This window comes from Danio rerio, chromosome 9 (assembly GCF_049306965.1).
Source record: "Danio rerio strain Tuebingen ecotype United States chromosome 9, GRCz12tu, whole genome shotgun sequence".
Taxonomy (NCBI): Eukaryota; Metazoa; Chordata; class Actinopteri; order Cypriniformes; family Danionidae; genus Danio; species Danio rerio.
Genome location: NC_133184.1, coordinates 6,730,619 through 6,795,000, shown reverse-complemented (window position 1 = coordinate 6,795,000; position 64,382 = coordinate 6,730,619). Strand labels below are relative to the sequence as shown.

Here is a 64,382-nt window from a genome sequence, read left to right as displayed (position 1 = left end):
AATTCGAGATCTCCAGAAAAGTCCACGGAACTACATTTTCAGAATGAGCCTGGATTGGATGTGATATGTACGAAAATGTAACATTATTGGACTATCAGCAAATCTTAAGACACACCAAGCGGACGGTTGGCTACTGGGGTTTATCAGGCCATTGGTCAGCATCGTTCCTGCTAATTGGTTGGTGTGTTCCACATGTCAGCTCTTGTCAGGTTAACTTCGAAGCTTATTGGCTTGATTCAGCATGTAGAATCGGCATTGGGCGTCGGCTGAAGAGTGCGCTCTAATTGGTTATTTAGCAACAACAAAAACTGGAGCGATGTGGTAAACTAATGCAGTCATGGAGGAACAGACATATTTGCACAAGCAAATCCCCTTCATGTTGAGTAACAATTACACATGATTACACATGTGATTACACACGTGAACATGATACTAAATGCTGCTTTGTTTACTTTTTGCATATGCGCATTGGAACTTGTGTTTTCTTGTTGGAACCTCATTGTGGATACGTACCCTGGTCTACATTTCTAGGTACAGCGAAATACGTAACCTTAGCTACATCTGCTCACAGTTTTTGATTTTGCAAATCCATCAGAGGCCGTTTTGTAGGCTTTTTGATGATCACAAATTCCTCTTCTTCTCATTTAAATCCACCAGAGGGCGCAATATACAGCTAGCTCTCTGCAACTCTCACATGGTTGCCCACTGAAGCTAAGCAAGGCTGTGCCTGGTCTGTACCTGGATAGAAGACCACATGGGAAAGCCAGGTTGCTGCCTCGAGTGGTGTTAGTGGGGCCAGCAGGAGGGCACTCAACCCATGGTTTGTGTGGGTCCTAATGCCCCACTATATTGATGGGGACTCTTTATTGCTCAGTGAGTGCTGTTGTTCGAATGAGACGTTAAACCGAGATTGTTAAAAATCCCAGGCATCCTGGCCAAACTTGCCCACTGTCCATCAAGGCCTCCTAACCATTTCCATATCATAACTGGCTTCATCCCTCCACCAATCAGCTGGTGTGTGGTCTGATACAATATGGCTGCCGTCGCGTCCTCCAGGTGTATGCTGCACACTGGTGGTGGTTGAAGAGATTCCCCCCAACAATGTGTAAAGCACTTTGAGTGTCCAGAAAAGCGCTATATAAATGTAAAGAATTATTATTATTATTATTAATATACACTTCAGCCGACCAGGCTAGCTTGCTGTCGACTGAATGACTCACAGACTGACCCATAATTTCAGCCTGTTGTTTTTATTTATTTGTTTTTTGTTTTTGTTTGACTTTTTTCCAGACTTTTTTGTCAAATGATACTCAAAATTAACGAATCTTTCAGCAACAACCCATCACTATTTGCAATGCAGCGACATGCGAAACTGAATGGACGTCTATAGGGCAGTGCAGCGTGACCACAGCTTTATTGCAGGATTAATTCAAACAAAAAAGAAAGTTATACATTTGGTTTGTTACAGATATAGAACAATCAGCCAAGCACTGCACTGCACTGCAAGTTCCCTCACAACATATGTCAAACTACCAAATAACCTGACAGCCACTGTATAGTCATTTTGAGATGAATCTTATAACATAATTAAATGTTGTGTGCTTAGCTGAATGTGCTCACTGTGTGTACATGAGATGCCATTTTTATCACCTGAGAACTCATGAAGACCTTGTAAAACTTGCAAAGGAGTCACCTGACCAGACCTGAGAAGGTGTGGACACACCTTTACATCACCTCACTGGGTGCAATCAAAAAGACACATGCTTCTCCTAACACTGTTATTTAAATGATACACAGCTCCATCTTTCATTGAATCATGATGATATCACTGGCTCATATTTCATTAGACATCTCCAGAGATGTATAAAGGACTAGAGACCCAGACTTAAGTATAAGTACAAGTGCTGTATCAAAAAAGTGACTTGAGTAGAAGTTGAAGTGCTCTTTAAGCACACACTTAAGTGGAAGTACGCTGTAAAAAATGTTACTTAGATCTAACTTATAAAAAGTGAGGCAAGTGGTTGCATCGGACGTTTTAGGTTGATTCAACTTCCAGCCTTTTTTAAGTATTTTAAACACTAAAACATTGCTTAAAACAAATGCAATAAAATTAAGTTGAGCCAACTAATATTTCTAAAATTACTCAAATCAGATAAACTTACTTTTTTTGTTAAACTTAACTTACTTATACATTGCTATATGTTGACTGTACTCATTTTAATTAAGTATTATGAACTTAATGATCTAAATAAAATTAACCATGCATATGTCATTTAAAACGAATTTAATTGACTTCTGGCTGTAACCTCAGAAAATAAATCTTCGTTTCTATATTGTAAGCACAATATACACTAGTAAAAACAGATAAACAGACTTTCCTGTCAATAACAATTAAATAAGAATGGGAAGATGGATTAAAGACCATAACATGTATTCAATATCAATCGATGTTCCTTTTAATAGTGACTACAAAATAGGCCATTAATGTGGCTACACATACACAATACATAAATAAAAACATTAATAATACCAGATCCTATTGAGAAATCATCCAAGGCAACTCAGTGAGGAGATTTGCATATTTTGATGAAGATTTAGGATGCATAATGTCCAGTCCCACAAAGAGTCTCTAATATATCTCAAATGTATACAGTTTTGATGGATACTTGAAGTCGAGGACATCGGTAAGTCCAAACAGGAGCCATCATGCATTTGACAGGTTTGGCAAACCTCTGACAGTCCTATGATAATCCAAACTGTGTTGGGCTGATGGCAAATTTTTCCCGTGGGCAGCCGCATGCACCTCTGATTCCTCACAACTCTATTGGTAGAGACAAAAAGAAACAGGAGTTCAGGTGGTTGCTACCAAACAACATTAAATAGCTAAATACTGAATAGGAAATAACTACAAGTGAAGTTACAAAAGTCCAGTGAGAATGATGCATGGATGAAACACCTTAGTTTATCCGTTAAAAATTACCTTAGTTAAAATTACCTAACTTCTATTTAAAAAATAAAAAAAGGTTATAGAGGTTGTGTAATTACATTATTCCAGGTGTTTTTAGTTATCAAATTTTAAAGAAAACTGTGATTTTACTCAGTGTAACAGTGCATGTCATTGTGGTTTCCTGTCAATCACAGAATTGTTAAAATTTAGGTATTACATTTTTTTGTTTATTTTGGCAACTTATAAAGCATAAGAATGTGTATTTAATTTAGATATTAAAACTGTTTGAAAATGGCTATATGAAAATTATAGAATACAAGTTCTATAATTTAAATGTCATCTTCATTTTGCACCAAACTTTGCACGTCATAATACAAATTTTATTAAATAAATAAATAAATACATTGCCATTTTACACATTACATTAAGGTTTACATTAAATTTTTGCTAAAGCTACATTTAATTGACTTTTTCTTCAAATTTAATGTCACTGGCAAATGACAGTTCAGTGATTCAGTGTTATCAGTTAGCTTTATTGAAAGACTGACAGATAATAAGAAACTGCATTAGGATATTTTTATACTGTTTTTACTGTTGCACACATAATATCTGTGTAAAAAAAACAGTAAAAAATTACTGTTGCACTTCAGATATCAAATGTAAGTTAATTCTATGGAGCCCACTATTGTTTGCAATTTTACCAATGTTTTACTTGCCTGCAAATAATTATAGCTGTAGTTGTATCTAATGTTTTTCTTACCTGGATGTGAAGTTTGAAGATCCACAGGTAACAAAATCACTTTAGTATCTAAAGACCAAGAACATGCACTTTAGAATGAGGTGCATACAGTTTAAATGGTTCTGTAAACATCAGTAGTAAATGTAATTTAAGTTAAAATAAATTGTAAATCTGTAATTTATTCACTATGCAGCATTAAAAAACTTATGGACTAAATCTCTAAAACACAAACTTTAAGTTATACTTTCTTTTACGTTAAACACAAACTACTTAACTGTTGCATACGTTTCTGCATTTAATATCCATCCTTAATGTGCTGCTATAACTTAGGTGAGCTAACTTTAGCTAAGTTAGCGCTAACAAACTGAACCCCCACACCCCGACCGCCCACCAGTGACCTTGTTAATCGGTTCTGCAACGTTAGTTATACCTACTAAGTGTTTTAAAACTACTTTCACTATTTTTTCTCAATAATATCACTTTTAATCATTAGCATAAACTAGCGTTGGTTAGCGTTAGCCAACTTAGCTTTCCATGTGAGAGCAGTCTAACTGTTAACATACCTGAGGCTACAGTACAATTTACAAAGCTAAAACCTTACCTGCCTAGCGAAGACAGCAGTTTTGCATGACTTTACAATTATCATTCGGCTAAATTTGCAACTTACCGTGTTAATCAGATCCGCTGCTGGGAGCAGTTAATGTCGACCATTGCAGAAGCTGCGTCTGCCTGCTAAATCCCGGGCAATGAAAAAGGAGTCACGCAAAACTATAAAAATCACGTTTTATGAACACCTGCCCACATCGACAGCTGCTCTAATAAATTGTCTGTGTCAACTCACTTTTATAACATTTATTCTACACAATAACCACGTAAAAAAATCTACTCAAATAAATTGCATTAGTTTTATTCAAAATATACAGTTATATAAAAACTGATATATTTTAAGTAAAGAGGAAGCAAATTTAATTTTTTTGGTATAAAACAAATAAAATTAACTAGATTGCAATTATTTAAAGTAGATAGAACCAACTTTGTGAGTGTAGCACTTTTTACAGTGACTAAAGTATTCAACATTTTTTGTACTGAAGTATTGCAAGTAGTTTATTTCAAAATGTACTACTTTTTTTGGGGCATGTGATTACGCAGAACGAAAAGAAACATGCCTTATGGTACTGTTTTTCTCTCACGCTTGAACCACAGATCTGACAGATTATACTGGCTTTCAAAGTTGTTTGTCACAAAAACACTCAAATCTACTCAAAACGAAATTGAAACCCATTTTCGGATCGCAAATTACTTATATATTATTTATATATTATTTGTAATACAATTTTGTTCTTTAATACAGCAGTTAGATATATGAACTGTACCCTTAATTTGACCCACTCAAAGAAAACACAGAATACAACATGAGCATTTATAGCAAATAAAATAATGTAAATATTATCCCGCTTGCTTTTTGAGCACTGACAGGCGAGGTCTTTATTATTGGTTATTGTCTTCCCCTGCTCAACAGAAAGGGCTACGATCGGCTTTAGAAATGAAAGCGTTGTTAACCGATGATGGGAAGAACGGCTGCGGTTACAGTCTAATGCGCATAATGCGAGGCTACCACAGGTAATTCATAATTGACACAGTAGAGAAAACTTGCACCTCAGGCATGCTCATGTCTGGATCCACAAGTATCGCTTTAACAGCCAAGAGGAGAGCAAAATTTACCTCACAAACAAATCAGCGAGTCAAATGTCCAAAGTGAGAGAGAGAGAGAGATAGAGACACAGAAATGGAGTTTTACAGCATTTCTCCGTAGTAGTAAAATAGCAGCTCCAGTGCTGTGCCGCCTTCATTGTAGTAAGAGCGTTATTTACTCGCCCTCGCCTCCTCCATAGTATTCTACTGCGACATTGCGCATAGGAGATAAATGACGTCAGTACATAATAACCAGTTATGATCCATTACTGAACCGATTTAAATAATTTTGAAACCCCTAGTGACGAGTAACGATCCAGCACATGAAAAATCTATTAAGAGTAAAAGTATTAAACTCATCGAAAATATGTACTGAAGTAAAAGTGGAAGTAGGAGAAAAAAACAATACTCCAGCAGAGTACAGATACAGACGTTTAGTACTTAAGTACAGTAGTGAAGTAGTTCTACATCATTACTATACATCTCTGGACATCTCTGTTTGGGTGAAGTAAAGCTTTGCAAAGCCTTGGCTCTTTGCAGTTTCAACTGTTGACCACGGATTAATTGTGGAACTATAGTCAATGCGCACCTGGAGCTAATGTTTGATGACCAGTTGACCTATGATCGGTCAGATTGACTGTTAATCAAACTACCTGTAAAGTGTGATTTTTTTTCCTCCTATCCACTTCTCAAAATTAGCACAAGCAGATCCTTCCTATCAGAACATGCGGCACAGCTATTCATCCAAGTGATTGTTATTTCATGACTGGACTACTGCAGTACTCTACTGGCAGGCTTTCACACCAGCACAACTAAGCCTTTGCAGATGATCCAGAATGTGGCAGTACATTTGATATTTAATTAGCTAAAAAGAAAGCATGACATACCCCTTTCTGGTTTCACTCCATTGTTACCAAGAGATGGCCAGAATCAAATTTAAAGTGGACAATTTATTTATTTTTTTTTACCACTATTACAACTAGATAAGGGCCCTTCAACTACAAATGTACATGCGGTGGTTTAAAGCGGTGGAATTCCGGGAGTTTTCTGGGAGACAATACGGGAGATGGGTCTGACATACGGAAGTGTTGGTTTACCATGAGAATGGTAAGAATGACAAGTGACAGGAAATCAGTTATGCAAACAGGACTGATGTCATGTTTATACCGGGTAATGAGATGAGTTTCGGTCAGTCGGATCACAGGTAAACAAGACATATTCCTGTTCAAATCTGCCATTTAAATTGGGTTGAAGTCCACTTGTCCACTTTCGACCATGGTGTACTGTACTTCTCTCTGTTTTTATAAATTTTACGTGTGCTCCGGTTTCCCCCACAATCCAAAGACATGCGGTACAGGTGAATTGGGTAGGCTAAATTGTCCATAGTGTATGAGTGTGTATGTGTGTTTCCCAGAGATGGGTTGCGGCTGGAAGGGCATCCGCTGCGTAGAAACTTGCTGGACAAGTTGGCGGTTCATTCCGCTGTGGCAACCCCGGATTAATAAAGGGACTAAGTCGACAAGAAAATGAATGAATAATAATAATTAATTATAACAATATAATTAATTAATTTCTCTATTATTGGGCTCACTTCTAAACGCTTCTCTTGCCTAAAGAAACTTTACTTAATCTCTCCAACCAGTACAGAAAAAACAAATGGGTCATTTGGCCAGTGTTTGTTGGTTTCCATTAACTGCCCACTTAAAGCAAAGGTATTAGCTATGCATTCTGAGATTGTCAAGAGTTGTTATGCGCAACAATTTTGACACCCTGTTGTGTACACGACACACACACACATAAACAAACAAACGTTGTTATTTTGCCCTCCACAAAAGTCTTGACCCAGACAGAGCATCACGCCCAGTATGAGAGCGGCCATTGTCAAGCTGTCTCCCACCCAGAGTGCTTCACCAACTTTCAAGGACTTTCAAGAGTTGCTGACACTCTGTTTTACTTTCCCCTCTATCCTTGTGCAGTAAGTGGGCATTTACCTGCTAAACACAGATCGTATGAGTGGGCTGCTTTAATTTCACTCCAGCGGGGTGTCGTCCCCTGATCCCTGAGAGCCGTTTCATGGGTGCCCAAAGATGGACAGTCAAGAGTGCCTCCCTCGCTGGATCTCCTAAATGCCCACACACCTCCACAGAAAAACAGGCTCAAATGCATTGTTGTCAGGTATTACCTTGGAGCATTGGTACAACATGCAGCTCTTGGCAGGTCTTCGCTGTAATGCCAAGATTACAGTAATCGTACCGTGTCATTACGAAAGTAATAGAGCTGTAAAAAGCCTCGCAATTTCTCCCCGATTTGAGATGTAAGTATAACAGTAGAGAATGACCCGATGGTGTCTCTCCAGTAAAACATAACGAGTAGCCAGTTAAGGCTGCGGCTCCAGATAAAGTTAATGGAGCTTGAATTGAGCTCCTAATTGCCCTGTCTCTGTTACATTTATTCAGCTTCACCACGCTAAGCAACTGTGAATGGCTATCCAGGAAAAGATACCAGAGGCAATGGAAGGAGGTGAGGAGAGCACTGCGACTGAAACTCAAGTTATTGGTACAGACAGCACGCTGACATTCAGAAAGCGCTCTCCAGTCTGAGCAGCTGTTTTCCAGGGGAAGCTGTATGACATGTGACAACTAGAGGAGATCTGAGATTTGATTTTTTCTGAAACATAGCCATGGTCGAGTCGTCTTCTGTGTGGACAAGTGCCAGTGGCTGCATGGGAAAAACACAGGTGCATCAGTTATAGTCACAGACTAAAAACACACACACACATACACACGCGCTGACACACACAAAAATGTTTTTAGCAGATGAGGCACTTAGCTGGCTCTTAAAACGGAGTGTCACTCTCTGTGTGTCCCTGTGATGGGTTCGCGCACTGCAATTACACACACAATTAGAGCCACACACACTACCACGTCTCTGCCATGGAGGCTTTGTTGAGAGTGTGTTTCTCCTTCTGTGTGTCTAACGACAGCCAGAATGTTATTATTGGTGAGCTTTTTGTCTACCTTTAAAACTGATGACATTTTACAGCTGTGTCCACTAATACAGGAGGCTCAACATGGAGATTTTTTAAGAAAAAAATTAAAGATTTTCCCTAAAGGTCCAAAAAGCACACCTATATAAGAAATCCTGTTTTACTTTTCATGGACTGTTAGTGTTGTTTAGTAAAACAACACTGGTAATCATGAGTAAAATAGAGTGGAGGAACTATGACGTCACTTTGTAGGCTAATCGGCTGCTAGCATAAAACTGGTTCCCTCGTGAAAATCCCTCTAGGATTTTCCCATAGGCTTTTCGAAGGTTGCAAATAATAAGCTCTTTGTTCAAACACAGTTCATTACACTTACACGTTTTGTCCAGCCGGATAATCCTCACACGAAAATAGAACTTGGAGCACGTTTGGATCTTAAATGCAAACGCAAGAGTTAAAAAGCTAACATTAGGCTATAAACGGACTACAGAGCCCTCGGGGCGCTCGTCTGTGACGTCAGCCCCACCCTGCTACAGACAACTTATCAAGCTGATTTTTAGAAATAATGTCCATGACAAAGAGTTAATCTCTCTGTATATTATATTATAATCCACGCTATATATTACAAACAAATAAATACGCAAAAATACACAGACCTATGTGCCTTTTGGATCGTTTTTACATGGGAAATACATCTGTTTTGCTCTGCGGTTGTTCTAAAAGTTTTAAAACTGCGTGTATAAATGTGCCTATATAGTATTATTATGAGACATATTTAAATAAGTGTATCGCTCGCGCGCACAGCCTGCTTACCTTAACAGATGTGGCGTGAGTAGGAACAAGTCTATCAAATGCCTGCAAGTTCCATCACGATGGACACAGAGCAACATTCAATATTCATTTTATGTCACGACGTACAGCGAAAAGCAGCCCATACAGTCACATCTGCTATACATTTTATGGAGGAGTGTAAATATTGCAGTTATGACGGAGTAAAATGTGTTCAGATGAAGAAAAAAAGACGAAAAATCACTTGCTCACGTTAAAATGACAGTTAACATGTCTGTATTTACACATTTATTCACGCGTTTGCATTACTGAGGGCAGGAGAGAGACAGGCTGCACTGGTGAGCAGTATCTTCGGTTTAATTAAAATAAATGATCAACAAATGAATCTCGACAGCCTTTACATGTGAAGGCATTATCTATACACAATCTGAATTCTTAATTAGAAAAACACAAAAAACTATAAAATACTATTCATGAAAATACCTAAATAACAGACAAATCCAAATGCTCAACACAAGCGAGCTGCGCTCCAGACCAGATCAGCTCAGCTCGATGACGTATAATGTCTCCGACACCGCCTGTAGTCCCATTTAGCAACTTGATAGCAACCGTCTTTTTAAAGAAGCATGGCCTGATTAAAAATTCAAAAGTGTGCTGTAACTGATGTGTTTCATGTCGTAGAACAAAACGTGAAAATATCTTGGCTTTTTGTTAGCCATGGACCTTATTTAGGCGATTTTACTGAAACCCCATTCTAAAAACCCATTGACTTTGGGACGAGGGAACCGGAAGTGCTAAAATGCTAACTCGCTTCCGGGTTTTTGCATACAAACTGACGTCATAGTTCCTCCACTCTATAATTTAGTAAAACAACACTGAAACAGAATGCATCTTTTTAAAATGACGAACCGCACTGTTGCACTCACACCCATCATCATGAAGTTCTTCAAATGGTTGATCCTGGCACATCTGAAAGACTCTCTGCCATCCACACTGGACACAACATTTTGCCTACCGTGAGGAGCACAGAAGATGCAGTCTTGATATCACTGCACTCACACATCTGGACAGTAAAAACACGTATGCACGAATGCTGTTTGTTGACTTCACCTCAGCATTCAACACTGTCATACCCTCTAAGTTAATGACCAAACTTAGAGACCTGTATATCGACACGTCTCTCTGCAACCGGGTTATGAACTTTCTGACTAACAGACCTCAGCATGTTAGATCAGGCCCCATCTGCTCCACCACCGTCACGCTCAACACTGGTGTACCACAGGGCTGTGTGCTGAGCCCCTTCCTCTACTCCCTTTTGACCATCGACTGTAGGCCTGTGAACAGATCCAACACCATCATCAACTTTGCAGATGACACCACAGTATTGGTCTAATCAGCAACAATGATAAGACTGCATACAGGGAGGAGATACAGCATCTGGCCACTTGGTGCACCAACAATAATCTGCTCCTTAACACCAACAAGACCAAGGAGCTCATTGTGGACTTCAGGAAGAGACAACAAGCTCACATGATCCCATTGACATCAATGGGATGGCCGTTGAGCCTGTCTCCTCCTTCAAGTTCCTGGGAACCCACATCTCAAAGGACCTTTCCTGGACCACCAATACCTCCAGCCTGGTCAAGAAGGCTCATCAGCACCTGTTTTTATTAAGGCAACTTAAGAAGAACCAGCTTTCATCAGCCGTCTTGCTGAACTTCTATTGCTACACAATAGAAAGCATCCTGACCAACTGCGTCACAGTCTGCTATGGAAGCTGCTCTGTTGCTGAGCCTAAGGGACTGCAGCGGGTTGTGAAAACTGCCCAGCGCATTACAGAGACCACACTGCCAGCCATAGAGGACATCTAGAAGAAACACTGCCTGCGCCGAGCATGCAGTATTCTTAAGGACTCCTCTCACCCTGCTCACAGACTGTTTTCACTCCTGCCTTGCAGCAGGCGCTTCAGGCTACCCCGGACAAAAACCAGCAAACTGAGGAACAGCTTCTTCCCCAGAGCTGTCTCCCTTCTTAACTCTTCTTTAGAGAAGAATGCTATAATTTCTTTGTGCAAATTATATTGTTTTACGCATATAAAAAAAATCCAAAATTATTTATTAAAAAGTAATGAAATTATTTTGATGTATTAGGAAATGAAGAAATCCCACTTTAATAATAATATTAATGATGATGATTATTATTATAATTAATTATTTTTATTATTATTATTATTATTATTATTATTATTATTATTATTAATAATATGTAGGATATTATATATATATATATACACATACATTTTTTTTTAAAGGTTACTTTTACAATTTGACACATGCAAAACACTGCAGAAATGTTCTAACCAACAGGCCGGTGTCATATACAGTACAGATAGTAAATAATAGCCCACTATAAATGAAAAGCATTAACATATGCTATGAATTTTGTTTTCAAAAGCTTTGGAGACGTAACTTACAGTAAATTCCGCTTTTAAATAATAGGCTACCTAAAGCTTTTGTCATGGGTCTGTGTTCAAAATGATATCAATGTTTTCAAAGTGCACTGCAAAGGGAGCACAACTGAAGACTAAAACTGATCTGTTAAAATACTTGTTAATTAATGTTCTAAATGAATAGGGCATAGGGAGGATAAGTGGCAATAGAACACAGCCAGGAACTAAGTTTCTAACTACAGCTCCAGAGGTGTAGTTGCGAGTGCTCGGGTTTGCGATGCAGTTTGCGAATGTTCGTTGGAACAATGGATTTGGGAAATGGCAAATCAACAAACTATGTTTGTAACAACTTGCGACCTTAGTTGGCTAACGATGGTTTCAGGAAACGCACCCCAGAATGAGTCAAGGGACCAGATCTCTTCACAGTTCAGAAAGAGAAGTGAACAGTGTTTAATAACCTGTAAATCATTAATATCTAGTCATAATTCATAACATCTTACATGTTCATGAACGTGCCAATAAAATACATATATCGTGCACTGCAGCTAAATCAAATCATTTTGGGTTTTTGACACGTCCTGTGAGTTTATTCATAGACCCTTTAATTACCATTAAGCATCTTACTCTTGCTCTACCATTTCCCAATATCCATTTGCTACATTCCTTGTAAGCGGCCATTATTTCTCTTTCTTTCTCTAGCTGTGTGTGCTGTGCTGTGTGCATTGTGCCACAGTGTCATGTGGCTCCATGTTCGGTCCCTCGTCCCTGGCATGGGGTCCCTTATTTAGCGGATTAGCCTGCACAGACGTGGGCTGGAGTCCAAAGACTCATGGTTTTGCTGTTTCAAAGCCCTCTGGATATGGGGGAAATGGCCCTTTGGAAGCGGTGCCAAGAACTCCAGCTAGCCTGTTGTGTCTGACATGCTGCCACGGACTCGGTAGGAAACCAATCTGACAACGCTGTTGATTATTTAGCGATTAGTCAGTCATCTCTCCAGAGTCAACAATCGGAGGTCACGTCGAGAGTGGGAGAACGTATCGTTGGACTCTAACTTTGACTCTCTTAAAGAACCATACGTAGACCCAAAAGTCGCTTTGAGGCATAAGCATGCTCGATCCTCTGCAAAATAAAAACGCTAATTACTTTGGACCAGATCGCTGTGTTTTTCTGCCTGTCAAACGATGTCCATATGTGGTCAAAAAGCAACAGGACTGGAGGGTCGGTCGAGCTGCTCCTGTGTGATAATTTGCACACAGCTCGAAGGAGGTTGTTGCGGAGTATGTCAAGGGCTTCCTCCTCCACACTTGCTCCTCTTTCAGGCTCCCTGTCAATCAATATTCAGCTACCGCAGAAACCGAGGGCTCATGAACCTGCTATTATGCAAATGCATGCACGCTGATACTGTTTTCATAACAGCTCTTGGTCAGCCCACATCCGAAAACAATTGGTCATCGCTTCATAACTCAAGAAAGAAGAGGATGCGCGGATCCTTGTGTACGTTGATGTCAGTGACTCACTCTCTCGATGTGTGTTTGACCCTGGCACTGCCTACACAAACACAACCCAGCTGAGTGCCGTCTTTGTAATGGCTTTGTGTTGGCTCATCGTTTGACCTTTGACCTAGCGAGTGCTTCCTCCTGCTCCTCTGCGCCACCGATTAACCTCTTCTTCGCTATTTATACATCCAGCCTGCCGCTGGCCTTAACCCACACATGCTGAATGTACCGCCATAACGTCCACTTGCTAACCGATGCATGCTTAACAGCTCGCAGATGAGAGAGGAACCGCTTTCAGGCTAAATGTTGGGATTGGATTTTTTAAAGATGTGCAGCTGTTCGCCAAGCAGGTGTTTGTTCTTTGTACATAAAAGGATCCCTCTTGGATTGATTGGTCCAATCGCTTTCTATATAATAGCCAATAGGTGGCGTTGTGCTATTTATTTGTTGGTTTGAGCAGAGCTAGTTAGTTGGGGACAGTTAAACAGACCACTCATTCTCTTCATTCTTTTCTCTTCTCTTCTCTGGAAAGAAAAATATGGTTGTTATTTATAAGATATGGTTATTATTTATTCTTTATTTAATTTTCTCAATACCAAAAAATAAAGTATCCCAATGGAGGCAAATGATGTGTAAGAGGCTGAATTATCACATGCTTTTATTTATATGACAAAACATTGACTCAGAAAGGTCCATACTGACTTCAAATGCAGATACTGCTAAGATCAGGGCCTGATATGTGGACTTTGGGGGGTTTTATGATGTGGTCACATGTTGATTGGTCTGTTTGAATGTCTCAACATTTGGGCTTTTGTCACATGGCCAAGAAAAATACTAAATAGGTGTAAAACTCTGCTCTGTCTCTTTTCCTGGCCTGTCTTTTTCTGTCTCTGTGCTCTCCTGCTCTACTCCTCTTCTCCTCTGGGGTCTATCTTCTCTGACTCTAGTGCAATCAGGCTAACTTCTGGGCCTTCTCTTTTTGTCTCTCTCTCCCTCCCTCTGTGTCTCTCCTTCTACCTCTGGTAACTTTAATTTTACATTTAAGCAGGGTACAATTTATATCATATGTTTTTATCATTTCATGTTTTATCATTTTGTACAGTTATTTTATAATTAATTCAGTTGTAACCATAAATAATTATTGTCATTAAATCACCTCATTACCAAGTATTTGTGAATTACTTTTGATTTAACATCAACATTTAATTGTTCCATATTGCAATACAATAGAATAACATAATATCAACGCACTCTTACATTTATAGCTATTAATACTGCCCTTATTTCTGTTTTTGGGTATGAGATTGCAGAAGAATAGTTTGACTAGAAATGTACAGTTTTTGACCATCATGCTGATAACTTTTTAGTCACTCGGCAGAACTACAGTTCGAACAGCTGTGGTAAAAACCCATTCTTACAGATACCATAAAAGAACCTTTCTGTTAATAATATTTGAAAGGCTCATTTTGTTTCCACTATGTTCGTTTTATTTTTTTTCTGTGGAATAAAAAGGTTCTGTAGATGATCAAGGTAATGGGAATTAATAGTATTCAGTTTTTACTGTATATCAACAATTGAGTCATTTCATTTCTCTATTTAATTTTCAGGAGGCACATCTGAGAGTTGAATTGAGTTACCTCAAATAAATGAAAATAAAAGTAAAATCTATCATATAAAATAATTTACATAGTATACATTCATTCATTCATTTATTTTATTTTGGGCTTAGACCCTTTAATAATCTGGGGTCACCACAGTGGAATGAACCACCAACTTATCCAGCACATGTTTTACACAGCGGATGCCCTTCCAGCCGCAACCCATCTCTGGGAAACATCCATACACACTCATTCACACTCATACACTACGGACAATTTAGCCTACTTAATTCACCTGTACCGCATGTTTTTGGACTGTGGTGGAACCCGGAGCACCCGGAGGAAATCCACTCCAACACAGGGAGAACATGCAAACTTCACACACTGACCCAGCCAAGGCTTGAACCAGCGGCCTTCTTGCTGTGAGGTGACAGCACAAATTATATAAAATTATATTATATATAAGATAAATTGCACAAATGTACATATATTAAATCAATTTCAATTTCCTGCACAATAATAACACTAAATTGGCGATGATGGAATTTTTAAACCTGTTCTTGATTTTCTATTCTTTTTTAATTAGAAATTATAGCATCACACAGTTTCTGCAGATTTGTTGGCTCCCATTCCACCTCATCCCGAAAGTGCTCTATTGGATTGAGATCTGGTGACTGTGGAGGCCGTTTAAGTAGAGTGAACTCATTGTCATGTTCAAGAAACCAGTCTGAGATTATTTGCACTTTGACATAGTGCATTATCCTGCTGAAAATACCCATCAGAAGATGAGTACACTCTGGTCATAAAAGGATGGACATGGTCAGCAACAATACTCAGGTAGGCTGTGGGGTTTACACGATGCTCAATTGGTACTAATGCGCTCAAAGTGTGCCAAGAAAGTATCCCTCACACCATTACACCACCACCTATACCAACTATAAGGCAGGATGGATCCATGCTTACATATGGTTGATGCCAAATTCTGACCCTAACATTTGAATGTCGCAGCAGAAATTAAGACTCATCAGACCAGGCAACAATTTTCCAATCTTCCATTGTGTAATATTGGTGAGGCTGTGTGAATTGTAGCCTCAGTTTCCTGTTCTAAGCTGACCGGAGTGGCACTCGGTGTGGTCTTCTGCTGCTGTAGCCCATCTGCCTCAAGGTTTGACGTGTTGTGGGTTCAGAGATGCTCTTCGGCATACCTCTGTTGTAACAAGTGATTATTTGAGTTACTGTTGACTTTCTATCAGCTCAAACCAGTCTGGCAATTATCCTCTGACCTCTGGCATCAACAAAGCATTTGTGCCCAAAGAACTGCTGCTCACTGGATATTTTTTATTTTTTGAACCATTCTCTCTAAACCCTAAAGATGGTTGAATGTTAAAATCCCGGAAGATCAGCAGTTTCTGAAATACTCAGACCAGCCTGTCTGGCACTAACAACCATACCACTTAAATCATCTTTTCTTTTACATTCTGATGCTCGGTTTGAACTGCAGCAGATCGTCTTGATCATGATTGGCTGATTAGAAATTTGCTTTAACATTTATATATATATATATATAAATATATATATATATATATATATATATATATATATATATATATATATATATATATATATATATATATATATATATAAATATATATATATATATATATATATATATATATATATATATATATATATATATATATATATTTATATATATATATATATATATATATATATATACATACTTAAATATATATATATATATATATATATATATATATATATATATATATATATATATATATATATATAAGTATGTATATATATATATATATATATATATATATATATATATATATATATATATATATATATATATATATATATATATATATATATACACATACACATAAATATATATATATACTTTAAACAAAGTTGGTGTATGAATTAAAATTAGAGAATGATGTAACCCCTTAGCTAAAACACAGTCTAATACACAGAACAATAAATATACACTCAAAACACACACAGGCCTGAGATCAGATGTAGAAAAGGCACCATTTTGTGTGCATGTGTGTGTTTGTGTGTGTGTGTGTGTGCGTGTTTGTTGCAGTCCTCCTCTCCTGCAGAGCACTTGGGTGAATGCCTGGGTGTGAATGAGGGTCAGAGGCAGCCCTGGCCTCTCGTTGCGTCCCGCCAAGTCTCATTTTCGCACATTAATCACCCCCATTCACAGATAATGGGCTCCCCCTCAGTACCGTTTAACCGCTCTCCCTGTCCTTTAGACCTGTTCATTTAGGGCTCGGTAGGGGGGATGGTGTCCGCTTGTGTAATTTCAATCAGACCGATAAACAGGTTAGTCATCTTATCTGTTTTTTGGACACATCAGAACAAAGACGGGCTACATCAATGAACCCCCACACCCCCTACATACACCCCACCGCCCCTTTCGCAGTTATGCTCATCCATTCAGGCCTTAATTCTCTACATTGTCTGCTTTGTTCGAAGCATGAAATGAAAGATTTAGGACGATTTTCACATGAATTTGGGCATAGGGATTTGACAGGAGTTGTCAGCTGCCCCGGATGTGCTAATGTTGTGGGCAAACAGAAGTAAAATAATGACACAATTTTCGTGGTTTTTGTTCTGAGTTGATTTTTATTATTTTTTTGGGTAGGATGAATTGCAGTTTAAGTTGTCAGCATTGAATTTTGTTGGAGTAGAGATTAAGGTACCGCAATGCAATTCAAAAGCATAAAACTTTCCTCTTTTCATAAACAGGTATGCTTACTATGGATGCTTATAAGCATAATTTTTCTCCACATAAATCAGTATTATGGAACAACAAATGTATAACCTTAAAAATAAATCCTTATTTTATAGAAATTGGTACAATAATGATATTATATTGGTGAGACAGTTATTTAAAAGTAATGGACAACTTTTTAATTATGGTGAATTTCTCAATTATTACAAGATCCCATTAATTGCTAATGAATTTGCAATAGTGGGATTGTTCAACTCTTATCCGGTAATTTATCATCTGAATCAAATCTTTTACATACTAATCAGTTAAGTATCAATGGTGCTAAAATTATAGACAATAAATTTAATAATTGTTACATCAAAAAGTTATGCAGAACCACACTGTTGCCTAAATGCAAATCTTTTTGGAATTCCTTATTTGAGCAAATTGAGTGAAAAAAAAAGTTTGGAACTTACCTAGTAAACACTGTCTCACCAATAAAGTTAAAGAAGTGACAAATAAACTAATACATTTAATTTCATGCAGTGAAAGAAGTGGTTAAACAATTTTTTAGAGACATGGAATCTACGTGCACTTTTTGTGAATTAGTGGAGGAATCGATTAAACATGTATTTTTTGAATGTACATATACCCAAATGTTTTGGTTTGATGTTGAATATCTTATATTTCAACTTATAAAATTTAAAATTCAGCTTTCTTGTCAAGATATTTTTTTTGATTTTTAACAATAATAACAAAACTTTGGGGCAGAATTTGTTTATTAATTTAATAATAATATATGGGAAGTACCATATACACAAACAAAAATGGTCCAATGATAAGCCAAATATTTATTTGTTTAAAATTTTAAGCATTATATAGAAACCCTAAAAGACACAAAAAATAAAAAAGCTATAAAAATGCATGCAATTTTGGAATCCTTTTCTTAAACATTTTTTTTTTTGTAATTTTTATATCCCCTGTAATTTTTTTTTTTTTTATTTAAAAAATATTTTTTTCTCTACTGATTTGTTCATTTGATGTAAAAAGAAAAATAAATAAACATTGTATTCCTCATTTTTTTGTATGTAATTGTTAATGTTATGCCATCAAATAAAATAATAAAAAAAAAAAAATATTGATGTGTCACAATGTTTTTACACTACATTATTTGAATATATTAAGCTTAGTTTACAATATTTGCATACTTACATTGTTCTACTTACATTAAATCTCAATCCCAAATATCAGAAACAAAAACTTCTGCTTTTTCCCTGGTTTATCACAGTGGAATGAACCACCACTTACTTGACACATTTATATATTTTTAATTTTAGGTGGTTTGTGTCATGCATTTTATGTTTGGTCAAATAATTTGTAATTGCATCCTTGGTAATTTTTCATCTAAATACAACATCTTATCTAAATAGGTGGATCTTGAGGTTTTTGCAAAAAATAAAAAATAAATAAATAAATCACAAGTGGATTTAGCTGGTTTTGACAGAAAAGAAAATCTAGCTTGTTAAAAACCAAAGAATTGTCTACAATTACATTATTTACTAGCTAATAACCTTATCATTACATATAAAAAGAAACGTCTGCACCTAGGAGCCTGATAGAAAATGCTCATTTACAAAAAAAGAGGTCTGTTGGATTTAGAGGGTTTTGCATCTGAACTGATTAGTGCATGCTCCATCCAGCAGTTTCTGCCAGCTTTGCATTTGATTAAATAATTAATCAATTATTAAAGATAAGAACAATATTTAGTACATTCAGGCGGTTATTTTCAAAGAATAAAGCCCGGCTTTTACAGCCCGGCTGATACAGGCTTAGCTGTATAAGGCTGACACTTTATTCTGCAAGGACAACGGCCTAGGCTTACTTTTTGCCCTTACTCATCAGAGACAACTTAAAAATACCCTGAATATTTGGTCATTTTGCACTGAAAATTATATTGAATTCTGGTTGTTTCAAAGTTATAAAATCAGATGTTGTGACAGTAGAAGTGTGCATTAATAATGTGTTCCTTAACTGCAGCACAGTAAGACTTTCACAACAGCATACTCTCTCTTCATGAATGGCCGTATTTCCAACTTATTTGCAACCTGCAGGAGGGAGAATGAGAAAGGTATGTCTTCTTACGTCAGCGTGTGTGTGTGTGGTGCTGTAATATGAGTAATGTCCATAGGGATTGCCCCCTCTCATATCTCTGACAGTGAAAGCATGGTGACTAAGGGCTAATTAAAACATGCTATTAGCTGAGAGGCCACACTGACATGATAAGAAAGAACGCGGCTGAGGGAAATTAGCCAGCGCAGCTGCTCTATCAAACACCTTTTCTACTGTGTCAGCAGACAGTGGGAGACAATTTTTTTTTTCTCTCCAATTGTTTACTGCCTGTTTGGATTTCTGACATTTTTATGGGGCTGTTACCTACAGCAAAGTGAGCGGTCGCTGTCATGCTAATCCACGATAACATTTTTCTTTCGCCCTTTACAGCTTGCCTGAAATACAACATCTTGAATCATTTTCTATCAGAGCTGTTTTACAAATACACCTTCTTTCCCCTCTCAGCTGTTCAATATTTGTACGATTAGTTTTTTAGACTTTTCCCGCCACTTTGCTGACCGAACAGGATTCCCTTTCAGGGGTTTTCAAATAGAAAGCATGTCTGCCGCTCACTTTTAACCATTGGTTTTTGAGTTTATAGAAAGCCCTATAGAGCGAGATCAAAACCGAGTGCCGTGATTGTTCTCTCAATAATTACACAAGCTCTGCTAACAGGAAGAGTTAGCTGTTTGAAGAGTGAGATGGGTAAATCTCCTGGTGAAGTAAACAACTATATGCCCCCAGGGGCATCGTCGCCACCCCCTCTTTTACGCCCACCATGCGCTCGCACACACACCCGAACACGGAGATGCCATCCTTCCCGTTTTCTCATCTGCTAATTCCCCCCTCAACCTCTTCTTCCCAGAGATTCTTGTATTTTGGATCAGTCTTTGATGATTCCTGGGTTTTTGGTTCTCACTGTCTGCTTGTCTGATGCTCGGGTGCTGTTGTCTCCCTCTATGGTGGTTGTTATAAACAGTCTACGGGGGGTTATGGAGAGGAGCAGGCTCCTGCTGCGAAAGCACAATCTATCTTCACTTTTGTTTCTCTCTCTCGCATGCTCTAACACAACAGGACAAGCAGAGTGAGGATGTCTTCAACGTCAAGGGTAGATTTTAATATTACTGTGAGGGCAAAATGTGTGTGGACATCAGTTAAAAACATTGCTAATATGCATATGATACATGTGATGTTTTAAAATGTGTAATTTGTTTTTAGTTCCTTTCCACCTTTTTCATATTGAATTTTAACATCCGTTCATAATGATAATAATGAATATAAGAGTAGGAAGTTCACAATAAAATGTCGCAAAGAGTAACAATATTGTCGGAATCTCAGTTGAACAATAAATTCCATAATACATTTTTAGGGTAATCTAACCCCTTAATGTTGCCATATTATATATCTTGTATCAAAGACATAGCGCGAGGCTCAGTAACTGTGGGCAAGATGGCAATATTACAACATGATTCTTAACAACTGCACTAATTGCTCTGTAATGAATGGCATAATGAGTTTCCCGCACTAATAAGGCTGCTATTAATTAGTCTGTTCCTTGTTCACAATGTCTTACTGTCATAATCCATTATCTCTTACCGTAGCATACGTGTCTAACCATTTTTAACAAAAGCGTGCCTTTTTTGTCTCCATTTCAGACTCTTTACAGAAATGACAAGAGAAATAGTCACCTTGGAATTATAAGGTTCTATCTGCGTTCTGAGGGATTTTGAGATATTGAGCTATACATTTTTTGCATTCCATAGCAAACAGTGTGTGAACAGTGGGTCACGAAACACCAAAACACATTTTTTGAGCTGTTGACGGTCATATATGTGTCCCACACTGCTAAAAACACTATTAGGACACATATATTTCACTAAAAAGTGAAAACTGGTTGTTTTTGCTTTATTTCAAGCAAATTCGTACTTCCGGTTTGAAACTAATTTTTGAAGCTGCGTCACAGCCATGAGATCTTAACGTGTATTTCAGCGTGTAGACTGGCTGTCTGTAACTTGGAGTACCTTATGACGTCTCTGAGTGTGCTGCATTCATTCATGAGTAAGACTTGGTACAAACCAATCAGCGAGCTCTGTTGTGTATGCGGTGCAACTTCATTAATATGCATGATAGCTTCGAAGTGTTACCTGTTACAGTGTTCAGACGGCAGAGAGACGCCACGTTGTGTTGCCAAAACAAGTAGGAGAAGATAATGTTTGGAGATAAGAGTCGTCAGTGTTGCTTTTATAATTTGCTGCAGTGAAGGTTTTGTTTTTATTTTTTCCTCCATGAGAGCGCAGCTGGACTCACGTGTGGATTACAGTACACGCGATGCGCGACAGAAATACGTGTCTAAGAAACATTTCTTACCCGAGAGCTTTTCTCATCTGGAAATGGTGAAATCCGTATTTGCCTCTCGACTCCTTTTAATAAAGACTCCAGTTGGTGTTGATTGTCCTGTCTCTACAGATTTGGTAATTGAGCGATGAGTGGTCTATGTTTGTTTACTCAGAGGCAAAGTTAGTTCGTATCGTCAGCAGTGCTCTTTCAGTGTTTAAAGGCGGACTTTAGTCAAATGATTTCTAAGTTAATATCACTACAATATTATAGACTGAAAGATCTGCTGTAAATGCTGCTCTTTGAGTGTAAACACCGCAATCATACTATTACTGTCATGTAGGATTTTTTCCGCATCTTGTGACAGGAATAACACGCACTGCTTTCTGATGCTACTTACCGAGTGCATCTAAGTTACCGAGAAATGCAGAGGGTTTTTTTTTTCTCTCATTCGCCATGCGGTATCAAACATTGTATTAAAAATACACGCTTCCAGCAATTCCTTGAATCAAATATCTCGTTTGTCACGAGGGGCATGAATGAAACTCCTGAATGAAAGAGCCAAACTGCAGTTAAAGTCCACCGTTTAATAATTTGTCAAATAATTTGATTACTGATGTCCTTGTAAACACAGTCACTGTCTTTCTCTCCTGCATCTGTGTGTTTGTTTTGCCTCTGTGAAAATCAGTATGTGCCCAAACCGACACTCCCATTTGTATGCAAATTTCTACAGACCTACCCTCATTTTCTCCTCTGACACTCCCCCCTAAACAGAGCTGGACACGCCCACTTTCCTGACATTTTGGGGGGTTTCATGGCCCTTTGTAACAAAAAGTCTTAAAATGTAAACAACTTATAAAAAAAAAACTTCCCATAATGTAAACATGCTGTCATTTAATAAGAAGAAATCAATAACTTAAGTTTGACAAAAATGTCAGATAAAACCCAGCCTGATCTCACGAGAAAACGTATTTTACGTTTTGCCAGTTTAGTGGCTAATTCGTACAAATTCGTTTGTTCAGTCGTTCAGAGTTCAGTCAGAATTCAGAGTTCAGTCGTACGAAATGGTATGATTTTAAAAAGGAGGCGTGGCACCTAACCCCACCCCTAACCCTAACCGTCATTGGGGGATAAGCAAATCGTACTAAATTGTACGAATTAGATCGTACGAATTCATACGAATTAGCCACTAAATGAAAAAGTTATGAATTGCCGTGAAATTGTGTTGATAAAACCTTATAAATCTAAGGTGACAAAATGATGAAGAGAAAGTGGAGAATTTCAGTTAAAGGAATTGATTTATTGGATGGAAATAGCAGAACAGGGTTTTAGATGTTGGCATGCATGTTTAGACACTGGCATTAGTTCACATTTAAATATACAGCATGTGTAAAGGAGTGGTGTGAAATTTAATCTCTTATTTTTGTGTTTAATGGATGAAAGAAAGTCTTGCATGTTCAGAACGACATGACAGTCAATAAATAATGAAGAACATTGCTTAAGCAGCATGATTTAGTAAGAAAACAAACATCACCAGAAGGAAGAGTTAGATCAGCACCATAACCACTACCCACCAGAAAGAGTTTGGTTTCCTATTTCTATTTTTTTTTATCTATACTTCAACGGGACAGAGATAGAAAGAGACAGAGATGGATATGTCTGTGAGTGTGTGTGCCGCACAAGTTTAGTGTAGCAATAGAGTGTTTGTTTTGGGGCATCTCTGTATTCTTTCAGTTGTCAGTTAAGCTGCTTCAGACTCCAGAGTGTTTTCCTACTGAAACTCCAGATGAACTGCACAGTGTGTCTGAGCTCCAGGCATCAACATTTTAAAAATAGGCCTGGCAGGCCTTGACGGGAAGAACGGTGTCAGTCGCTCCACTCGTTTTTCTGTCTTGCAGCCTCACTGCTTCACTTTACTCTCACGGCATCTTCCTCACAGTCCCCTTAGGGAGCACTGTGTGCGTGAGTGTATATGTGTGTGTGTTTGTGTGCGTATGTGTGGACAGTAGTTTGGACAAGTGCCACACCATATGACTGCTGCATGTGGAGGTGTTGCTTTCATTTAATGTCACAATAAGCCTGTAAGTGTACATACATGTTGAGCCGCAGCAAACAGCCGTGGTGCTCATACAGAAATATTGCTTGTGACATTTCCTAGTCCAGTCTACCGACATTCTCATCTTCCCTAGTCTATTGTGTAAAAAAATAAAGAAGTTTTTGTCTCAAATATAATTCAGTAGTTCTGACTAAATAGACATAAAAAATAGCAAAAAATCTAATTCAGAAGTGCTATTTTTGACAATTTGATATGAAAATTGCACATATCGCTAATGGTGCTGTTGACTTGAAATTTTCACTACTTGTTGGTAACCACCTAAGAGATTCATATATGCAAGAAAACAAAACAAATTTGTTTACCGATGAAGTTATGTGTAGTAAGGTGAAATGACACAAGGAAAAAAGTATTGAACACATGAAGAAAGGGCGGTGTAAAAAGGCAGTGAAAGCCCAGACAGCAGCTGAAATCTCTCAGTAGTTATTTAGCAACCATCTGCCCTTCGTCATTGTATATTAATATTAGCTGCTTCAGTCCAACATCTACACTATCAAGGTGATGAAGATGAAACCAGAGGGAACATTTCAGCAAGACAATGATTCAAAACAAAGCCAAGGAAATTCTCAAATTATTTCAGAGAAATTAAATCAATCTGTAGAATGGCCCAGCCAATCACCTGACTTGGATCCAATAGAAAATACAAATTAAAGCTTAGATTTGATAGATGAGACCCACATAAGCTTCACGTTGTTGAAGCCTGTTAAAAAAAATCACACCTGAGCAATTCATGTTGCTTTATTTTCCATTTGAGAGTCATCTTTAAGCTGCCATCACCAAAAAAAGCCTTTTATATTCATTCATTCATTTTTTTTCTGCTTAGTCCCTTTATTAATCCGGGGTCACCACAGCGGAATGAACTGCCAACTCATCCAGCACGTTTTTTACGCAGCGGATGCCCTTCTAGCCGCAACACATCTCTGGAAAAAGTCTTTTATATATAGTATTAAATACATTTCAATAGTTCAGTGATTTCTCCTTGCCGTTCCTTTATTACACATAACAAATTTTTCAGATTTTTTTGTTTTGTTTATGTTATTGTTTGAGTTTTTACCAAAATCTGTTTTAATTTCATCGTTCTTTAAACGATTGACCATGTCTCTTTTTAAAATGATTGGTTGCTTTTGAAATTGTGCCTTGACAACCATCATTACTGAGGCCCAATCCCAATTCTATTTTTGTACCCCTACCCCTATCCCTTAGCCCTTGCAACCGAGGGTTAAGGGGAAGGGCTTCAAAATTTACCCCTAAGAATTGGGACAGCACTACATCACCTGCATACGTCATCATTTGGGTAAGGGGAAGGCATAAGGCGTAGAATTGAGATTGGGCCTAAAGATATTAAGTTAATATAACTTAACATCTCTTAAAATACCAAGTGTTGACATCAAAACTTAAATAGGTGTGTTTAACTTACTCATTAGGTAGCAAAAACATTTAATAAAAATTTTTAAGTTCCGTCTAAAAACATTTTGTTTTCTTTAAAAGATTGACAATGTCTCTGTTTAAAATGGTTGGTTGCTTTTGAAATTGTGCCTTGACAACTGCACTGGGGTGCGTTTCCCAAACAACAACGTAAATCGTGGCTGAACTACCATAGTACGATGCATCGTTTGGGAAAATAACAATATAGTGACGAGTGTTTCCTAAAACCCGTAGCTTCTCTGTTGCAGATCTATCATTTGAACCAACTTATAGCGTAAAAAAACCCATAATAATGCTCTAAATGGGGTGGAGTAACTGCATCTTTAGAGAAGAACCCCATAATTTCTTTGTGCAAATTATAGTTTGTCACGCACACACATTTAAAATAAAATCCAATATTAGTTTTGCTAAAAACATGCACTCACTTTCCATATTGATTGAAATATATGTAAATGGCACATATAGAGGCTGTCTTTCCTTTACAAATATTATTGAGAATACTCTATAGTCGATTCTAAATTACCATAAAATCACTTACAAAAGCTAACACATTCTAATATTATATATAAATCTAAATGAGGCTATTTATTAAGAAATGAAATTTAATATTTATTATTTATTAGGAAATAAAAAAAATATTTTAATAGTAATATTAATATTATTAATGATGATGACCATTATTATTTTTATTAAGTAAAATATTGTTTGTTTATTTTTTGAAAAGTCTACTTTTACAATTTGACACATGCAAACCACTCCAGGAATGTTCTAGCCAACAGGCCCATGTCATTTACAGTACAGATACAAATAAATAACCCACTTTAAATGATAACAATAATGTATGCTATGCTAACGTATGCTAACGTATGTATGTATTCTGCTTTTAAATAGTAGGTCACTTATATCTTTCATCATGAGCCATGGCTGTGTTCAAAAAGACATCAATGTTTTCAAGGTGCACTGCGAAGGTAGCGCAATTGTAAACATGAAGACTGCTAAAGCTGAACTGTAAAAATAGTTTGAAAGCAAATTACACCTAAGAGAGATGACTTTAATGCAATTTTTTAAAATCATTCCAAGTTTGAATGTTCGAATGTTCTAAATGAATAGGGCATGGGGATAACTAGAAATGGAACACAGCCAGAAACTGTTTCTAACTATAGCTCTAAAGGTGTAGTTGCGAGTGCTCAAGTTTGTGCTGCAGTTTGGGAATGTTCGATGGTTTTGAGAAATGGCAAATCAACAAATTATGTTTGTAACGACACAACTTGTGACCTTAGTTGGCTAACGATGGTTTTCGGAAATGGTTGGTCCGCTAATTAGTTGATATATGTTATATGACACAAGCTTATATATTTTATTGAAGCGCAGCAGGACAGAGGCACTACTTGAAACCATCTGATGAAAGAGAAAAGTTAAATTAGTAAGTAGATATTTAAATGCTCATTTACATTTTTCTTAATTCATACACACTTATAAATTAGCGTAGTGCTGTCGCCTCACAGCAAGAAGGTCGCTGGTTTGAGTCCCGGCTAGGCCAGTTGGCATTTCTGTGTGGAGTTTGCATGTTCTCCCCGTGTTGGCGTAGGTTTCTTCCAGGTGCTCTGGTTTCCCCACAGTCCAAAAACATGCGCTATAAGTGAATTGGGCAAGCTAAATTGTCCATAGTTTATTTGTCCACGTCCTGGTCGTCCAGGTTGGGGGTTTAGCGTTTACGAGGTTGACCCACCTCGTAAAAATTAGATGTTATGAAACCCCAACATGGTGTTATCAATATCAACTACGACATATATGCCCCTGGGAGCAAGTAAAGAATATAAAAGCTTCAGTTTAATATATTAGCTATTTTAAGTTACCTGTACTTAAACATTTAAGTCAATTCAATGAAGAGAAAACATTTGGTCAACCCAATAAAGTTGTCGATTTCCTCTTACTCAAACAAACTGAGGGAATCACTTTCTTCAAATCATTTGAGCAGTCTCAACCTATTAGGGTTTACATTGTTGAAGCCATTCAATGTCCAAAGATCTGTTCTGGACACAAGACAGAAAACTGCACTTGCCAAGCGTTTTCACTGGTCTTTAACTCATGTCTCTTCACTAATAAAACTCCAAACATGCCAGAGCTTTTTTTTTTTTCTTTCATCTTGTTCCTTGCAATATTCCCCCTCTCACGTAATTCTTCCTCTCTATCTCTTAATCCCTCAGACTTGCCTGTTTCTACTGTATTTCTCCCTCTTTTTTCTTTGAACATCAGACAGGGCTTAGTGTGTCACTCCAGCTGGCAGCTAGTAGAGGATCTTTTAATTAGAGAGTAAGGAAGGTCTGTCAGAAACATCATAGTTTGCTCTGTAAACATTACCTCATACTTCCTTCTCACTATGGTGCAGGGGTTGGGTGGATGGGTTGCCGTGGGAACGCAGGCGAGCAGTGCCCCTGCTTTAAGAGGGGCTCGCTATAACAAGCAGACAAAGAGGAGAATGCCCTAGCTCAGCTACTGGGTCAAAGGCACAGCCCCCAAACAATAGGTCACTCTGTCTGAAGTCTTCACCAATTGTGAAAACCCATTGAGAGAGGTGGGAATGGTTGGGAGGAGAGGGGTGAAACGGGACGGACAGAAAACATAGCAAAAAAATTCTACCTTTAGGTACACGTCCTGATTTTGTTAGATTGGTTCCTGGGTCTACATGTTTTGTTGATCAAACAATTTTTCCAAACCTAATCCCTACCCTAACTGTAAGTATTCCTGTAAGAGAGTAGTTATATGTGAAAAACAATGAGGGTGAAGTGCCTAATCCAAGTCTAAATTTGATAGAAATTATAAAGGTGTCCCTCAAATGGGTGACTGGAAGATTGGAGATGTTAATCCAGGAAGATACAGCTCCTAGGAAAATCCGGTTCTGCTTGCAGCAGGTCACATGGCTCGTTTCCACTGACTGGTACAGTACAGTACAGTTTGGGTCTGTACAGGTCACTTTTATCAGGCTTGCGTTCCCACTAGCAAGGGTACCCTTTTGGTGGGCGTGGTGTATGACAAAGTTTCAGTCGCATCATTCTCGCTCGAAAAAAATGTCTACAATAAAGCTGTACGGGTCGCTCACATATCATATGAGAAGCACTTCACACAAAACAGACGCTTTACATGCATAAATACTTGTGTATAATTGTTCATTACTAACTTTTCTATGAACAGGAGTTGATTATAACTGCAGATCAATGACAGTGCGAAATAGCCTACTGTAATGTCTGTAATTATATTAAATAAATAAATGAACATATATGAACATATACAGACACTTACAATCTAACGATATGTTACCAACTACAGAAAAACTACACGCAGCATACATTTCATCCTTAATTAGGTTCAAAACGACACAAAATATACCATACAGTCAGTGAAAACCTCTTATCTGTGTCTGTAATCTTTAGCAGTAGCCTCTGTTAGAGAGTCACTCCATCATTCCCAGTTCATATTAGTCCAAAAGGGGATGATAAAAAATAAAACAAGGCACTTTGTTTTACGTTTGCTGAAGAAATAACGTCCTCTTTTTTTCCGGCTTCCCCTTTTTTCGCGCTTCACTCTCGCGTTTGTCAGTGTCTAACAGAATCGGGTTTCAAAAGCACGTCAATAATCAAGCTCACATTATTATCATCAGCTCAAGAAGTTTGTTATTTCAGATATAGACGCACAGCGAGCGCAAGCAAGAAAGCGAAACCACTCGCACTTCAGACTTGCTTGTAAAAAACTACGAGGCATGGGGTAGATTCCGCTCTACTCCATGGCTTTGTGGCTGTTCATCAACACGACGACAAGGTTTGTTTGAGCCCGGATGGACCACGGCTTGTTATTATATGTATATATAATTCCGCTGTAGTCTCTCGCTGTGTATTTCAAACATGGCGCGTATTTTGTTTTCATTCTGGCTTGTTGCGTAAGCGAATGACGTATCTCTGTAAACCAATAGCGTTCAGCTGTGCGTCTAGCACCGCCTTTTTGTGTTTGGTACCGTTTCGAAAGGGTGCCGAAAAAGTGGTACGGTTCGGTTCGCCTTTTGACAGTGAAAACGGCCATAAAAGCGTACCAAACCGAACGTACCACACCATACCCAGAAATGGGCCAACAGTGTCACTAAGGTCAACTTTGTACCTTAGCTACCTCATAGTGGTACCTTGAGAGTATAGTACTACTATGAATGTGGATGTGTTATTATGCATCTTTTTGAGAGGATAAGGTACAGAGTTGGAACTTTAAGGGTACCACTTGTGTGCCAAGCTGCTAACCCCCCAAAAATATATAATTTTGCGTCCTCTTTGTCCAATTTCAGACCTCTCTTCCCAACAATCCTCTGCACCTGTAGACAAGGCCTCTAAACAAATAACCAAGCTTAGGTTTTTGCAAGTGTGGGACGGAGAGGTGGTGCAGAGCTCAGGAGAAACATCATTGTTTAGGGAAAGGGGGTGTGAGAAGGGGCACAAGGTCACACACGCATGAAAAGAAGGGGACACTTGTTCAGAGGGGAAAGCTCCACAAGTTAAAAGATCAGGGAGCGCAGGCACGAAAACAATGCTAAGCCATTAGAAAGAGCCCTGGAAAGCACAATGCAATTACTTCCATTGCTCCTAGTAACCGTGTCTGGATGGTAAGACACTATTTCACACTTGTAATGCGTTCTGTGGAGATTCACTGCGCCTGCACATTACGTTTAGCATGCTCATCTGAAGCAGAAATTTACAATAAACAAATGCAAGGACACACGCGCCTTTGCTCGAAGTGAAATTCGACGAAAGTGTCTTGAAGTCTCTGTGGAGTTGAAATGGAGTAGAAATAATCTAAAAGCACTTGATTTGAACTGAGAGAGTGCTCTCATGCGCTCTGTGTCATGCTGAGTTGTTAAGCTGTACTTTAAAAAGCTCCCTCTCTTTCTCCCTTCTTAGGATTGGGCAAACAGTTTCTTGATTTTCATACTGAGGAGTTTTGATGGAAAATAGAGAGGAAATGACAGTCCGTGTGTGTGAGTTGGGGGGATGGGGTAAGCAATCTCTTCAATGCCATGATGAAAGCCCAAAAGAGGTGGCAAAGAAAAACCTCGGGAATGTTCTGGGGTTGCCACGGTGATAGAGAAGGCCCACTCACAGCGTGGCTTTCAGAAGTTTGGAGGCTTTATCAGTGAGACACAGCATTTGGCCTCAGGCCAGCACTCCAGGAGTACACAGGCAAACACACACAAACACACGGTCTCTCGCATACTCAAACCCAAACGCTGTGAACGCAGAAATTCACATACTTCGTTTTCAATCAAGACGATTCCCAGTAACCCCACTAAGAGCATGCACTCATGCACCTTCACCATGAGTTACTTCACTGTTTGCTGATGCACAATCAGCTTTTCAGTGCGAATGAGGCTTAAGGTCAACTGCCATCAATAAAAATGATCTTATCATATGTTAATATTATCTTAAATTGCAATTTACATGGCACGCAAAAGCATTGCAATGACATTGATCCAAAAGAGCAAACAGTGTCTTCTACTTCTGTAAAAAAATAAATAAATCTCTTGTACAAGTATGCATGTTGAGCCAAAATGCTAACACTTGTGAGTAGAGGATCCAAAATCTATACTCAGGTAAAAGTACAAGTACTTGCGAAAATGTTTTCTCAAGTAAAAGTAACATTCTTAAAAGTTACTCGAGTATCAGTAAAAAAGTATCAGATGAAAAAAAAATTACTCGAGTGAATAGTTAATTTTCATTTTATATATAAATATATATACATTTTCATAGTATTTCCTATATTTTTTCTGGAGAAAGTCTTACTTGTTTTATATCAGCTAAAAGAAAAACAGATTCGAATGCTTTTAAAACAATCTTAAGTCTCCTTAAGCAATATTTATTTTGATTGTCTACAGATCAAGCCATCCTTAATTACCCGAAGTTGTTGAAATAACCTGGTTAAGCCTTTAAATTTCACTTGAAAAATCGTCACCTTAGAATTATAAGGTTCTATCTGCATTCTGAATAATTTTGAGATAATGAGCTTCCAAGTTTTTACATTCCATATATCAAACAGTATGTGTGTAACATTTGTTTTTAAAATTAAAAGTCTTAAAATGTAAACAAATATGAAAAAAACATTCCATAATGTAAATAAGTTGTCATTTAATAAGAATATGTCAGTAACTCAATTTTGACAAAAATTTCAGATAGAACCTTAAAATTCTAAAGTGACGAAATATATAGTGTCTTGAAAAAACATGGTCAAATATGTACTATCATCATGGCAAAGATAAAAATAAATAAATAAATCGGGAATTAGAAATGAGATATTAAAACCATAGAAATGTGCTGATAAAATCTTTCTGTTAATGCAAATGTATGTTAAAAAATACTGTTTTAATGTGTGGAGGGCTAATCAGTTATTCCATTAAACAGCAGTTTCTTTAGTTATCCCATAGTTGCCATTAGGGTCTAAAAATATGGATACTTTTGCCACTTGCCACTACCTGTTTATTTTTTTTTTTTTTCAGGTCGGAGTTGGAATTCATGTACAGTATATGTGAAACTATACTTGTTGACATCTTGGAGTAAAAACATAGACTGAACTTGAGGCCGGGTGACCTGGTCCAATAAACTCACTGCACAGACAGTGTGACAGTCCTTCTCAGAACCGCAGATGGCGCTATGGTGAGACCACAGTATAAACTCGCATGTCTTCCTAGACTTCGGCCATTATTCCAACAGGCACACGCGTTCTAACCGAAAGCGGCAGACACGTCTCTATAGCAACTTCTCGCAACACAGCCTCTCCAATGTGGCGCCTCGTGATATTTGCGAACAAGATATATGGATCTTATTTATTATCACTTGGCAGTAACTGAGGAACGCCATCAAATGTAGCGAAGAGTAATGATTTTTCTCTGATAATTTACTTGAGGTAAAGTACACATATTTAAATGTGCTCAAAAACTACACGTTACCCAATCATTTTACTCAAGTAAATGTAACCTGTTATCACTTACCACTGCTTGTAAGGTTTCAAGTTGAAGGGTGCAGTAATATGGAGATTTTTGGATCTGCTTTTACTCCAATGAAAATCAAACAATATAAAGCTCCAAACAAAACATTTTACACTTAAACTAGTCACTCTGCATCTTTCCAAAACCCTGCTTGAGGAGTTCCGGAATGATACGTTTTGACATTTCACACTGTTCATACACTAATGATAAATCCTTTGTATTCTTAAGCAGATGTTTCACATTGTACATTCTTAAACCGTGAGTTAATGAGCTTATTTACATTATTTGAGGTGTCAGTATTGATTATAGGTGAAAATCTGTCCATTGTTAAGCACCTTGCTGTAACACTGCATTGTTTCACACATTTGGCACTGCAAAGCAGGTTTTCATAACCCCAGGTAAGCGATTCTATCTTGGCTTGTAAACTAAATGTGTGAAACGTTTGTTTGCCCAGGGTTAAAAGTAGTGATACGAATAAAAATCTGCTGTTAAGTGGAGTGTGAAAAGCTCTGGAGACTGCCTTAGTTTTGAAATAGTACAACTTTTTTTGAAAAAGTAAGTAGGATTAGGGTGTACTCACACTAGGTACAATGTCCTTGAACCGTGCCGAATCACGCTTGTTCCCCCTCTCCTGCACACACACTGTTTTTATCTTCCGAGCCAGAGCACACTTACGTCATCGATGATGCGACTGTTCAAATTTAACAGGAAGAGAAGCGCTCTCCCTCAGCACACTGGAAATTCATTCATTCATTTTCTTGACGGCTTAGTCCCTTTATTAATCCGGGGTCGCCACAGCGGAATGAACTGCCAACTTATCCAGCAAGTTTTTACACAGCGGATGCCCTTCCAGCCACAACCCATCTCTGGGAAACAACCACACACACACTCATACACTACGGACAATTTTAGCCTACCCAATTCACCTGTACCGCATGTCTTTTGACTGCGGGGGAAACCAGAGCACCCAAAGGAAACCCACGCGAAAGCAGGGAGAACATGCAAACTCCACACAGAACCACCAACTGAGTCGAGGCTCGAACCTGCGACCTTCTTGCACGGTGGAGATTGCTTTCGTTATATCTTTTTTTAGTTGTTTGGGATGCTGTAACCCACAGTCATTTATTTAGCAGAACAGATCCACGACTTTTGATGCTCATAAATTGCATTAAAGTTATTAGGAGGTTTGCTGTTGACATGCAGCAAAAGTTTTGCGCATTTAATACAGTATGACAGTTTGTGTTCATAGAAAAGTAAGAATGATTATTAAATCCACATAATGGGCTCAGGCGCACTTTGCACTACAAGCATATTGCACCAAAGCCCAACCAAAACCGTGCTCTGGCACACCTCTTCGGACCGGGCTGGCCAACTGAACTGTGCCTGGGGCTGAGTCGGACCACTTTTCAAACAAACTGGAAAACGCGCCTGGGCACAGTTTGGATAGCATAGTCTGAGAGCACCCTTAGAGTATGATTGTTATTTTTTCCACTGGTACAAGTATTGGACCTATTGAGGAACATTTTAAGACATAATAATGTTTGTAAGGTTGTTGTTTTTTTCAAAACAGAAAAGTGCAAACATATAATAGTATCTTGGCAACACCTTGGTACCATGGTGCGCTTAAATTTGTGAGAGTTTGTTCCGATAACTTTGCACAAACACTCAAAAAGCACTTCACTCTCATCTCAAACTTTAAAAGTAAAATTTCTTTACTCAACATAATTTGTAGCAGTGGTAGTGGTTAGGCATGGTTATGTACTGTATTGTGACTTCTTTTTTTTTATGATGGTTGGAATCCAGTGCAATACTAATGCCACCTTCTACTGGGGCTGTTGAACACTCACTCTATTTACTTCAGCTTATTTACCCATACATGTCATTTATATGTGCTCTTGCACATCCGTTGGAAGCTGGTCGACTTCCTGCAGACTCACCTTGCTATTGACTTACTCACCCCTGTGTTTTCAGAAGCTAACTAGTAGCAAAAAAGAGCATCATGGCTGTTTACCTTTACCATGAATTCACACTGCCTGGTTTCTGGAATGTACTTTGACTTGAATCCACTCAGACTGACTGTACTCAGACTTGAATCCAGTCTGCAGAGAAACATTGAGTGATTTAGTCAGTAAATAGCAAAACATTTCTACCTTTAGGCGTACTTAATCATGATTTTGCAGAGTTAGACGGGTTCCTAGGTTAACATATTTTGTTGATCATGGAACATCATTCCTATTTGTAAATTAATTCCAAACCTAATCCCTATGCCTAACTGCGAGTTATTCCTTAAAATCAGAGGGAAATTCTATGTGAATAACAATGTGGTCAAAGTTCCTAGTCCCAACTGTAAGCCCTAATTTGATAGAATTGTAAACTTGTCCCTCAAATGGGTGACTGGAAGACTGAAGGGTCCCACTTTATATTAAGTGTCCTTAACTACTATGTACTTGCATCAAAAAATAAATACAATGTACTTACTGTGTTTATAATGTATTTGAGAACACTTGTGGTGCTTTTTAGTTGGGATAGAGGATGGGTTATGGACAGGTTTGGTGGTATGGGTAGGTTTAAGGGTGGGTTAAGGTGTAAGGGATGGTATTTACAAATGTAATTACAAAAGTTAATTACAGATGTAATTACATACAGGTGTTTAATCAAACATAAGTACACAGTAAATACATGTATTTACACAATAAGTACACAGCAAAATATGGGGACCCAAAACAACTCTATGGGTGTTAATTTCAACACTTTGAAAGTGTCTCATGGGGTCCACTCAAAACAGACTTAAATCAACACTTTCAAAAGGGTTGGCACATTGACACCAAAGTAAGGGTTAATTTTAACTCAGGGCAGAGTTAAAAAATGTAACTATATTTAACACCACCTGGTGTAATATATTGTTATTTTATTCAACTCTCTTGAGTGTAAATATGGTAAAAAGGTCAAATAGACTGTAAATTACAAAATAAAAACATTTTATTTGAAAACATTCACAACTTCAACAATTCATTCAGTTTTTAAAATGCAACAATGTCAAATATGCTTTAAATGTTTTATTAGTACAGACAGTATCAACAAAATATGATGTCCAAACTTGATGTTTCATCAGAGCAATTTGAAAGTTCAGTATATCGTCACTCAATAGTTTTCTTCTGAACGCATAGTTTTCTTCTGAAATTACATTTTAAACAACTTGGCGTGCAAATCTTTCACTTCTGGTGTTTCTTTGGTCGTCCATATCGAACACAGCAGTTTAAATGAAGGTATAAATGCTGTAAACTTGTGTGAAAACAAACTGGAGCTAGGAAATCTCATCAAGCATGTCCTGTGAAAGATGTGCTTCCCAGCCACAGGATGACCTTTTTATCCATGACGATGTACAGTAGTAGCTGCTGATCGCTCGTCTGGTGGTTCCTGATGCACGGATATAGGGTGATGCTCATCTAAGAACTCTTCAAGACTCCAGCATGACTAAGAAAAATGTTTGAAAACAAATTGCAATCAAATTCTATGATATATTTAAAAGAACATTTAAAGTAAATAAAACATTCAAGAAATCTAAACTCACCTTTTGAAAATCTTCATGATGATCCACAACTTGACTCTCCCAGCTGGTTGAGGTGACAGGATATGGAAAAGTAGAAAAAACACATACATCACTGTTGGAATCTCCAAAAACAATTAGGTTAACCACTATGACTAGAACTGGAAAAACAGGCAGCTGTCTGTCCAGAATCCTGAATTTAACACAACACTCGGAGCAAAATTTAGAGGAGCTTAAAATCTTTTATATCATTTAGTGATGCTGACTTCCCAAAAATATTGGCCACAGTGTAAAAAATATTCATAAACTTACAGTTTTCTGTAAGCGTGTGCGTGCGTGTTTCTTTACCAGATTCAACTTGTTAGGCCCTTTCAGGTCCAGTATTGACGCCACCTTTCCTGGAGTCTAGCAGATGTTTCAGGTCCAAATATAATCTAAAATATTAGGATAAGCAGAAGAGAAAAAGTGCAAATAAAAGAGCAAAACATTATTTAAGTAACAGTTCACCCACAATACAAAACTTATCACCTTCATGTCATTTGTTATTCTCTAATGCTCTAATACCCTCTCAGCTTATTGTGAAACAAATACAGAACTTTATCAAACATACCTTCATTATTATCACCACATATGACCAAGAAGGTGTGCTTGGTCATTTCACCAACTCTGGAAATACACCATCCGTCTCTAATCAGCCACCGTCACAGGGTCTTGTGTTATTGTACAGAGAACTGTGGCTGTTAAAAAACAACAACACATTAGTATCTAACACATATGCATAACCTTCAGATAAAAAAAGAGAGATAAACATCACAAAGTATGCCTCACACTTTTTCAGATATCTTTTGATTCAGATGTTGATTATTGATAATAAATCTACAAATCAAACCTGTATCATCATTAGGCTGCTCAAATATGAATCAGTTGATTAATTTTACAGACAGGTGGCTGTTTACAACGCACTAATAAAACGGAAATGTTGTGTACAGTAACGTTACATGCTAAGTTTAGCCTATAGTTTTAAGCACAATATCATGCGGGAGAAAAAGCTTGACTAAGATGTTACTGACAACGGAAATAGCCTAACTTACTAACGTCAGACATCCCGAGTTGGGAAAAGTAATTTTTGGGGGATACAGAGTTGATTTGCAGGAGGTAGCGGGAGAGATGAGTACCTAAAGAGCAATGGGATGAGTTGCGCGCGACGTACCTGAAGAGCGGTGGGGGTGACTTGCGCGCGACATACCTGAAGAGCTGGGAGGGATGCGGTGGAGAGGGGTGTGCAAAGTGTTTAATGACCGGGCGGGAGACGCGCGATTTCCGGGAGATTATCATTCATTTGCGGGCATCTACTTGGGCATCTGGGAGTCTCTGTGCATTTGCGGGATAACGTTAACGTTAGTCCCGCAACTTCCGGGAGACTTCTGTAACGTTAAATGTCTGATAAAGTGCAAACGCGGTCATTTAAAGACATTAATGTTAACATTCCGACTTTAATGGTTGTGAACACTTAATATAATTCAAGCGTACGTTATCACACGAGTCTAAGTTATGGACTAACGGTAACTTATATGGACGGCCACGAATGAACCAGTTTAAAAGGGCCGCGGTGTTTAAAATAACCAAATTAACGTACACGAATAACAAACAATCATTTGTTTCAGTCAGAAAGCCTTTTACAAGTAAGCATATGTTCATTTACTCACCAGATATGTTTTAGAAACTCTCCAGAGCGTATGGAAACCGTCCTCTGTTGCCGTTAGCATCCGGGCAGAGTAGGCTAACGTTAGGCGGCTCCGGGGATTCCCTCGCTAGTTTGCTTGGAATTAAAGGAGAAGTGTCGATTTTATTTTAAAGATGGGTAACAACGCACAAAATGGCATTAAGCGTGACAGAAATGTGTTGAACATGTACATTTGATGTTTTTATGCACTATGTATGCGTGAGCATATATAAAAACATTCTTGAAAAGAAGTCAATAGTAATGCAGTTAAGCTAGATACACAAACGACCATGAATGAACCGCAGAAGATTAAAATTGTCACTCCATTCTAAAGTTATTAACTTAACAACATGTTTACAACTGTATTTCCTTAAAGAAAGTCAGTAAAATACCAACATTTAGGTAGTTTGACTCACCAGTTGCTGTTCTAAACCTCAGATGGAAAATGGCGTCTGGAAAATTCTTCAGTGACTGGGGCTGCATGAATTCCCGGATGTTGGAAATAACACCACCAAGTGTTGAAAAGATAACTCCTTGATTTCGCACTGAATAAAATCAATTCTAACTCTTATTATATTCATTTATCAAAATCTAACTCTTTAACGTCAACACTTTACTCTCAAAGGCTTCAACACCAAGAATTTAACTCTGATGAATTTGCTGTGTACATTGTAACAAACTTTTAATTCCTGTGTAAGTACATATTAGTTAAGGCCACTTAATATAAAGTGGGACCGACTGAAGATGTGAATCCAGGTTGATGTTGCGCTGATGAAACCAGGTTCTGCAGGTTACTGTTAGGCAGTTCCAGCCTGATCTCACAAGGAGACAGAAAAGTGGCTAATGCATATGAATTTATATGCTTTCACTTTGAAGGGAGGCATATCACCAAACCCTACCCCTCTTTGGGGGATTAGCTAAATGGCATACTCATAAATGTAAGAATGAGATCGTACACTTATCTTAAATTAGCCACCAAATCAAAAAGTTACAAATTGCCATTAGATTGCGTTGGCAGCTCCCAACGGGTCAACTTTGTACCTTATGTACCTGTAAAAGCACATAGTGGTACCTTGAATGTATAGTAGAGCTGCACAATTCTGGCTAAAGTGAGAATCGCAATTTTTTTTGCTTAAAATAAAATCACGATTTTCACACAATTCTGTTGATGTAAAATAAAGGTTAATATGAGGCAATTATTATTGTTTTTCTCAAACATATGGTAAAACAACAACAATAATATTATGTGCAGGTCTACTTTCTTAAAAAACTTCTATTCTATTTATAATAATTTTGATGTTGAATTATGTTTGAGATATATGCTTGCAATCTGTCATTAACAACATTATTAGACCCTTTTATTCACTGGTTAAATCAACATTATGTAGTCTAGAGTACTTATACTGACACGGTCAGAATCAATCATTATGAGTGGTGAAATAACACAAGCGATCTGCTTAGCTTCTCAACATCGGTCCCACCGAGCATCTTGGAAGACGGAGATGACATCCATGGTGTTGGATTGAGGCATGTGAGATCATGGAGAAACACACCATTCTCAAGTGTGGAGACAGTTATGATCGTATTTTATCATCATGTGCCACTGAATCGCAAATCATTCGAGGGCGTGAAGGTGTTTGTGTGTGTTCAGACCTCCTGGTCCATGAACTCCTCAAACTGCTGAACACAGGGATACGCGCTGACATTCATAAAGATACACACATTGGGTTTCAATGGATTAGAGCGCTAAGACTCAAACAGCTTAAAAAGACACACACATGCTCACGCTCACACACGCATAGCTGATTTATATTCATTGCCAGTCACAAACTCGCAGCAGGACATTGGCAGAGTGCCTTTGTGCAGTCTGCCATTACGGCTTGGCGACGTGCCAGTATCTATGGGGAGTCAGCGGGTCAAGACGACAGCGGTGGGGCAAGAGCAGCGAAGTCCCCATAGAGCCAGGCTGCCTGGTCGAGTCCTCCTCCTCCAGCACAGGGTGACTGCTCTCTGGACTCCGAGCATCTCTGTACCCCCCGGAGGCCTGGATCTGCCAGTCCTCTCTACCCTAGAGCTGCCCTCCCTCTGCCAGCCCGACTTTCCACAGTCCCTGGGCAACACAGGCTACCAGGGCCAGCTGGCTGCTGAGCGCCATGGCAAGGGGTTTTTACTGGTAATTTCTGCAAAACACACACACAGAGAGAGTGAGCTGTGCCCTCTAAATGCACGCCGTAAATACACAATGAAAACAAAGACGCACTTTGTGTACTTAAAGGGACAGTTCACCCAAAACTGAACATTTACCCACTATTTACTCTCCCTCAAGTGGTTTCAGTTTTCTTCTGTTGAGCGCAAAAGAAAATACTTTCTGAAGCTGAAAACCTGTAACCTTCGACTTCCATAGAAGGAAAAACAAATACTACGGAAGTCAATGGGGAGCAAATGATGACAGAAGTTTCATTTGTGGATGAACCATCCCTTTAAGCTCGCCTGGACCTCTTCTGTTGCTCTTGTTTTCGGTTACTTTAGCTCATTTTGCTTGAGCAAATATTTTAATGTTTGCTCGCGACTATGTTCGTGTCGTGCATCTACTAGAAAAGATTAACATTCCTACATAGGATTTCTCGCAGGCATCGCGATGCCAGATATTCGGTGAGGTTGGCACTTCTTGTTCTGCAGCATCCAGTGGAACACAGCAGGGATTACTGGAAAACACTTGGCAAGCCATAAATCTGTTTCAGCAGAGACGCTGCTGTGCCATTGCAGCGTGTGAAGACGAGGCAGTGGTGATGTTTAGCACACCAGATGTCCTGCTTTCGAGAACTTTTTAAAAACCGTACATCATTTCTGACCAAATGGCAAGTTAAACCGTGCCAGATATCGGCGAATCGGCAGATTCATTCAGCGAAAACCGATGCGCTGAAAAGAAAAATCCCAGCGTCTTAAACTGTGTTGATCGCATTTGCTGCTGCCTACTGGGTAGTTTATATGAAATGCTACTTAAGGATAAGCGTTTTAATGCGGTGACTGCAGGTGAGACTGGTAGTCAGACTGTCTGCACTACAGGAAGAGAGCGAGGGAGATGAAAGAAGATCCTGTGTCCACAGGTTATCAAACTTTAATACACACTGGGAGCAAAGAAGAGAGAGCAGCAGGAGTGTGAGCACAAATGCACACATACACACTAATGAGCAAGTACACTTGCAAGCGCCATATCTATCTATCTACAGTATCTATCTATCTATCTATCTATCTATCTATCTATCTATCTATCTATCTATCTATCATCTATCTATCTATCTATAATCATTTTAGAAAGTCTTTCTCCCTGTATTTTTAAGATATTTTCTGGTTTTATACAAATTGCCACAAATTAATTTTGTTTTAATTTCTTAATTATTCTTAATTAGGGCGACACAGTGGTGCAGTAGGTAGTGCTGTTGCCTCACAGCAAGAAGGTTCCTGATTCTAGCCTTGGCTGAGTCAGTTGGCACTTCTGTGTGGAGTTTGCATGTTCTCCCTGCGTTTGAATGGGTTTCCTGTAGCGACCCCGGATTAATAAAGGGGCTAAGCTTAAAAGAAAATGAATGAGTAAATGAATGAATGAAGGAGTTAATTAATTAATTTTCACTTATTCATAATTTTTCATTTATTCATAATTTTTCATTTAATTCATTCATTTTCTTTGGTGGTTGGTGGTTCGTTACGCTGTGGCGACCTCTTTTTAATAAAGGGACTAAGCCGAAAATAAAATAAATAAAACTATTCTTAATTTTTATTTATTCATTCATTTTCTTTGGTGGTTGGTGGTTCATTCCCCTGTTGCAACCTCTTTTTCATAAAGGGACTGAGCCAAAAAGAACATGAATGAAATTATTCTTAATATTCATTTATTCGTTCATTTTCTTTTCGGCTTAGTCCCGTTATAAGAAAGAGGTCGCAACAGGGGAATGAACCACCAACTTATCCAGCATATGTTTTACGCAGCAGATGCCCTTCCAGCTGCAACCCATCACTGGGACTTATTCACACTCTACACTACAATTTTAGCATAACCAATTCATCTGTACCACATGTCTTTGGACTTGTGGGGGTACCCGAACACCCCCGGAGGAAACTTACGCGATCATGGGGAGAACATGCAAACTCCACACAGAAATGCCAACTGACCGATTCAAGGCTTGAATCAGTGACCTTCTTGCTGTGAGGCGATCTTGCTACCCACTGCAAAATGCAAGATATATGGATTCATTGTCACTCTGAAGAGGCGTATGACCTGTTTAATTATATCTTTTGTTTGTTAAACATGTATAATGTGAAATTTGACCTGTATGTTTGTAATGAGACAATAGACACATGTAAACTGGTTAATAGACAGGTTTAATGCACATTTATGCATCGTGTCATATCACTCAGCTTTTACTGTAATTTTTCTGAGCATGAGATTTATTTGCACGTTGTCTCAGTGGTAAGCTCTTTCGCCTTACAGCAAGAAGGTTGCTGGTTCGAGTTGATCATTTGGAAAAGTGGTTGAAGGTAGATTTTTTTCCAATTAATCAACTGCATCCCAAACACTGTAGAAGACCTACTGGAACTCTCATGGACTCAAGATTTTTGAAAAAAATTTGTCAAGTTTGGGGAAGGAAAAATCATGGTTTGGGGTTACATTGAGTATAGAGGCATGCGAGAGATCTGCAGAGTGGATGGCAACATCAACAGCCTGAGGTATCAAGACATTTGTGCTTCACATAACATTACAATCCACAGGAGAGGGCAAATTCTTCAGCAGGATGGAGCTCCTTCTCATACATCAGCCTCCACATCAAATTTCCTGTAAGCAAAGAAGGTCAAGGTGCTGCAGGATTGGCCAGCCCAGTCACCAGACATGAACATTATTGAGAATGTATAGGGTAAGATGAAGGAGGAGGCATTGACGATGAATCCAAACAATCTTGAAGAACTCTGGGAGTCCTGCAAGAACGCTTTCTTTGCCATTCCAGATGATATTATTAATAAGTTATTTGAGTCTTTGCAGAAATGTATGGATGCAGTCGTCCAAGCTTATGGAAGTCATACATAACATTAAGTGGTTCTCCACTGCACCAGTGGAGTGCAAATGCATTCGCTATTCAAACCGAGTGGTGAAAAACGTAAAAACGACTCTTGCACCGAGCTGAAACTAGCACACAACAATTGTGTCACGCCTTGCAACTTATTGCGCCGGGTGTATGATAGGGCCCTAAAGAGTTATTCACTCCATTATGTCATTTTAAATGCAAAAGTGACATTGTTTCTTATGACAATAAGGCATAAACAAATCAAAACTTCTCTTTGTCGTGTTGACTAAACCAAAGACAACATATCTTGTCATAAATCTGTCATAAACATGACATTGAATGTGATTAAATATGAATGATGCTGTTATAACATTTTCTGGCGGAGTACTTTTAGTGACAGTTATCAGAAAACATTCATGACACAATTATAATGGCCTCATGTTAATAAAGTTTGACAGATTTTTGACAAGTTATGCTGTTTTAGTCTCAAACAATGTCAGCTTTGCATTTAAGTTGACATAACTGAGTGAATGACTTTTAATGACTCTTGTCGTAAGCATGCATAAAATCTCTTTGATGTCATGATTATAAAGGTGTCATGACACTCTTATAAGCACCTCTTTCAAGTAAATTGTTACCCAAAGCACGGTGGCACAGTGGGTAGCAAGATCGCCTCACAGCAAGAAGGTTGCCAGATAGAGTCCCTGCTCGGTCAGTTGGCATTTCTGTATGGAGTTTGTATGTTCTCCCCGTGTTCGTGTGGGTTTCTTCCGGGTGTTTTGGTTTCCTCCACAAGTCCAAAGACATGCGCTATAGGTGAATTGGGTAAGCTAAATTTTAGCAGTGTTGGGTTGCAGCTGGAAGGGCATCCGCTGTTAAAAACATATGCTGGATAAGTTGGTGGTTCATTCCGCCGTGGCGAACCCAGATTAATAAAGGGACGAAGCCAAAAAGAAAATGAATGAATGAATATAACATCAATCTATAGAAATACAAAAAGCAAATCACTTATATCTAAGTGTGATATCATCTCACTTTACATGGTTTGTCAGTTACTATTACTTTTTACAAGTGTGTGTGTGTGTGTGTGTGTGCATGCGTGTGTGTGTGTGCGTGTGCGTGCGTGCGTGCGTGCGCGTGCGTCTGTGATGGTGCTTTTATGAAGCACTGTTTGAGCACTGACAGCCTGTTGAGCACCACAGACTGAGGAAGCTCTTGTGAGAAAGAGATAAGGGATGTGAAGAAAGAGCAGAAAAAGTGAGGGGAGGGGAATAAACCACAGAACACAAGGAGTTTGTGAGAGACACAGGAGGAAAGCTTTATTTCAGCTTCCTTTAAGTTCAGCTTTACAACTTAAAAAAAAAAACAATAAAAAATTAACTGTAGAAAAACTCTGTTACAGGACTTTGATCTCTGCTTATGTCAGAAATATACAGTTGAAGTCAGAATTATTAGCCCCCTTTGATTTTTCTTTTTTTTTCTTTTTTTAAATATTTCCAAAATGATGTTTAACAGAGCAAGGAAATTTTCACAGTATGTCTGATAATGTTTTTTTTTCTTCTGGAGAAAGTCTTATTTGTTTTATTTCGTTTATATATATATATATATATATATATATATATATATATATATATATATATATATATATATATATATATATATATATATATATATATATATATATATTAACCCCTCTAAGCTATATATATTTTCGATAGTCTACACAAACCATTGTTTAGTTAACCTAATTAATCAAGCCTTTAAATGTCACTATAATCTGTATAGAAGTGTCTTGAAAAATATCTAGTCAAATATTATTTACTGTCATCATGGCAAAGATAAATAAATCAGTTATTAGAAATGAGTTATTAAAACTATTAAGTTTAGAAACGTGTTGAAAAAATCTTTCCGATAAAAAAAAAAATTAGGGAAAAAAAAACAAGGGGGCGAATAATTGAGGGGTTTAATTATTCTGACTTCAACTGTATATCTTCTTTTGATCTAAAGATATTTGATTTTTATAATTCATGCACATGTGTTATAAATTAGCCTGCCAAACCTCCTTAGGTGCCACACCACCTTTTTAAAATTGTACATTTGCGTAAAAAACCATAGACTGTTTTTTTTTTTTTTTTGAATAGCAAATATATATACAATTTAAACATTACATCCAAAAATTACAAAAGTAACTAATAACATAAATTAAAAAGTAAATTACATAAATTAAACAAATAAAAAGACAATTCAACATGGAGATCTTTACAATGATAATATTTTAACTTATCAATTAACAGCAAGAATACTAATCAATTAACTTCAGCTCCTTTGCCACAATAATTGTATTTATGCATTTTTCGCTCTTAATATATTGGAGCGATAAACCATAGACTGTAAAAGATACGGATGTAGTATCCGTGATGTAACCCAAAGTTTTCTGAAGAAAACAAAAGAAGCTACAAGTAGGTGTGACCAACCGTCGCCGCTTTGTTCGTGCATCATCACACCGACAGGGGAATAGCAAACAAGGGTAAAGAGGCGGAGCGTGAGCGGAGGAACAGATGCCTGCTAGCATTTTTCTTTGGGAGAAACGCTTAATACTTCATTACCTGCGACTCGTTTGTGCTCTGACCACACGTGCTTGGTTGTATACTATATCAATAAAGTGTTTAGTCTTTTAAAAACACTACTGTAACACATTGAGCAACTAAACATTGTTCTTATGTTTTTCTATAGGAGGAAAATGCAAATTACATCCAAATACTTTAAATATAATCTGTGTTGGTAAATGCAAGGCTATTTATGAAATCCAGGCGTCACACTGTATGACAACATTTCAGATGACTGTGCCTATAGCTAATAAATCTGTCAGATTCTGGAGTGCTTTACAGCTCTTAAGAAAAAAAATGTAAATAATAATTTAACTTAAATAAAACATTTATAGATGATTTATAAGCAAAGTATATAATTTCACTCACTTGGGAAATGGAGGCCACGTGAATGGTTTGTGAGCACAATTAAGTGCACACAGCATGCCATATCATCTGATAACTGTAAGAAATAATCCCAAAAGGCAACTGACTGTGTAAAGCCACATAAAACAACACAAAAATATGATGTATATGCCGAGCTCAGCAGCTAATCAGCCGGAATCAGCTGAGGTGAAGCAACGGTGACCAGCGAGACCTAGCTGTCACTCAAGTGGCCACGCCCTTAATTATACAGCCTTAATATAACTTAATATAAAGGAAACGGATGAGCTATAAAATATCCACCCCCCTCACAGTTGCCATGAAGGGTAATGTTAGCTATATGAACCAAAATCGCTCTTTGTACCAGGCTGTAAACACTTTTGTTCTGCTTTAACCCCTTCAGATCTGAACTATGTTCCAAATTTCAGAAAAATGGGATGTCATGTGATGTCCATTGTAATGGACGCAGGGTCTGAAGGGGTTAAAGTTGGCCATTTTAACAGTGGGCTCAATAGAAATCTGCTCTATTATGGAGGCAGGACTAGTGGAATTTTGATGAACTGCAGTTTCAGTTACTTCCGTATTTGCTTCAAGAGGGAGAGCAGAAGGTTGCCACTTGGACTAAACTCATATGAATTCGTAAGAATCAGCCACTAAACTGACAAAACATAAAATAGTTACATTTCCTCATAAGATCAGACTGGATTGAACATGAAACTATTAAACTGTCCCCAAAAAACAGAATTGTGTTGTAGCAACTCATTTTAAATAAGTAGATTGAACAGGAATTTTTAAGTCAAGTGTGCCAGTGTTGTGATCCTAAAGCAAATCTGATTCCTTCCTATAAAAGTTGACTCCTGCGGCACATGAACTCACCTCCACAACCTCCAGCGGAAACAGTGGGAGATCAGGACTGCATCAGGAGTTAATGGACTGTGCGTTAGTCGAACGCCACCTTTACTATTCTGAGAACGCAGCGTTGTCAAAACAGCCAATGCGTTTGAAGGGATAAACTCCTCTATGCACATTAATCACGCAGGCACCGCGAAGCTCAGATTTGGCACAAATTACCCTCAGGATATAGTCACTTGAATTAAGTTAAACCTTAGCGCATTGTTGTAGATTTTACAGGTTCTGCTTTTATCCCGAACACAAAAATAAACATCTGATACGATTTGAGTCATCCACGTTGCGGAAAATAAATAAATAAGATAACACTGCCGCTTTATTCTCATAAACAATAAGGATGCTTGATTGTTATGGATATGAATTTATATCGAAAACTGCCTCCGGCTATTTATATTAGACAGATGTAGAGACTCATTATGAAGTGAAATCTTGGATCCGTAGGTGTTTCTGAATACTGCGAAGACGTACAAAAGGTGTGTCGTGAGCATAATATCTATATTTTAGAACAAAAGCATATATTCCTCTTCTCTCTTTTGTTTGTGTGCGACTGTATGTCTGTGTGTGTTAGAGAGAGCGAAGATGAGAATCATCATCTGGCTTTGACTGGCATAATTGGCTCTTTTCTTCCCCGCCGCTACTTAGCGCTGATAGCCCAATTTAGCCGCCACATGCTAAAGACACTTTCAGAGTGTAATCAGAATTAAAGAGACTGGGTTTTACTCACTTTAAAGGCCCTTTGAGTCATTCTCTGTGGGCTGGAACATTGATGGGTCCCTTTAGTTGTCAGAATAGATGGGACGCGTTACAGTAGGCAGGGTCTGAGGATGATAAACACAAGCCTGTTGTGTCCTCAGGTAACATGCTAAGATACTTCTTGGAGAATGACCCCGTTTTTGAAAGACGCCGACATAATGCGTCTGCTCTGCTCTGTAATAATGCTGGAAGATCTGCAAATTGGTCTTGAGATACCATCAAAAGACTATTTAAGATCACCGAGTGAAGATATCCGTGGTTAGGTGACAAAAGAACGTGGGGATTGCACTTCATCTAGCGGCGCATGCTGATGCGTTTTTTCCCCCATTACGCATGATGGCTCGTGACTACATTGGAAATGGACAGTAGCTTGGAGATTATCTCCCATTTCCTTTCAGTCGGTCTGTCTGTGTTTCTTTTCCCTCCTCTTTTATTCTCTCGTTCTTTCTTATATGCATAGTGGATAGCGTTTTCGCGCTGCAGGCTATTTCTTTTGCTAAGCTGAGTAAAATGCAAATGCCACACATGAGAAATAAAGAAGAAGAGGACAATTCTGTGATTTTTTTTATTTTATTTTATTTTATTTATTTTTTTGCTGCAGCTGGTTTGAGCTTTACTCACTGGAAACCTTGAACATGTTTGAATAGCACCTTTGCTTAGGACTTTCAAAGGTGTTTTAGTGTTAAGTGTACATTTATTAAAATCTTAACCAATTACATTTTTAAAAATGTGGGTGATTTTAAAGTGTATTGGGCAACCCATGCTCTTTCTGATGTACCCCTATATGCATTTCTGGAGAGAGCAAAATACATCCCAGGAGGTACGTTTTTTTTTTGCATGTTTAATTTTCCGAATCCACCAGAGGCCGCTGTGTACGCTTTTTCATATCTAAGATTTTTCTCACGAGTGCCATTCGCACCTGCTGTTCTCACGTTAATCCACTAGAGGCTGCTGTCAACTGACTGATTTCCTAACTGATCAATCGACCGATCCCTCACCCTCCCCCTTCCTTAAACCCAACCGATAGTATTTTTAAAAGCACCGATTGACTACCGCCCACCCACTTCCCTAAACCCAACTGAAGTGTTTTCAAAAGCAGCCTAGGAAAAAAAGAAGCTCTCGCCTGATGTTTACCTTGTTTTCAGATTTTACTACATTTTCACCCTGTTATTTACGTGCTTGTTTTATTTTTTAGCTTTTGTTTTTGTCTTATCTGCTTTCTGAAACCATTTTTTACCAGACTCGAACCTAAATGTCATCGTCAACTTCGCTTTGCATCTCAAGTTCGCAGACGTGCGTGTCTAGCTATCGGACAAACTGGTAACAAAGGGAAAGCCGTCTACACGAAGGTAAGTGGTCAGCTGGTAAGCGTGAGAAGAAACGGCATCATACCATCCCATAGTGTTTGTTTTAACCAGCCATACGTAGCTCAAGCTACATAATTCGCAATCTCCAGGAATATATAGGGCTACGTTTTCAGAATGAGCCTGTGTTGGTATTGGTGCCTTACCAGTTTTTCCAACAGTGTTGGTTCTGGAAGTTCTTTATTTTGTCAATTCGAAGGTCTTCAATAAAGCTATACAAGTCAGGAACTAAACCATTCAGCGATTAGAATAATCATTGCAAACTTTGATTTGATGAGAAGATCAGAAAAAAAAGACAAAATTACAACACTGTGTACTTTAACGGCTTTAATGAGGAAAAGAACTACAATCTCATTAAGCACTGCAGATGCCACAATCCAAATAAATAATAAATATGAAAAATAAAAATCCATTTAAATTTGTTGGTTGTATCAATAAACACAAAATGTTTAATGTTTATTTCATTATTTATAGTAAAACACTTTATAAACACACAGATCTTTATATATATAATATATAATTATATTTATATTTAATATATAATTATTTATATATATATATATATATATATATATATATATATATATATATATATATATATATATATATTTATATATATATATATAGTAACACCATGTCCTAACTACACACAATGCATCACCGTGACATGCAATAAAAGCTTTGTTTTCCATGTTAAAACGAGTTCCTATCCAAACCATCTGAACTGCGATGCACAAACATTTCTATTCTAAAAACTGTTTCTATTTCCGCTATGACATGGCAAAACAGCATAAACTACTATGCCAATTACGTCCTTAGGTACAGATTATGTGCTTGATTCAGTGTTAAATGCTAGCAATGTGCAACATAGGCTCATTCTGAAAACATAGCCCTATATATATTTTTGGAGATAGCGCAGTTATAAAGCCAGAGCTACGTATGTCTGCATTTTATCTTTAAAACGAACGCTAAGGGGCAGTATGACGGCATTCCTTTTCTCGTTTACGAGTTGAACATGACAACGGGGTTCGAGCCCGGTGAAGAATTGTTCATTTTATTTTTTAGTTTTTGTTTTCGTCTTACCTGCTGTCTGGAACAAGTAAATAACAGGGTGAGAATGTGGCAAAACCTGAAAGCGCGGTAAAAATCAGGGGGCTTTTTAAAACATTTTGGTTGGGTTTAGGGAGGAGGATGCTCGCTAGTCAATTGGTGCTTTTTAAAACACTGTTGGTTGGGTTTAGGGAAGGGGGAGAGTGGAGGGATCAGTCGGTTGGATCAGTCAGTCAGTCAGTCAGTCAGTCAACAGCGGCCTCTGGTGGATTTACGTGATAACAGCGGTGAGAGGAATTTGAGATTTGAAAAAGCATACACAGCGGCTTCTGTTGGATTCGCGAAAACAAAGACAACAAAAAAACGAATCTCCTGGAACGCATTTTACTCTCTCCAGAAATGTATATAGGGGTACGTAATCAGAATGAGCCTGGGTTGGCACTGTGAGTTAGTACACCATTTCATGTGACATTCATTGCCATACTACTGAAAACAGCAGCAGAGAGTTCGCCTCAGATCCTGAAAATAAAATAAATAGCAAACTGTGCCAATCAAAAACATCAGTACCCAGCATATGTATTTTAAAAAAGTTAAATAGGTTAAATATGCATTAATTAGATTATAACACTTACCAGTTAGTTGCTGTGGCTGGTATTTAAATGAATGGCTGGTATTTGAATGTTTCGGTTGTGTCGATGAATGTTTCGGTTTAATGCAATCAACCAAATTGTAGCTAGAATCTTGATGTTGTTAGGACATATGAATTTTAAGAATGAGTGGAGCTAAAGTGCTGTTTTGGCATGCTTTGCTTATAGGGTATATGCCGAAGCATGCTAATAGGACTTTTAATTTGCCAGTAACCTGGGTTAAGCGCTTCCGGCGAATTGTATGCCAATGCAAACACCGGTGCGTTTAAGGTCTGTGCTCTTTAAAAATCAGCGATCTTCACTAGCTGAGTGATATGCGATAAAGTGGGTCTCAGATTGTACAAGAAGCACTGCATTAAATTAAATTTCCCCCGCCATGTCTTTATAATATGAGCAATTATTTAACCCCAGTATATTCAATGGAGCTTCTGCGCTAGCCTGCCGATTCTGATGGGCGCGTGCAAGTAAACGGCTTTTTGTCTTGTTTTACGCTTGAGCAACTAAATGAATGCCTAAGTTTATTTAACTGAATGTATTTTAATGACATTACAACATCGATGCTGTAAACAGAACCATATAAAATGGAAAAAAGTTCACAATAACAGGTCACTGGAAGTTTATCAGTCTGGGAAAAACACTAGCTCGGCATATACCCTATTGTGACTCTGATTGGTGGAATTTCTGTACAGCATTATGGGTAAAGTAGTTTTTTATCAGCACAAATTCCATTATTAAACATGATAGGTTTGACAATAACTTGAATTAATGCCTACCCACTTTTTTTGCCATAGGACAAAAATATATTATGGGGAGAATCATAACATTAAGAACTTTAATCCAAAGTAAATTAGACAAAAAGACAAAATGTACACAGAAAAATGGACTCCTAAACATTTAACTATAGATGTAAATTCACAATGCACAAAATCTCCAAAAAAATGGAACATCTGCCCAAAACTGCCATTTTCTATACATTACGCGAATACTTAGCCAGATGAGATGGCGCATATGAGCGCAGAGAGGACAGAAGGAAAGATAATCCTAGCCATCCTGCCCCTATAAAGGAGCTTTCGCTGAAAGAAGGCCTTGTGTATCTTGTGTTTATCAGAGGGACTTGCTCTTACCTGCAGGGAAAAAAAAGAGATTTGAACTGAAGTCACTTACAGAGAAAAGCAGTGCACATTTAAAACTTTCCTCACACTGAACAGAGTCAGCTCTCTAGCGCTGGAAATGTTCACGACATTGCTGTGATGTCATTTAAATTAGGCATCTGAAATGGTTTAGCATTCCTAATCACACACCTCAACAAAACCTACATAGAATACAACATAAGGTAGACATTTCCTTGCTGCATTTTTTAAGGAAACATGAGGTTCGTTGTAGTGCTGCAACAGAATAGCCGATTCCTTCTCTTGCTGCATGGGAAGCCCATTTATACCTGCTTATTCAGTAGTGAATGTCAATAGGTGTAAATATTTCCCATGTTTTCTCTTACAAGAAATCACTCAAAAATATGTATGGAAAATAACGGCCGGGCTGCTCAGTTAGGCCTCTGTGTGATTCAATTTCACTAGGATTTACTGTGATCCATGTGTGGATTCTCTTGGGAAATATGTGCTTTGATTAATGTAATACAGGGACTGGGGGAAATAGGTGTGTGTGTGCTTGTGTGTGTGTGTGTTAGTCTCATTCATGCAACAGCGTTTTCTTTAGACCCTTCTAAATCAGAATACGGTTGATGGCAATATTGACAACACAGCTACATTACTTAATTATGCACAGATTTTTTTAAACAGGCATAACACTGAATTAACTTTTAGGAAGTATAAGGGATGCAGTCAGCAAAGCTGCCTTGTAATGTATATATTACGCTAATCAAATTTAGCTTTTTCATTTCTGAAGATAATCAATGTGAAGCCCATTACTCATTTTGTAACTAGTAGTTTTTCATGTTTTTAAATGGTAAAACAGCATAACATAACGGCGGACATCTTGTGCTATAGTAAATCCTACCAACTTAGGTTATATTCTCTCTTTTGTGTGGAAATTAACTTTGTATTAAAGCATCTGATGAATGAATAAATGTAAAAGATGCTTGAATGTGGCTCAATGAGAAAGTTGGTAATATTAAAAGAAAATAAAAAGCATCTAAAACTACAAGTCAGAAGTTCTTGAAGTGTATTATTCTAAATGTATATTACCTGCCACTGAAATTTGGGTTTAAACTGTTAAGAAAGTAAGATTGTATAAGTTAAATTATTAAATAATTTCTTGTTTTTACATATCATGTCAATGCTAAAACAACATAACTTCCCAACAAGCATGTTTTTTTTTTATAAAAGATGTCTAATAGACGTCTAAACATAGTCGCCTTGGCAAAAACAAGGTTAAATTTGGGCTGTCAGTGAAACTCCACTAGACGTCTAGGTCAAAACTAGACTAGTCATCATAAAATAAAAATAAAAAAGTAATAAATGACTACATATATATATAAAGTCTGTATAATCTATTTTGATGACTAGTCTAGTTTTGGGCTATTCTTCGATGTCTATTTGATTTTTCCTGACAGCCAAGTTTAGCCTTGTTTTAGCCAAGCTGTCTATGTTTAGATGTCTATTAGATGTCTATTAAACACAGAATTGTTTGCTGGGATAACAGCGGACATGCTGTACTATAGTGAATCCTACCAATTCAAGTTGTTTTCTCTTTTTTGTGTGGAAATTAGCTTTATAAAAGTGTCTGAAATATGAATAAATGTAAAAGATGCTTGAATGTGGCTCAATGAGAAAGTTGGTGATGTTAAAATAAAATAAAAAGCATCTAAAACTACAAGTCTGAAGTTCTTGAACTGTATTATTGTAAATGTATTATCTGTCATTGAATTTTAGGTTTAAACTGTTTTAAAAAGTAAGATACAAGTTCAATTATTAAATAATTATTTGCTTTTACAAATCATGTCAATGCTTAAACAACATAACTTCCCAGCAAGCATTGTTTGTTTATAAAAGATGTCTAGGAGATGTCTAAACATAGTCATCTTGGCTAAAACAAGCATAAATTTGGGCTGTCAGTAACTGCCATTAAAATTGAGGTTTAAACTGTTTTAAAAAAGTAAGATGGTGTAAGATAAATTATTAAATAATTTCTTGTTTTTACAAATCATGTCAATGCTAAAACAACATAACATTACAGCAGACATGTTGTACTATAGTGAATCCTTCACCAGCTTACGTTTTATTCTCTCTTTTGTGTCGAAATTTGCTTTAAAAGATGCTTGAATGGGGCTCAATGACAAAGTTGCTGATGTTAAAAGAAAATAAAAAAGCATCTAAAACTACAAGTCTAAAGTTCTTGAAGTGTATTATTCTAAATGTATTATCTGTCACTGAAATGTATAGGTTAAAACTATTTAAAAAAGTGAAATTGTATGAGTAAAGTTATTAAATAATTTCTTGTTTTTACATATCATGTCAATGCTAAAACAACATAGCATATCAGCAAGCATTTTTTTAAAGATGTCTAATAGATGTCTAAACATTGTTTGGCTGAAACAAGGCTAAAATTGGGCTGTCAAATGAGAATCTAATAAACATCTAAAAATAGGCCAAAACTAGACTAGTCATCAAATAAAAAGAAATTAATGCCTATAAAGTCCACATCTAATCTGTCTATTTGACAACTAGTCAAGTTTTAGGCTATTCTTAGATGTCTATTTGATTTTCATTTTATCTGCCACTGAAATTTGGGTTTTAACTGTTTTTAAAAAGTGAAATTGTATTAGTAAAATTAATAAATAATTTCTTGCTTTTACATATCATGTCAATGCTAAAATAACATAACAGCAGACGTGTTGTACAAGATAATCTACGTTTTTATTCTCTCTTTTGTGTGAAAATTTGCTTTAAAAGTGTCTGATAAATGAATAAATGTAAAAGATGCGTGAATGTGGCTCAACGACAAATAAAGTTTTAGATGTTAAAAGAAAATTTTAAAAAACTACCAAAACAACAAGTCTGAAATTTTTGAACTGTATCATTATTATTATTATTATCTGCCCACGAAATTTGGGTTTAAACTGTTAAAAAATGAGATTGTATAAGCAAAATTATTAAATAATTTACTGTTTTTAAATATGGCAATGCTAAAACAACATAAAGGTGGACATGTACTATATTAAATCCTACCAATTTACATTTTATTCTCTCTTTAAAAGTATCTGTTAAATAAATGTAAAAGATGCTTGAATGTGGCTCAATGACAAAAAGAAAATAAAAAAGCATCTAAAACTACAAGTCTGAAGTTATTTAACTTATTTTAAATGTATTATCTGTCACTAAAATTAGAGTTTAAACACTTTCAAAAAGTGAGATTGTATAAGTAAAATTATTAAATAATTTCTTAGTTTTACTAATGTCACTGATCTTCATTTAAACGTTTTTGGAAAACTACATTACTCTGAAATACTCATGTAAACGCGTGCTGACTATTTAATGGCTGTTTTCATGCAAAGCACCACTTTAACCCCAAGTAAAACAACCTTTCTAAAACACACGTCAATTAGTACACAAAATGAAGGCGTAACAAGAAATAAAGTATCTTAATTTACAAATGACACACTGAGCCATTGTTGAACATGACTTTGTCGGACAGTGATTGATGGATCATCTGTTTGCCCATGCCAGCTGATGGACTACATATATTTCCCGTTATAAACTTATTGGATGACCTGTTACAGAGAGGGTCATGTTAGTCTTTGCTAATTAATTCAGAACGTTGTTACGGCAAATGTCTGGCTGACAGTTCTCGTGGCTTTTTGATTGATCAATCTTATTCTACACTTTAGGAAATTGATTTCGGATAGGGCATGATCAAGAAAGCAATTACACTCAGCAAATGAGCCGTCAACTAAATAATCTGTTAACATGCAAAGTTATTAAGAGTTTTAAACGCATTTGACGCACGCGCAGTGCAGGTCATAAGACTGAAGGATATTATTTGTAAATTGCACATTGAGTAAAACTGAATTTACTTCAATTTTGATTACTAATTTATATCATTCAAAGTTTATTCATGTAAATAAACTTACAAAAAATAAATAAATAAGCACTTAACCATATAATAAATGATATACAAGTCTTGGAAATCTTTGCTCAAGACGCTAAGAAGCGTAATAAAATTGTCAAGCAGTTGTCATTTAACCCTGTGTATCCTTTAGCTGTGATGCATTTGGGACTGAGTGTTATTATTTATTTTTTAAATGTTATTTTCCTGAATTTGTAGGCTACTACACAGCCAAAATAAGGCCCTCATTGAAAAACAAGCTCTGCGCAAATAGGTATTTTACTTAGCCTATTTTGAAAACGTAAAAAAATACAACGCGGATCTATGTGCCTTCAATAAACACAGTTGCTTGCGATTAAAACAAAATATTCAGACTGAGAGAGAGGGAGACAGAGAAGGAGAGGTATATTTCTTACCGCAGGAATGAATCCAGCGCAGCTCCCTCTCTCTCTTCCTCCGTCTCGAGTGAATCCCGCTCTCCTCCGCTCCGCTATTATTTTCACTTAAACATATGAAAATTTATGCAAATGAAAATCAGCACTAACTGTTCATCGCTCGCAGTGCACGAGTGTCCCTGTGCTCGACACTATACAATAGGTTATGTGTAAGCTACACCAGGGGTCGATCAGTCATCAAATAAACAAACAACAATATAATAAATAAGTCACAATTGCCACCCAGCGTATATATTTTTTCCTTTAAATGAATGTTATTATTATCTGCAATATAATATATCTGTATATATTTTTTTTCTGTAGAGCAAATAATACGTTTAACAGAGTAAAAAATAAAAATTAATAAATATCTGTCGCATGGTGTTTAGAAGTGTTTTGTTTTTGTATATCCAATTTTAAGTATTTCTAGTTAGGCCAGAGGGTGGATTGTAATTTACAAACTGAATGGGCTAAATAAGATAAGCTTTAAACAGTTCAAGGCTCGTGCTTTGAAATGGTTTAACTACTTAAAATTTATCTAAACTATAAAGGATGATTTTCGTTAGGTTCTTAGTGTACATAATTATATAACATATTACATACATTTTCCGGATAAAAATCTAATCTATGCTTACTTCATTTGTAGCCTACCCCTAAGCAAACAAGTGCCGACATTCCTTATTGTTTATCTGCCTGATGTTTGCATTGTTTAAAATCTTCTGTTCCTTCTTTGTTTGTTACATGTGCATATATTAAATATCACACACAATTATAATTTAATTTACTATTACAATTTTAGGATCTGAATGCCCATTCCAGACAAAATCGGTGAAATAAAAAATCGACAAGGAAAAAAAAAACAAGCCAAAAACAATCTCCAAACAGCAAAAACAACACATCTAAAGCGTCCTTAACAGAAGCCGATAATGTAGTGCACTGTACTAGAATATCAAGCAAAGCTTCCAGTTCAGATAGAAGGTCTAGTCACTTTTATTCGTATGTTGACATATCCAAATTAGACATAGCAAATTGCAACGCCTTGACGTGATTTTTTAGCTGCGCCCTAAGATCTGTCACTCTCCCGAAGGATATCCAATGAGCATCAATCTCGCAGAAACTTCCTCGCGGTAATTGGGTGAAGGATGTGGATGGTGTGCGCACGCGGGGGCTGAACGTAAACATTCGCGTGCTCTCGCTCTCAGAGAGAGGAACGGAGCAGGCGAGGACAGTGAAAGCTCTTCATTGCGCGTGCATTTTATAGACTTGTGTGCGACTGATTACATCGAAGATTAACGACTGATGGACTTTGTGAAAAGAAGAAATACGAGAAGGAAAGCTCTGTAAGAAAACGCTATCCGCTGGACAAGAGAGAAGTTTTGAAAGGAGCGTCCTCTTGATAAGCCTCCACATCAAGTGAGGAGCGCGCGCGATGAAGTTCGGTGTGGGATTTGTGTAATCTTCACGTGAAGTTGATGTGAAGAAGTTTTTTTTTGTCTCACAAACAATGACATTAAGAATGGAAAGCAATTAAAACAAACTTCCATGCACAATGTGGATTTCTACGCAGAAACTATTTCGTTGCCTTTGATTAAAGGGGATTTTGACGGATATATTTTGCCATATTTTGCTGTGTTGTCGGTGGACCAACTCAGAATACCACGCATACTTTTCCAGCTTGAATAATTCATGAAATAGTGCGTGCCTTCAAGACTTGGAAACAAAGTTACAACAATTCGGGGAGGGGGAATAATAAGTAGAAATTGTTCAAAGTGGTGAGGAGGGATGGCCACAGCGGCTTCCAACCCTTACCTGGCCAGCAGCACCATTCTCTCATCAGCCTCGCTCGTGCACTCGGAGTCCGGAGGTGGTGGCATGCAGCCGGGAAGTGGTGCAGTAACATCGGTGTCGGGGGGTTACAGAGGAGACCCCACAGTCAAGATGGTGCAGAGCGACTTCATGCAAGGAGCCATGGCGGCCAGTAACGGGGGTCACATGCTGAGCCATGCGCATCAGTGGGTCACCTCACTGCCCCACGCGGCTGCCGCAGCCGCCGCCGCCGCAGCCGCCGCAGCAGCGGAAGCCGGCTCACCTTGGAGCTCCAGCCCAGTTGGTATGGCCGGGAGCCCACAGCAACAAGACGTCAAGAGCAGTTCAAACAGGGAAGACCTACACTCGGGCACCGCTTTGCACCACAGACCCTCGCATTTAGGGGCTCACCAGTCGCACCAAAGCGCATGGGGTGGCACCACAGCCTCCCACATCTCCACCATCACCGGAGGACAGCAGCAGTCCCAGCAGTCTCTCATCTATTCCCAGCCTGGTGGTTTCACAGTCAACGGCATGTTAAACCCTCCCGGGAGTTTAGTGCACCCTGGGCTGATGCGGGGAGAGTCTCCAGAAATGGATCACCATCATCATCACCACCACCATCAGCAGCAGCACCCCCATCACCACCACCACCACCAGCACCACGCGGGAGTGAACAGCCACGACTCGCACTCAGACGAGGACACGCCGACCTCCGACGACCTGGAGCAGTTCGCCAAACAATTTAAGCAGCGTCGGATCAAACTGGGCTTTACTCAGGCCGACGTCGGGTTAGCGCTGGGAACTCTTTACGGAAATGTTTTCTCTCAGACCACCATTTGCAGGTTCGAGGCTCTCCAGCTGAGCTTCAAGAACATGTGCAAACTTAAGCCACTGCTAAACAAGTGGCTGGAGGAGGCCGACTCGACCACGGGCAGTCCCACCAGTATCGACAAAATAGCAGCTCAAGGCAGGAAACGAAAGAAGCGCACTTCCATTGAGGTGAGCGTGAAGGGAGCCTTGGAGAGCCATTTTCTGAAATGCCCCAAACCGTCGGCGCAGGAGATCACCTCTCTGGCCGACAACCTGCAGCTGGAAAAAGAGGTGGTCCGGGTCTGGTTCTGCAACCGAAGGCAGAAGGAGAAGAGGATGACGCCGCCCGGGGTACCCCAGACGCCCGAGGACGTGTACACCCATGCCGGCAACGTGAGTGCAGACACACCGCCTCCGTCCATGGACTGCAAACGTATGTTCACTGAGACGTAGAACACATTATTTGTATATACACTTCAAGTCAGCAAGATATTATAAATATGCTATGTATATATTTTACAAGAGACCTCAAAAACTGCAATCTTTAAAAAAGCTCTTCGTTTTATCCTCCAATGTCCCTAACGTTAAATGACTGTGTTTGCTCTGTGTTTCAGGGGAGTTTTGTGGTAGATTACTTAAAAGGTGCAAGTTTGAAAGATGAACCGGACAGCAACCACAACGTCACAACTGCGAGCTCCTATGGCCAGGAGATTCTGGTGCACTGACACCGAAAACATAACCAGCCCAAAGCCAACATAAGACTTTATGGATTGAAATTGCAAAAGAACTCCCAAGGACATGGATCAATGCAGACAAACATTAAATATTAAACAGTGGAAGAATTTACCCCAGGACACGTATCAATTTTACGCACAGGAATTATATTACTCATTTTAACAAAAACGGAATTGTCTTGTCTACTCTTGGAGTATTATGTGCAAACAAACTACACCTTTTCTATTTCATAGTATTTTTGTGGACAACACTTCTGTAAATAGCTTTTACACAGAGAAAACTCTCAAGAAAAAAAAGAGAAAAAAAGATTACTCTCAAGCTGCACTTATTTTCCAATTTCAGCCGACCCCTTGTAAACACCTTTTTTGTTGTTGTTTGGCTGAATAATCGTGGATATTGCCCTCTCTTCACTGCTTTTTCCAGGCAGAATTTTTTGGTGGGTTTTGATAAGTCTGTGTAAATTTGGCAATATGAATTCTCTGTGTTGATTTAAATGATTTGCTTTATATTTTTCACTAAAATCAATTTCAGATATTTTCAGGAGCAATGACAGATTTGTTGCGCGCTGTGATGATGAATTTCAACCTAGTAGCATCTCTTGTAGGCCTTCCCCCCTGCCATTTTAAATACTGATTATATTTTATACTGTTAGTATTACACTTGTTATTATACACAGATATTGTACACAAACATTGACGAAGCTGAAACAAACCGTTGTCAAAACGTTTCCCCGTGGTTGTTATTTAAGTTCAGTACTGACTCAGCGAGAAGTGAATGAGAATAATAAATCTGATATAGCTTTCAGATGCATCGGTGCAACTTTCTTTTTCATCCTTTCTTTCTTACATTCATTCTTTCTTGCGCAACTTGTATAAATATTAAAGATAATCACAAATGGAACACATTACTAATAATTGTTTGATTTGCTTTGGTCTAAAAAGCAAGTGTTTGATAAGCATACAGACTTTTTATTTTATTTGAATCTTTTTGACCCTTGGCCTGAATATTAGTCGTAAAACTAAAGGTTTTTACCTTCATTGTCACAATTCATTATGGCTTGTTTTCCTTTCTATCAGCATGTTTGTATTTATGTTTATAAAGAAATAGCCATAAAGTAATTTGTATATATTATCTGCTTTTAATGGCGTTAAATAATAAAAAAAACTCTTAGGTTGTCGATGCACAAAGCAAATAACGCAATACATTTACATTTGATTATAAAAACTTTTCCGTCGATTAACTAGATTCCAAACAATACCAAACCTTTTTTTATTGTGTTGTATCAGTTTAAAATTATGCGTTATACTAATTCACATATTGATTTATTTCCCCCTGTGCTTAATATTAATTACCAAAACAGGCTTTCTTGTATCTAAAATGAAACAAAGACATGTGTGTAGGTATAAATCATTTTATATATCACGAGCATCAACGAGACATGAAAATCTGTTGCACTATTCAGATTAATCTTCCTCTCTAAGAATCCCCATTAAACCAGTATAATAATGTCCATAGTTTACTTTACGTGCTGTGACTTCCAACAATAGAATGCTTTGAAAGTTTCATTTTTTCCTGGTTTTAAATACACGTATGGCTGATAAATAATGGTTTCCAGCAACGTGATTTTGACCTCAATGCATAACCCATTTACCACTTTCATTATGTTTCATGCAAACAATATTTATAGTTTATCCCGGGTTATTTCAGTAAATATTTTGAGGAAATAAATTTAAAAAAACTGCAATATCATAGCACAAAATAAACTTAAGAATTGCATTTATTGTAATTCAAATTAATCATATTAAACTTGCGTGCCTTCAGCAAACAATTGGATCATTTCGATTTATTTCGAGAACGTGCATTTAGTCAAATTCATCTACTTTAATTAATATTTTAGATTTTATTTAAATTTGAAAAAAAAAAAGCACAAGCGTCCCGCTCAGTGAGTGACGTAATTTGGAATCCATTCCATGCACGCTCTGAAGCAGGGGTGAATTTGTATGCATGGAAATTCGTATGCCTGCCACGTAGCTCTCTGAGTGCAAAGGGCCTAGATCCTTCCATCAGATTGCAATGTAAAAGCGTGCAAAAACGATTGTGTGACTGAATTGCCTTTTTTCTGTAAACCGACCGTTTCTGCTGGGGAATAGCACAACTGCTGGCCCTTAATTTTCATCAAGACAAGTTTGGCGATTTTTCCCATTTGTATTCACTTCTGCAATGTTTAAAATAGCTGGCTTTGCACTCTTTCACCAAAGGCGCAACACTAACCTTCCAGCTGAACGGAGCTTCTGTTGAAACGCGGGAGCGCAGCTGATGTTTTTTTTTCTGTTGGAACTTTTGTGTGGTAGTGACTATTCAGCCAAACCAAGCCAAGTCCTTCTCTTGAAGATTTAAATTTCGCGGATGATTTACCGTACATCCGTTGCGTGGCAACGGAATTCAACCTGTGGTTATAAGCGCGCGCCCCACCCTTCACGCAATATACTCAATGTTAATGGCATCGCACACACGACTAGAATAACTCAGTTGTAAACTTCTGTTCAAAGCTGTCCAAAATGCACTTTATTTGCAAGTATATTATTAGCTGCAATAAAATTGATGAAAACATATGATCACCCTCTTTTTGCGTTCATATTTTATTTGCATTGAAATATTATATTTTAGAAAATTAGGCAAACTTTTGATAAAGTAGCCTATATTCACAACAACACCAAAGTAAACTTATCATTAGAAACAACGTGCCTGTCAGTCTACCAGGCTGTATAGCTAACGAAAAGGCATCAGCTATATTCTTAATTAAATTTTGGATGATAGAGACAATAATGAAAAATATTTCGATTATAATAAAATCACCTTTATAGCCTATTGTTATTCTTAAATATAAAACCTCCAATAGCGCAAAAAAAGTAAACATATGTGAGTAAGTTTAGTCTCTAGGTTTGATTGTACAGTACAAACACACAGACAAACATATACATACAGTATTGCATACAGTATATATTAGCCTATATTATTCTGGGAAAATAACAGCAATTTTATTAGGCCTATATAACAAATGCACACTATGGACGCAAACCAATTTGTCATATTTATTTATTTTTTAATAGATAGGCTTGGTTTGTTTTTATTTTTGACGTTCTGTTGTGGATTAGCCTATATCACGTTTACAACATAATATACTAACAGATACATTTATTGACGGGCTTTACTTTACCTCTCATATTTCTGTAACCGTCCGAAAGTAGTCTAAACAATAATGAGGAGTTGAATCGGGGATTTGTTTTTTTAACACTGACTTTTTTAAATGTCTTTTAAAACTTCACAACATTAATTTTACCCAAACAGAAGATGCATATGAACCATAGGAGAGACATGTTCCCCCTTCTCATATTTCTTTAGCGCCATCTTTTGGCATTCCCTTTCGCAAGAATAGACTTTCTATTTCATATCATTTTATCGATAAAACCACTGGACAGTTGTTGATTAAACTGTGTAAATGACATTAATTTTAGTTAGATAAAAACCCATGCTGAAGTCAGGGGCGGATTTAGTGATTTTGGGGCCCTAAGTCCTGAAATGCACCTTTTCTACTTTAATTTAATTTATTTATATATATATATAATGAAAAATAAGAATAAGATAACTAATCATTTAAAGAGATTGCATTAATTTAAAATTTCGAAAAGAATTATATATATGCAATCTGTATATTTTAAATGATTAGTTTTCTTAAAATGAATTTACAGCTAAAAATAATAAATATATATTTTTTTAGTAATTTAACTACTGGACTGCTCCATGATGAATATTTTATTTTGTATTATCGCTTTTATTGCATAACATTAAAATGATAATAATATATTTGAGTGTATATTAAAAATATTTAATTGTATTAAATTTGTATTTGTTAAACTCTCATCATACTGAATCTGGTAGAAAACAATGTTACATAGTTTATAGGTATAATTTATACTTCAAAATATTAGTGGGGCCCCCAGATTTCCTGGGGCCTTATGCGGCTGCATCGCTTATTGCTTTAATCCGCTTCTGGCTGAAGTAAGCCTATATAAATAAACATTGAAATGTAGGCAAAATTTTCTTTTTAAGTAAGTTTGTAATAAGGATTTCTTTTTAAGTAAAAATGGTCACACTTTACAATAAGGTTAATTCATTTACTAACATTAACTAATAATGAACAATACTTGTACAGCATTCGATAATCCTAATTCAACATTTACTAATGCATTATTAACATTTAAATTAAGGCTTGTTAACTGTAGTAAATGCACCGTGAATTAAGATGAACTAACAACTGTACAATGAAAACAATGATGTCTGCAAAATTGGTGCAAAAAATGTATGTGTTGAATTTGAACAAACAAATTCAATTTAGTAATGTTCAACTTAGGCTGTTCATTCCGCTGTGGAGACCCCAGATTAATAAAGGGACTATGGCAAATTAAATAATGATTGAATGAATGTTCAACTTAATTTGTTTGTTTAAATTCAACCAAAACAAATGGTTTACAAGTACTTAAAAGACTTTGGTAAATCCAAGAAATCATATTTGAATATTTTTTTAGAGTATTTTCATTAATTAACCTTAACTAATACACCCTTATTGTAAAATGTTACCATAATAATGATCTCTTTTAAATACACTCAACTTCATATGTTTACAGTGTACACAACTGGAGGTTTAAACTTATTCATTTGTAATGCAAAAACCAAAATTTTTTTGGGAAATGCTACCCAGATAATCGCCTGTTTCTCACTAAAGCATAACATTTCTCATCTCGCAAATCCCATCAGACGTACGGCCGATGGATGTGGTTGAACAAACGTCCGAGGCTCTTCAAGCCGGCTGGATTAGTGGCCAGGGGACCTTCACTGTCACACACCTGCTGCAAGCCCATGGCACACGGCCAGCTGAGGTCAGTTTGCCCGCCAGGCACATTACCCTGGCAGCAGTTGCCAAGGTGACAGCATGTCAGAGCCTGCTCATTGAGGAGTTATACGGGGGGCTGAAACCAATGCATCGCTGCCTCTGACCGGCCCCTGGAACTGCAGGAAATG

The 64,382-nt window shown here is 37.6% G+C and overlaps 1 protein-coding gene and 3 long non-coding RNA genes across 7 annotated transcripts in view; 1 reads left to right on the top strand and 3 right to left on the bottom strand.

Annotated features, from left to right (window-relative positions):
• The window catches only part of LOC137496443 (uncharacterized), a 196,366-nt gene extending 191,953 nt beyond the window's left edge, over nt 1–4,413 (bottom strand). Inside the window, exons 1-3 of the long non-coding RNA XR_011016770.2 lie at nt 4,354–4,413; nt 3,708–3,755; nt 1,958–2,821 (exon numbers count right to left, since the gene is read on the bottom strand). This is a non-coding gene — a long non-coding RNA (uncharacterized lncRNA). The remainder of the gene's footprint in view (nt 1–1,957; nt 2,822–3,707; nt 3,756–4,353) is intronic.
• Nucleotides 4,414–35,396: 30,983 nt separating this feature from the next.
• LOC137496442 (uncharacterized) lies at nt 35,397–38,159 on the bottom strand. The gene is made up of 6 exons (XR_011016769.2): nt 38,122–38,159; nt 37,689–37,801; nt 36,593–36,719; nt 36,331–36,416; nt 36,007–36,049; nt 35,397–35,909 (listed from the first exon to the last, which is right to left on the bottom strand). It is a non-coding gene; the product is annotated as an uncharacterized lncRNA (long non-coding RNA).
• An 878-nt stretch (nt 38,160–39,037) lies between these two features.
• On the bottom strand, nt 39,038–55,982 carry LOC141376063 (uncharacterized). Of its 3 annotated transcripts, none has more exons than XR_012385149.1 (3): nt 55,932–55,982; nt 51,433–51,578; nt 39,038–39,885 (listed from the first exon to the last, which is right to left on the bottom strand). It is a non-coding gene; the product is annotated as an uncharacterized lncRNA (long non-coding RNA). The 3 variants fall into 3 exon arrangements; XR_012385147.1 differs by lacking the exon at nt 39,038–39,885 and adding an exon at nt 49,833–50,069 and having other exon boundaries at nt 50,127–51,578; XR_012385148.1 differs by lacking the exon at nt 39,038–39,885 and adding an exon at nt 49,833–50,067 and having other exon boundaries at nt 50,135–51,578.
• A 1,122-nt stretch (nt 55,983–57,104) lies between these two features.
• Nucleotides 57,105–60,210, top strand: pou3f3a (POU class 3 homeobox 3a). 2 transcript variants are annotated; one of them, NM_131150.2, is made up of 2 exons: nt 57,105–58,961; nt 59,183–60,210. In NM_131150.2, exons 1-2 carry the CDS (start codon nt 57,732–57,734, stop codon nt 59,291–59,293), a joined length of 1,341 nt encoding a protein of 446 aa, NP_571225.2. In that variant the 5' UTR covers nt 57,105–57,731; the 3' UTR covers nt 59,294–60,210. The 2 variants fall into 2 exon arrangements, with proteins under 2 accessions (NP_571225.2, NP_001299616.1); NM_001312687.1 differs by having other exon boundaries at nt 57,105–59,001.
• Nucleotides 60,211–64,382: the final 4,172 nt, after the last annotated feature.

Bases quoted from the DNA above. Each gene is read 5' to 3' on its own strand.
- pou3f3a (NM_131150.2), top strand. From the start codon at position 57,732: ATGGCCACAGCGGCTTCCAACCCTTACCTGGCCAGCAGCACCATTCTC. The intron at 58,962-59,182 runs GTGAGTGCAGAC...TCTGTGTTTCAG, and splicing joins TGTACACCCATGCCGGCAAC to GGGAGTTTTGTGGTAGATTA.